Here is a 72,089-nt window from a genome sequence, read left to right as displayed (position 1 = left end):
CATCCTATTGGAAGTGTTTCGGCCTATTCAGGCTATGAATAAATGGATTACAAAAAATGGGATTTCCGAAAGAAAGGTAAGGCTATAGCCCAGTAAAATATCGAAACGGCCATGTCCACCTGCTTTTCTAAAAAACGCTGGTGGGTGGCAAATACATCAATCTCCATCCTATTGGAAGTGTTTCGGCCTATTCAGGCTATGAATAAATGGATTACAAAAAATGAGATTTCCGAAAGAAAGGTAAGGCCCAGTAAAATATCGAAACAGCCATGTCCACTGACATCTATAGAAAACGCTGCTGGGTGGCATATACATCGATCTCCATCCTATTGGAAGTGTTTCGCCCTATTCAGGCTATGAATAAATGGATTACAAAAAATTGGGATTTCAGAAAAAAAGCTAAGCATATAGCCCAGTAAAATATCGAAACAGCCATGTCGACTGACTTTTCTAAAAAACGCTGGTGGGTGGCAAATACATCAATCTCCATCCTATTGGAAGTGTTTCGGCCTATTCTGGCGATGAATAACTGGATTACAAAAAATTTGGATTTCCGAAAAAAGGTAAGCCTATAGCCCAGTAAAATATCGAAACAGCCATGTCCACTGTCTTTTCTAAAAAACGCTGGTTGGTGTCATAGACATCAATCTCCATCCTATTGGAAGTGTTTCGGCCTATTGAGGCTGTGATTAAGTGATTACAAGAAATTGGGATTTCAGAAAAAAAAAGGGAAGCCTATAGCCCACTAAGATATCGAAACAGCCATGTCCACTAACTTTTCTAAAAAACGCTGGTTCGTGTCGTATACGTCAATCTCCATACTATTGAATGTGTTTCCGCCTGTTCAGGCGATGAATAAATGGGTTATAAAAAATTGGATTTGCGAAAAAAGGTAAGGGTATATAGCCCAGTGAAATATCGAAACAGCCATGTCCACTAACTTTTCTAAAAACTGCTGGTGGGTGGCAAATACATCGATCTCCATCCTATTGGAAGTGTTTCGGCCTATTCAGGCTATGAATAAATGGATTACAAAAAATTGGGGTTTGTAAAAGAAAGTAAGCCTATAGCCCAGTAACATATCGAAACAGTTATGTCCACTGACAACTATAGATAACGCTGGTCGGTGGCATATACATCAATCTCCATCCTATTGGAAGCGTTTCCTCCTATTCAGGCGATAAATAAATGGAATGCGAAAATTTGCATTTCCGAAAAGAAGGTAAGCCTCTGGACCAATGAGATGTCGTAACAGCCTTGTACACTGACTTCTCTGGAAAACGCTGGTGGGTTGCATATATCAGTCTCCATTCTGTTAAAAGTGTTTCCGCCTATTCAGGCGATGAATAAATAGATTGCTCAAATTTGTATTCCCGAAAAAAGGTAAGCCTATAAAAATGGTGAAATAGCCATGTCCACTGATCTTTCTGGAAAACGCTGGTGGGTAGCATACACATCAATCTCCATCCTATTGGAAGTGTTTCTTCCTACTCAGGCGATGGATAAATGGATCGTGACAGCTGGCATTCCAGAAAAAAAGGGTAAGCTTATAGCCTAGTAAAATGTCGAAACAGCCATTTCCATTTAACCTTCAGGAAAACGCTGGCGGGTGGCATATACATCAATCTCTATCCTATTGGAAATGTTTCCAACTTTTGAGCCGTTGGATAAATGGATCGTGAGAATTGGCCTTTCTGAAAAAAAAGGTAAGCCGATAGCCCAGTAAAATGTCGAAACAACCATGTCCACTGATGTTTCTGGAAAACGCTGATGGGTAACATATACATCATTTTCCGTCCCACTGGAAGTGTTTCCATCTATTCAGGCGATGAATTAATGTATCGTGACCATTGGCTTTTCCGAAAAAAGAAGAGGTAAGCCTATAGCCCAGTAAAATGTCGAAACAGCCGTGTCTACTGATTTTCTGGAAAAGGCTGGTGTATGGCATATACATCAATCCCATCCTATCGGAAGTATTTCCGACTATTCAGGCGATTAACAAATAGATCGCGAAAATTGGCATTTTCGAAAAAGAAGGTAAACCACCACCACCACCACCAAAGGCCGCGGGTTCCAGTGCCTTAATTAACTGTGTTGAAATACTTAATTTGCTTCGCCTTAAGTAACCCCTATAATAGTGGGCTCGAATCCCACCAATGGTCGTGGGTTCAAATATTTTTCGCACCACTGGTTGTCAAAACAACGCCGGATTTTCCGCTTCCTTAGCCATATAATGCTATCGCATTAATGAACTACTTATTGGTATTGCTACTAAATTGCTCTTTCCTCCATAATACATTAAGTTGTGCCTTCCATTCGGGGCTTAAATTCAGGGTTTGCTAATTGAAGCGTCTCCTGCTTCTGAAAAAAAGTAAACTATCCGTTTTATTGGGCTTACCCCCTTTTTTACTGTGTAAGCCAATTTGCGCATATCCGTCTACTCATCGCGTAAATTGGTGAGAGCACGTGTGCTAGCATGGGATCGATGTAAGCGTCCAAAGGACTCTCTTTCGGAGACGCGAGTTGACATGGTTGAACTCACATTTTAATAGGTTATATGCATGCGTTTTTAACGCTGTCGCGTTGAGGAGCTCGGGTCGCAGAAAAGCCGGTGTCGTCGGCGGCGTTGGCCGTGAGCGACAAATCCCAGAAGGCACTTTATAAACAAAAAACGTGTTGCAAGATGGGCTGGTGGGAATCGAACCACGGTCTCCGGAGTGTGAGACGAAGACGCTACCACTCAGCAACGAGTTCGTTCCTTCAAAACGGGAAAAAAATCGCCTCTAGTGAATGCGGTGTTGCCTTAGAAACGTGCCGTAGAAAGTTATACTGTGGTGTATATCGGTAATTATGACTATGTAACTTACAGAAGTCGCAGTTTCACGAGTAGCGAAGTACGTTTCCACTAAATTTCTTCTGCGCTCTGCGCACACGCAGAGCCATCTTGCGGCAAACACAGAAGACCCCCTCCTCGCAATGTACGGCGCTGCCCGACACGTGGCGCGCCACTCGCCCCATGACCGCGTCCGCCTTCATGGCGCGTCGGGGCCCACCTATGTCTAACGATCGCGACGTTTGGCTGGCGTAACGCGTTTGAGTAGGCGCTGCGAACGGGATGCGATTACACTCTTGAAGGCGAAGCTTAAGCGTCCTCCAATTTTTTTTTTCTGTGTAAGCCAATTTGCGCATATCCCTTGATTCATCGCATTAATTGGCGGGAACACGTGCATTATCATGGGGATTGAGTGCAAAGAAGTCTCTAGGACTTGCGAGCTGCGAAACTAGGACTTGCCGCGAAACGCGCTTTCGCGGCAAGCCATTTTTCGCAGAACCCATTTTTTCCCGGCGCCGCGTTTCCGCAAACTCGAGCGAGCCAATCACAGGCGCCGAAGTCGTCACGTGGGCGGTGAGGTCCACGCCTTCGAGCCGGACCGGCGCGCGAACCGTGTCCCAGCAGACGAGGAACGACTGAAACGCGCGGGAATTCTCGCGGGCTCCCGAGGCATCTCGAGAGATTGCGAGAACTATCGCCTGCCCGCCGCTCTCCGCGAACGCGCAGTGGTGTGGCCTTCGGAACGCGGCGCGCGAATTGAAGCGCTCCGCTTATTTCCGCAAGTGAGGACATACCTCGCCGCAGAGAATCCGGTGTCGGCGTCCGGCGCCGGCGTCGCCGTGAGCGATAATTCCTCTATATATTCTTCGCAAAATTATTCCTTGTTATGTTGGGGATGACAGCCCACAAAGAAATGTCATGAAACAAAGCACTGCCTTTTATGTTAAATCTTCTCAGTCTGAAATATTGAAAGTGCGAAACAATATCAGAAACCTTGAAATGATGATTTATTCATTGATTTTTTTGGCACGGCTTCGCACTACTTCCTGGATCGGCCGGCGCAAGAGGCCGCGTTTCTACCAGAAATCTCGCCTTCTTGCATAGCATTCTCCGCCAGCGTTTCCGGGTAAACATTACGGTTACATAAGGTGCAGCTGCCAGGAAGCGTGAGAAGCACTCAGGGATAGGGATCTTTTATTCAGTATATATTCAGTGTATTCAGTTTATTGATGCGATTGAAATTTTGTGCAGGAAAAGTAACTCAAGGAGGCCCCATAGTCAAAGACTGGGGAGGGACCTCCAAATGTACGCTATCACGTACCACTATTAAAGTCGAAGCTTAAGCGTCCTCCAAATATTTCCAACCTTCAACGTCCATTATCCTTTCGCAGGGCAGACCCAATAGCCACACCAACAGTGCGATGATATTCATATTTTGGGTTACGCATGAACACATGAACGAATAAAAAAGGTACAAGACACAAGCCCAATATATGCGATTTGTTGTGCTCGTATGGTATGGTATGAAGAACTTTATTTAGGTCCTGAGGGATCAGTCTGGGACTGATGCGGGCCACTCCCACGTCGGTACAGAGAGGCCGAGCCCCTCTGCTATCACACGGGCCCTCTGGACAGCCCTGAGTTGGTCCGCCAGCACTTCACTGTGTAGCATTCACTGCCACCACTGTTCACCTCGAGAGCCATCACCGGCCAACGCCAAGCAGCGCCACAGCATGTGTTGTAAATCGAGCAAACCCCCACACTTACTACAATAGACTGAAACCCCACAGTCTGGATTAATTTTATTCATGATGACAGGGTTAGGGTACGTCCGTGTCTGCAGAAGCCTTAATGTAACCGTCTGCGGCCTATTTAATTTAGGATGTGGCAACGGGAATGCCCTGCGCCCTAAGTAATAGTGCTTGGTGATTTCGTTGTAGGTTAACAGTTGGTCCCTGTACTCAGGAGCGGGAGATCCAGCCCCTTCAGGGAGTACACGGCACACTATCCTCGTGCCTCCCTGTGCGCCACCTCGTTGAGGTTATGCGGGGCTCCCTCCACTGTCCCCATGTGCGCCGGGAACCAAGTAACGGTATGCGAAGTGATATGTCTAGTCATTTCCTTCGTCGTTGTTTCACGCACAACCCAAATTATGAATAGTAGTGGGTACCAGCTCGCTCAGCCTTCAGTTCAAGTGCGAGATTGCTGACATCAGCTATACATGTCCAGTTCATGACATGGGTGCGATAAGAGTATATGCTCCACCAGAACGTTCAGGCCACATTTTACTGCAGTATATTTTTATTGTTTTTAATTTTTTTTTGCCACATCGCGGCAGGGAGCGACTCAAGTCATTGCCATTGCAGTCTTTTTTTGTTCCATTATGTGGCCCAGGCAACCTGCCTGGGTTTGTGGTATGCGCAATTTTCTGTGTGGAACCAAAGGCAGTTCCACATCAGTCTTCGTGTGGTACCCAAGTGTTTAGTATCCCATATCTGCCGGAGGACACCCAGCAATGCAACCCCTAGTTTCGTTTTACTGAGTGTTGCAGATGCGCCACAAATTCAAAAAGAACTTCCTCCGCACTACTTTATGGCTTTCCCAGTCCCTGCTTAGCACATTGTGTCACAGCAAGCTCTTCCACACCATGTCACAAGGGTAAAACCTGTCAGTTGGTCTGTTCGTGAGCAATGGTGCCCCCCATTGCCAAAGTAACCAAATAGGGTGCCTCAATGTCCTCTTCGCCCCCCGCTCCGTGGAGCAGCGGGCGAGGAAGACATTGTGGTCAAAACCAGATGCGCGTCCTAAGAGAGGAGCGGTGATCACCCATCGTGCACCACGATATCCTTTGCGAAACTTTTATTTATTCATCATTGCACAGAGCGCAATTATGGGTGGATATAGGAGAAATTTTTCTTACCTGTTGATGCGGCACATAGTTTTTGCAGCATTGCATTGAGTTGGTGATAATACGCAGCGAAGGCGGAGAAAGTGCTTGCGAGGAGGTTAGTAAAGGACTGACGAACTGCAGCAGCATGCATAGTGAATCAAACGCCTGTAACGTTGCTATTAAAGCATCATTTCAAAAATACTTGCAGCTGTATGTTGTCACGTCTCTACACAGCCAAGGGCATTACCGCGAGGCAAACCGCGAGATGTTTACTGCGATTTCACCCCCCTCCCATCCATTCATCAGCGCCCATTCAGACGACAACGCATCGTTGACGCCGACAGTTGACGGGTTAACAAAAGACCCCTCTATCTGGACGTTACAACATGAACTAATTGATGAATAGGGCCAAAGTCGAATGCTGCCGTGGGGACGGCTTCAACATCGGTTCTCAGATTTCTAAATACGTGGGGGCTAAGGTGCAACATCGGAGCATCGGAGTTCGGCGGAACGGAGCGATATTATGGGCGGTGTAGTGGATCCGATTCCGCCGCCGCCGCCGCCGCCGCCGTGAGCGTCTGCACAACGAGCGGATGTTTATGTTCGCGGCGCCGGCTTCCCCGGCGTGGAAGTCACGTACAATAAAGTTTCAGTTTCACCGCCCCTCGGCTGCTCGCCGGTCGCTCTCAAAGTTCGTTCTCTTCTCTCTGCGCACGTCTGTCTATAGCGGACGCATTTCGCGCCCCTATAGCTTGGTGACCCAGACGTAGCAAGCTCACGCAATGGAAGACGAAATGAACACTACAGTAGTCAGCAACGACGCCCCGGCTCTTCAGCCCCAGTCAACAGTGCCAGGCGACATCCCTGCCCCCAGCGCTGCCATGGACGCCATTTCCAATGCCCAGCTGCGGCTGCCGCCGTTTTGGCCGAAGAATCCCGCCGTGTGGTTCACGCAAGTAGAAGCCCTCTTCGATCTGCGGCGCGTTACATCGCAACGTGTGATGTACCTGCATGTCGTCTCAGCACTTTCCTCCGAGGTAGCTGATGAGTTCGACGACGTCATGAGAGCCCCACATCCGGCCACGCCCTACGACCATTTCAAGGCCATTGTGCTCACACGCAAAAACCGTGTCCGAGAGAAGCCGCTTGCAGCAACTCCTCAACGCGGAAGAACTCGGCGATCGCCGACCATCGCAGCTATTACATCGGATGCGACAGCTACTCGGCGACCGTACCCAAGACTCCGAGAGTCCACTATTGCGCGAGCTGTTTCTGCAACGCTTGCCTCAGACACTTGTCGTGGTTTTGGCGGCTGCGGATGATATGCCTCTTGACAAACTGGCAGAGCTCGCGGACCGTGTGAACGACTACTCCGGCGCAAGCTCTGCGGTGTCCTCGACCACTGTCACATCAGACCTCGAGGCCCGGCAATCTCGCCTCGAGGAGAAAATTGACAGGCTGATGGACACCATGGCAGCAATGCAGATGGACACGCCTCGTCGCTCTCCACTGGCTAGGGGTGGCTCACGTTCGCGTTCCCGTTCCCGCCCAAGACACACTTCTGACGGCTTCTGCTGGTACCACACCAGGTTCGGCGCCAGCGCTACAAAATGTCGGCAGCCTTGTCGCTGGCAGGGAAACATGGAAGCGAGTCACTAATGGCGGCGCGTGACTCAACCGCTACGGGAAGCCGCCTATTCTACATCACAGACAGGATCGCAGGCCATCGCTTTCTTGTGGACACTGGTGCAGAGGTAAGCGTCATTCCTGCCTCTCGCCAGGACCGACACCGTTGTCCGAGGACTGCGCCTTTGCAAGCTGTAAATACATCCTCAATCGCAACATATGGCCAACGCTCCCTCACCATTGACCTGGGCCTGCGTCGCATATTTCGGTGGATTTTCATCCTCGCCGATGTGCGCTTCGCCATACTAGGTGCGGACTTTCTTACCCATTTCGGTTTGAACGTGAATCTCCGCTCCCGTCAACTTGTGGACTGTACGACCAGCCTCACCGTGCAAGGTATCCTCGCACCGCTGTCCGCCTCTACGCAACCAGCTCCGCATTCGCCATCATCAGAATTTGCCTCTATCCTCAGTGAATTTCCTGAACTTACCAAACCTACCAATGTGGAACTTCCAGTGCGGCACACTGTGACGCACCACATCGTCACCACGGGTCCTCCAGCGTTCTGCAAGCCACGACGTCTTGCTGGAAACCGCCTCGCCTCAGCTCGCAGAGAATTTGATCACATGCTGCAGTTAGGCATAATCCGCCCATCGTCAAGCAGCTGGTCATCTGCCCTACACATGGTGCCCATGCGTGACCCCGGAGATTGGCGCCCTTGTGGAGACTATCGTGCATTAAATGCCCGCACCGCTCCCGACCGGTACCCGCGCTCCCGCGCATTCATGACTTTGCTACCACTCTTGCTGGAACAACCATATTCAGCAAGATTGACCTAGTCAAAGCATATCATCAAATTCCTGTGGAACCAGCGGACATACCGAAGACTGTCATCACAACACCTTTTGGCCTATTCGAGTATGTCCGCATGCCTTTCGGGTTACGGAACGCAGGCCAAACTTTCCGACGCTTCATCAACGAAGTCATACGTGGTCTGCACTTCGTCATCGCCTATCTTGATGATCTGCTGGTGGCAAGCTCTTCACGAGAGCAGCACGCTGACCATCTGCGGTTGCTGTTTTCGCGACTGCAGGAACATGGTTTAACTATCAACACAGCCAAATGTGTCTTTGGTGTTGACAACGTCGAATTTCTTGGACACCTTGTCACACCTGAAGGAATCAAGCCATTGGACAGAAAGGTTCAAGCTCTGCGGGATTTTCCGCGTCCAACGTCGCTTCGCAAGCTCCGCGAATTTCTCGGGCTTCTGAACTTCCATCGTCGGTTCCTGCCGAATATAGCGCGCATCATTCTACCTCTGACCGACATGCTGAAGGCTCCAAAGGCACCATCTGCGATCTTGGAATGGACATCCGAAGCAGACGCCGCCTTCCAAAAAGCCAAGAATGCCCTGGCACAAGCCACCCTCCTAGTGCATCCCCTAACTGACGCGCCCATGCGGCTCATCACCGACGCCTCCTCCAGTGCCGTTGGTGCAGTTCTACAACAATTCCAGCACAATCTGTGGTGTCCACTCGGTTTCTTTTCGCAGAAGATGAAGCCGGCAGAGACTCGATACAGCACTTTCGACCGCGAACTCGTCGCTGTCTACCTTGGCATTCGCCACTTTCGCCACCTTCTCGAAGGTACCGTGTTCCACGTACTGACGGATCATAAGCCACTGACATTCGCTTTCCGTGGAAACCACAGCACACACACGTCCCGGCAAATCCGGCACCTGCATTTTATTTCCGAATTCACGACCGACCTACGGTACATCGAGGGACCCGTGAATGCGGCTGCCGATGCCCTGTCACGTGTCGACGCGCTTTCCACTGCTGCTGTGGATTTCGACATCATCGCAGAGGCACAACATTCTGACAACGAGCTGCGTGACCTGCGTGCAGGGTCCACATCTCTCTCGTTTGCTGAGGTGCCACTGCCGTTCTCCTCCGGTACGATCGTCTGCGACATGTCAACAGGCTGTGCCCGTCCATTTGTGCCTTCCTCGCACCGTCGTCAAGTTTTTGGCAAGCTACACGACTCGAGCCATCCTGGTGTTCGCGCCACTCAGCGCCTCATCACCTCTCGTTATGTGTGGCCCGGCATCAACGCAGATGTCCGCCGCTGGGCTCGAGAATGTCAACGCTGCCAACGTGCAAAAACGACCCGCCACACCAAGTCACCACTTCAATCCTTCCGCCCGCCTGACTCTCGCTTTGACCACGTTCACATCGACATTGTCGGGCCGCTGCCTTCATCGCGTGGTAAACGATATATCCTCACCTGCGTTGACCGCTACACGCGCTGGCCTGAAGCGTTTCCCGTACACGATATTACGGCGCCAACCGTGGCGTCCGTTTTCGTGGCCGGTTGGATATCTCGTTTCGGCTGCCCCAGCGTGGTAACAACCGACCGCGGACGACAGTTTGAAAGTGAGCTCTTCGGAGCGTTAACAAGCATCCTCGGTATCCGCCACATCCACACAACTGCATACCATCCGTCAGCAAATGGAATGGTGGAAAGGCTTCACCGCCAGTTGAAAGCCGCCCTCATCACCCGCGACGCTCGAACTTCATGGGTCGACGACCTGCCGCTAGTTCTACTAGGCATTCGGTCGGCCATAAAAGAGGACCTCCCGTGTACTGCTGCCGAAATGGTCTACGGGACGACACTACGTCTACCCGGCGAATTCTTCGCACCACCGGCAGTCCCCAACCTCTCGCCTCCTGCCTACGTTGAGCAACTTCGGTCGCTCTTTGAGCGCTTGCGACCAACAACACCTCGACAGCCCTGAGAACACCACGCACGCTCGTCGAGGTCAGACGTGCCTAACCGCTGCTCCACGGCACGTACTTCGACTCGAACCGCCGCCCCCAGCCGGGGGCCCCCGAGGCACCGCGAGCGGCACGGCTGGCCTCGAGGCCCCGGCGGCTCCGGCTCCCCAGCTCCGTGCATTTTCATCGGATGTTAAGCGTCACCTGAGTGAGTACTACTGCTATCTGTACTCTAACCAACGAGACCACATCGCTAATCACTGCGTTCGAAATAGCAGCTAAGACAAAAGACACCACGGCTCGGTAGGCCCGGTCAGTCAGTGCACAGCATGGACACAGACGAGCCTACGGGCGACACCGAAGAATCAGGAGCTGCATTCACGCTGGTCACTTCGATCAGACGCACGCAAGAAACACAGAACGTTGTCCTCCGTCTCGGAAACCGCATCAACCTAGCTACCGCATCGGCATTCCACCTCACAAACGACATAGTCACGGCCGCCGCACTGACTGCATCAGAAACCAAGGACCTCGACATCCACATCAGGCGCACCCAGAACTTCATCATCGCTTCCACGAAGCGAGAATCAACGATGCAGAAAATTCTCGCCTTGCGCACAGTCGTTCACAACGGCACCGAACACCAAGCCACAGCTTACAAAGCCAGCGAGCCAGGAAACGCTCGCGGAGTAGTTCGAGGACTACCAATAGAAATTCCGGATGACAAAATTAGCGCGTACATCACCGTCAGGGACGCCGAAATTCTCAGAACACGGCGCCTCGGCAAGAGTGAATGCGTCCTGATCACAGTAAGAGGCCCAAAGCTCCCGCGCGTCGCACTAGTGGGACGGGTAGTCACATCGGTGGCTCCCTACAGGCCCAACGCGGTACAGTGCGCATTATGCCACATCATAGGACACCGAACGGACGTCTGCCCCACAGCACAAGATTACATTGCATGTGAAGGATGCGGCACCCAATTCACCCCAGGAACTGACCCAAAATACACACCCCACGACTGTGACATCAAATGCCTAAATTGTGAAGGCGCACACAGCTCCCGAGACCCCACCTGCCCCAAAAAACAAGCCGCCGACAAGGCCACTCGAACAGCTGCCTACAGGAGAGATCATCCAGAATCTTCTATACCAAAGCCCAAGCGAAATCAATTGCAGGCAAAGGGACAACAGCCGCCGCACAATACAAAAGATAATTTCCCCCACATAACTACGCACAACCGCTTCGCAGCGCTGGAAGAAATAGAACAAATCAAACAATCCATCGAAGTGGACGCGCGGACACAGGACAACATTCCAAAACAAGCAGAAAGAACAAAACAACACGACAAAACTTATGCCATGGCAGCCCGGACCATAAAGCTCAAGCCCGTGCAAGGGGACATCGTACGGCCTCAAACACCAAAAACCGCAGGACCATTACAGCCACTGGAGAAAGGGCCAACGTCCGCTCGACAGCCGCACCAAACAGCCATGCAAGAAGGAACATCCAAAGACAGAAGTGAGGACCGCCCGACCGACCAACCGCCCAGGCCACAACCCACGCAGGTAAGTCAGTCAGCCACTCCGACACCACACGACAGCCATGTTCCCAACTACATTACTGACATCTTGCGCAGACTCGACAACGTAGAGAAACGGGAACGCGACCGTGAACACGCACATGAACTCATCACAAACCAACTCACAGTGAGCATAGAACAACTGACCTCACGCTCTGAGCAACCTTATACCGAACTAACTTCACAAATGAATATGCTAGTAGAGAGCATTTGTACTCTCAGACGTACGGTAGAAAGCATGCAGCAATCTATACACGCACTCGAAACACAACAACGGCACCTTCGCAAGCGAACAGACACAACACCAACCGAGGGCCCCAGCAAGAAGGCCACACATGACACCGACAGTGAATCCACACACGAATATGGCCAGCCCTAAAACAGAGACGCCCCCCAAAACATTCAATTCAACCTCAAGCCACGTGTCACCCCAAATAACAATCTGGCAATGGAATTGTAGAGGCATTCGTCGAAAAAAGAACAACTTCGCTCAATTCATTCTCACAGCACCACACAAACCAGATGTTATCACCTTGCAGGAAACAGTTGGCCCAATAACCCTTCCAGGATACACCGCCTACTCGAGCCCAAGCATTACACAAAAACTAAGAAAACGCTCTCTCGGCATGGAAACAACACCGTCGACTCACACGCCCACTATGACAACCACACTTATAGCGAACAAACACCCTACGACCCAAATCTCCACAGACTCCATCAACACGGCCACAGAAGAAACAGTACACACGCGCAGCTGCTTCTACGGATCGTACAACCTAGATGTAATAAACACCTATCGCTCCCCAAAAGCACTGAGGTATAACCCACAATGGCGCAAACACCTCAACAATTACAGCAAATGTGATACCATCTGGTTGGGAGACTTCAATAGCCAACACATAGAATGGGGCTACACCTGTAACAAACCCAATGGAAAACAACTCCTACTACTTTCCGAAGAATTCCACTTCAGCCTAGCTAATGACATCACCCAACACACGCGCACGGGAAACTCAGTAGAACGCGACACCAACCCAGATCTCACCTGGACACGAATAACACACGAACCGGAATGGGAAAACAAACAGGAAACACTCGGTAGTGACCACTGCATCATCACTACAAGCATCACAATACCAAAAAAGAAACGCAAACGCACAAGCTATAAAGGATGCCCAATTGGCCCTGCTGCACCGACGGACTGGACAAAATTCCGAGCTACTCTTGAAAACCTTACATCATCCACGTGGGATGAGTGGACGCAGAATGTAACCTCAACCTGCACCAAACATACCGCCGCCATACAACGGACAGAAGAGCTCCCCGAAGTAGATGGTCATCTTCTGACCCTCTGGGACAAACGACACAAATTAGTGAAACAGTGGAAAAGAAACAAACACAACAAGCAACTACAGAAACGCATACAGGAACTCACAGAAGAAGCTGAAACATATGCCGATAGCCTTGCCGCCTCCAATTGGATACACACATGCGAACAGGCAGGGGAATCACTACACACAAAAAATCCTTGGACACTTTTTCGCAGGCTTCTGGGGCAACCCCCGCGAAAGAACCATCTTGCCGAAATCCAACTCACTCACAATATAACGGATGAAGAGCTTGCCAAACAGTTTGCAGACGTATTTTTTCCGACGGCCAGCTCACAGCCAAAAACACCACACTTACAAACCCAACAAAACAACCTACCGCACGAAGCAGATGCGCCGTTCACAATGCAAGAGCTTCTCACGGCAATTAACAACACCAAACGCAACACAGCCCCTGGAACAGACGGCATCACTAACAAGATGCTGGCCAATCTACCGGCGAAACAACAGAAAAAACTTCTCGAATACATAAACACAGTTTGGGAAACAGGCGAGATTCCACCAAGCTGGAAACACGCCTCTGTTATACCAATCCCTAAACCTGGCAAATCACCCAACAACCCAAAACATTTCCGACCTATATCACTGACCTCATGCGCAGGCAAAGCCATGGAAAAATGGTTGTAGCACGTCTTCACTGGCTCCAAGAACGAGACCAAACATCAGACCCGAGAGTCATAGGATTCCGCCCTCATATGAACACACAAGACGCCATGTATATGATATACCAAGATGTATATGCCACAGAAAGTATCAACCAAATCAGAGCAGTTGTGGGACTTGACGTCAAGGGCGCCTTCGACAATGTCACCCACACTGCCGTACAAGAAGGCCTCCGAAGACTTAAACCAGGCCCGCGTATGACACAATACATACACAATTTTCTTCACGATCGCACAGTCAGCGTCAAGGTAAATGGAGAGGAATATCAGAAGCGTTATCTCACGCGGGGAGTACCTCAGGGATCAATCTTATCCCCGATTCTCTTCTCCATGGCCTTGGACAGTGTAAGCGCGCAGCTGCAAAACGTACCTGACCTAGGATACAGCATCTATGCAGACGACATTACACTATGGGCACATATAGGGTCTCCAGGTGACATCGAAAGCACACTACAACAAGCGATCAACGTCATCCACTCCCATCTCAAAGAAATTGGTCTTTCCATCTCACCGGAAAAATCAGAATATATCGTAGTTACGAACCAAAGAGGTCACTCAGCAAACCACTACCGTAACCTCATCCATCTCCGAATTGAAAATGAACCAATTCCAAGACGCAAAACAATTCGCATTCTCGGATTCCACATCCAAGATGATGGCAAGGCCGACACTTGGATGCAAAAAACTACACAAAAACTTCACCAATTTAAACAACTGCTATACCGCATCACACGGAGAAACAAAGGAATTCGCGAGCACCATCTATGCAGAATAGTCACAGCATTTGCAGTACCCACTATTCTATACCAGCTGCCATACCTTCACCTCACAAAAACGCAGCGCACGAAACTGGGTAACCTGTACAGGCAACTCGCCAAAATCACTTTAGGGCTTCCAAGATACGCGCCAAATCACAGAGTTAGCCAAACCGACATACTTCCTATTCTTAGCAGACTATTAGACGTCCACACAGAATCACAAATAAATAGATTAAAACGATCACACCAAGGTCAAGCTCTGCTTAAAGATCTCGGACATTCTCAAGACAACATGCCTGAAATAACGCTGCCACCTCCACCGTGGCAAACGCTTAACAACATTCACACGTTGCCGATTGTTAGATATGGAGCTGTTTCCTGCGATTACTTCGAGTTCCCCAAACCACTTCGAGTCGCAGCATAGCTAATTGAGGAATGCCGAAGCAGGAAAGCACATTCCAGAGGAGCGGCCGAGCAAACAAGTTTAAGGCAACAAGTTCACGTGCCAACAAGTTCGTGCGCCGCCGGGATTAGCAGGTGGGCATCCGACAATGGAGCATGAGCAGCCCTCCCCTTCTCCTCGTTAGAAGTGCATTGCCAGTCTGCGAGGCAAGACCACAGAGAGCCGCCAGGTGTGACACCGCGACACGGGCGCCTACCATTGGCTGAAAGTGGCGTCATCGCAGCGGACTCTCCCATTGGTCAAACATGACGTGATTTCCAGTGCTCGAAGGGTTTATAAGAAGCCTTCCAGAGAGACCTGGGCATTCTGGGACATTCCCTGATTCCCTGATTCACCTCTCTCGAACTTCTTGCCGCGGGCCGCAGCGTCCGAGTTGCTGCCGGCCCGTAATGACTGTACGACTGTTAATTGACGCTCACCTCTCTGTACATAATGTAGAATAAATCCTCCCAAGTTTGGGTTTTCATCCCGACGTCCGGTCCCCCAACCCCTACATCTGGTTGGCAGCGGTAGGATCGCCTCCGAATGCATCAGCTGGTGGCAGCGCTACAGATCAACCTTCGTCCAGAGAGATCGTAAGGAACCGGGAAGAGCGAAGAAGAGAAAGCCTTCGTCGAAAGAAGTCCGAAGAAACTGGGAGTAGCGAAGAAGGAGCGAGCCTTCGACCCAGGGAGTCCGGAGGAACCGGCAACAGCGGACGAACGAACCGGATGGCAGGGTGCTGCAACCGTAAGTGAGCGCGTGGTTTTTTTCCTTATGATTCGCCAGACTCAAATGTTGTGTGTTTATTTTGATAGTTCTGGGAATCGGGAGTTTGATGCATTGTGTGTTTGCACAAATTAATTAAGGAAAACAGTTTTAACCACCTGTCGGGGCAGCTGCCATGGATCTTAGAAGGTTGGCGAGGTTGGATTTGTTGTTGGTGTGCGACGATTTGGGAGTTGAGGCGGACGAACGGATGAAAACGCCAGCTATCATAAAGGCGATTAACGATAGTGGCAATGACGAGAAAAGCATTGAGCTTGCTTGGGAGGTGATACAGGAGCCACGGGAGCGTGCGCGTCGTGTACGTTTGCGGGAGCGTCGTGAACTTAGGAGTGAGCTTAAGCGTGAAGAACGCGAGAATGAACGGAAGCAGGAGCTTCAAGAACTTACTCTTAGGTGTCAGCGTCACGAACGTGAGAATGAGCGCGAACGTGAGTATCAGGAACATAAGCTTGAGCGTGAGCAAAAGTATGAGAGAGAGAAGGCAGCACTGATCAGAGAGATACAGGATTGTGACCAGTTATTGGCACAGAGACAACGGCTGTCTGAGAATTCTGTACGTAGTACAGAGCGAAAGAATGAGGCAGCATCGAGCGGATTTTCGCCAGAAGCCGACGAGAAGAGTAGTGCCTGTGAGATTAGCTGCAGATACATAAGTAAAGGGAAAAGGCTAGCTGCTAACGATGCCTTAGTGGCAACAGAGGCCGTTAAAGGCCGTAGTGAGAGCGACGAGGTGCTGTGCCAACAGATGACTGTAGAGACAGCTAGGCCAGCTGCGAACAAATTGGCACAGTTACCGAGCGTGTGCGTCGCTGGTAATGTTAGCGAGGTTGCTAGCGAAGAAAAGGGTACTTCTGACCCGACAGAAGCGAGCACCCATGTAGAGCCAGATGTGCGTGCAGAAGTGAAGTGCGAGCTGAGCGATGCAGTTGAGGGTAATTCTCAGGATTGTGAGCTGCGTAGCTCAAGAGAATACAACTGCATTGTTCAGGGATCGGTGCGGCTCTCCGCCAGTCTAGATAGCCTAGATAGGAATGGTTCAGTTATTAATCATTCGGACTGTGCGCGTGAGACAGCGATCGATACCGACGGGCTGTGTGCCGATGCACAGCGTGAGCTGGGCAATGTAGCAGAGGGCAGTTCGCAAGAGTGCGAGTTGTCTTACTCGAGTAAAGCCTGCTGCATTGTGCCAGAGTCGGTTGAGCTGTCCGCCAGTCGAGGCAGAGATAATGTTGATTTAAATGAAAATCAATTAGACTGTGCGGGTAAGAGACCGATCCGGGCCGACGAAATGTGTACCGGCCAGCACGAGGCACGAGAAGGCGACATGAAAGTGAGTGCGAAGAGAAAGTGCCGTAAAAAGAAGCGCAGTAAAGATCGAAAGACGGTAATTAATGAGGCGCCGCCAAAGATGGCGAGAACCCCAAATGGGCAGGGCGCGAGGAGAAGAAAGGTGCGGTCGTCACTGACGATGTTGACGCATCCTAAACGTTCGAGCCACCGGTCAAAGGGGGACCGCGAAGAATGTTCTGCACGGACGCGGACAAAGGGCACGAGGCTGTTAAACTCCTCGTCGTTCCGTAGTTCTTTTCATAGCTCAGCGTGCAGTTCGAAGAAACGCAAGGTGGCAGGACGAGACCAGGTGGGGAGTAGCGACGCGGTCAATCGAGTTCGTGTTGAAAGCGGGGCGCCGAGACGCAAATTGGCAGGAGACCGTAACGTCTTGGGGGAGCTGATAGTGAATCAGCCCTTTTGTTGTCGCTCGGCAGCCAGAGTAGCTTTGAAACTTCGACCACCGCGAGGACGGCTCAGAGTATGAGTCAGACATAAGCGTTTGGAAAGGGAGCCCAAGAGAGCTTCCGTAGTAAGAAAACGTGTTGTTTTGTTTTTATTTTTGAGCATCGGAAAATTTCGCGATTTGAGACTAGGTTTTCTTTCAATATGTAAAGGTATGAGCTTTGTTTGTGTTTTCGTTTGAGAAGCTCGAGATTTGAAAGATGCGTTTTAAGTAAACATGTAGTCTCGCGAGATGCTCATTAATAAGTAGATAGGCTTTTTTTTTTGTGTGTGTGAGTAACCTGAGGGCCAAGGTTATTGTTGAGAGGCCTATCGTAACGCGCGTGTGTTTTATTTAACCTTCTTTCTTTTTAAGTGTTGAATTTTCTAAGGTTAAGCGCGTAGATTTTCAGTGAGTGCATGATTTGCACGGAGAAGCGTTCTTAGTTCCATTAGCGCGTGTCCTGTGTGGACGGAGGGAAGCAGACTTTATGACTGGGTTGCTAGTGTGTGTGGAGGGCAGCCGTATTCTGACTTCTCTGATAAGTACGCGTGGAACGAGTTATTAAAAGACGCATTATTTTAAGAGTTCTGCGGAGTGTGTAAGTCCCGCAAGTTTAATTGTTCGTTTACGTCACGTGTCCTGTAGGACTTTCAGAGAAGAAACGTGAGTAAGCGTAAAATGAAAAGTTTGCCTACAACGCAAGTACGCGTTTTGTTTAGTGACCACAACGCTAGTGCGCTTGTGATTACGTACTTGTGAGGTTGACCAGATTGTTCAGTGGCACCATTACGTGCGATAAGTACGCCACTGCGATAGATTGGAAACATGCTGTTCGTGTGGTTAGACCACTTAAGTTATGTTCGGCTGTTTTCATTTGTTGTTTGCATCGTCAACGACCCTTTTGTTTTGCAACAACAATAGTACTCTGGTCTTGTCGGCAATCGAGGAGAAATGGATAGCTGTTTGGAAGGGTGGTTGGAACTGCTTTGTCAAAATTGGGGAACTAAAAGATCAGGGTTGATTTTGACTCAGTAATAGTCTGGCGAGTCAGGGGTGAAGAGCCTGCGCTTACGCGTGGTGCAGCGCTGTGCTGTTTTGTTTGTTTGACGTTTGTTCTCCAGGGCCCAGGATCCCGAGGGTTGTCAAACGAGGCTCGACCCCAGTACCCTGCAGCTTCTTTCAGCGTTCCTCATGGCCAGCGAATTGAGTTCACCGGCCATTCAGAACAACCGCGGCGAGGACGAGCTGTTAGATATGGAGCTGTTTCCTGCGATTACTTCGAGTTCCCCAAACCACTTCGAGTCGCAGCATAGCTAATTGAGGAATGCCGAAGCAGGAAAGCACATTCCAGAGGAGCGGCCGAGCAAACAAGTTTAAGGCAACAAGTTCACGTGCCAACAAGTTCGTGCGCCGCCGGGATTAGCAGGTGGGCATCCGACAATGGAGCATGAGCAGCCCTCCCCTTCTCCTCGTTAGAAGTGCATTGCCAGTCTGCGAGGCAAGACCACAGAGAGCCGCCAGGTGTGACACCGCGACACGGGCGCCTACCATTGGCTGAAAGTGGCGTCATCGCAGCGGACTCTCCCATTGGTCAAACATGACGTGATTTCCAGTGCTCGAAGGGTTTATAAGAAGCCTTCCAGAGAGACCTGGGCATTCTGGGACATTCCCTGATTCCCTGATTCACCTCTCTCGAACTTCTTGCCGCGGGCCGCAGCGTCCGAGTTGCTGCCGGCCCGTAATGACTGTACGACTGTTAATTGACGCTCACCTCTCTGTACATAATGTAGAATAAATCCTCCCAAGTTTGGGTTTTCATCCCGACGTCCGGTCCTCCAACCCCTACACGATTCCCCGAAACATGGACCCGCAAACAGACCAAGGAAGAAGACAAGCACGCGCAAAACGCACCCAACATAATCCCCCGGACACCACTGTGTACTACACAGACGCATCCCCGGGTACAGACCCCACAACACACCGCACGGCGACATACAACGCCGCGACCAATGCGTATACCCAAGGCCTGTACGCAGGCCTTCCTAGCCAAGTAACGGCTGAAATAGTGGCAATAACTGAAGCAGTCACAGCACCGCAGCACACACACACCAGCATCCTCATTCGCACAGACAGTCAAGCAGCATGCCGAGCGTTCCTCACCGGAAACCTGCCCAACCACATCCGTGAAATCCTCCATCGATATACGACGAATAATCCTGCACACCACATCACTATTCAATGGGTACCTAGCCACTGTAACATCGAGGGAAACGAAAAGGCCCACGCTCTATCCCGCGCAAATATTCCGGGACCTCCTCTTCAGTGGACAGACGCACCCAGTTCTACAGAGTTAAAACAAATATCTTCAAACATGCGCCGCCTAAAATTAGAGGAATGGCATGAACAAGATACTACTCTCCCAGCTCCACCACACTCCTCAACACGCGAGGCCGCTGCCACTTGGCGCCAAGCCCAAACACACTGCCTACCCACACAAAACATTCTACACTACATAGCTGGAAAAGACGGCTCCCCCAAGTGCACACATTGTGGAGGATATCCCAATACACCCCATACACTCTGGTACTGCCCGGGAAGTCAACACGCACTACAGTCTATACTTAGGACGCTACCAAAAAGACCACACACATTAGAGGAGTGGCTGGCTGACCCAACACCACGTAATGTGGCCGCGTTAACGGAGCTCACCATGGCGCTTGGGATTGGAGTACCCCAAGAAGCGGACCCAGCCCAATCAAGAGTCGACGCCACCAACGTCGCACCTTCGCCCCCGTTTCCGGCAGCCTCTCACCACCACCCTAACTCCCAGTAGCCCCGGACAGGGGGCCGAAATGAAATAAATGTTTCTCTCTCTCTCTCTCTCGGTATCCGCCACATCCACAAAACTGCATACCATCCGTCAGCAAATGGAATGGTGGAAAGGCTTCACCGCCAGTTGAAAGCCGCCCTCATCGCCCGCGACGCTCGAACTTCATGGGTCGACGACCTGCCGCTAGTTCTACTAGGCATTCGGTCGGCCATAAAAGAGGACCTCGGGTGTACTGCTGCCGAAATGGTCTACGGGACGACACTACGTCTACCCGGCGAATTCTTCGCACCACCGGCAGTCCCCAACCTCTCGCCTCCTGCCTACGTTGAGCAACTTCGGTCGCTCTTTGAGCGCTTGCGACCAACAACACCTCGACAGCCCTCCACTTACGACGTTTTCGTAAGCAAAGACCTAGCTGCCTCAACTCACGTTTTGGTACGCCGCGAAGGCATCCGACCCGGCCTCACTGCACCGTACGACGGCCCGTTCGAAGTACTACAGCGCGGAGAAAAAGACTTTTACTGTTTCTGTGAACGGCCGTGAAAACGTGATTTCAATCGACCGTGTGAAGCCTGCGTACATGGCAAACTTGTGCGTTTCTCTTGCACTCCCCACTTGTTCCCCGCCCGATTCTCCCCCATCCGTACCCTGCCCCGTGAGCAAGCACGTGTCCTGGGCATCAGCGCGACAGCAGCGACCTATGTATCTACGGGGGGGAGCCCACGTCCGGGTCACCAAGCTATAGGGGCGCGAAATGCGTCCGCTATAGACAGACGCGCGCAGAGAGAAGAGAACGAACTTTGAGAGCGACCGGCGAGCACCCGAGCGCCGCTGAAACTGAAACTTTATTGTACGCGACTTCCCCGCCGGGGAGGCCGGCGCCGCGAACATAAACATCCGCTCGTTGTGCAGACGCTCACGGCGGCGGCGGAATCGGATCCACTACAGGCGGGATATTGTGACCGATTCGCCGATTGCGATTGGCCGCGATAGTCACCAGATTCTCTAGTACAGCCGTCTAGGGAAGACGAGGGTTTTAAAAGCGGAGACCTTTAGTGCAGTGTGGCTGACGTGTCTCAACGTTAACACAGACGTTTAATATGCTCCTACACGCAATTGGCTTTCGTATCTGTAGCCAGCGTAAATAATGTAAAATAAACCATTTTTCCTTTATTCCTACAACCAGACGTACTCGTCAATGGGCTTGGTGGATTCCTGGCCTAAACGCCACCTCGAGCCGCAACAAACTGGTTGGCAGCGGTGAGATCAAGGCACTCCTCACGATCTGGGGTCGACGGACCTGGGAACCTTCGCAAGTTCGAGGTAAACTGCGGACGGAAGAGCGACTTCCGAGGATCCGGGATCAGCAGACCTCCTCTTCGTGGCTCAGGGAGGCAGAACCATCGCAGTAACGGCATGGAGTCTTGGACGACTCGAGGAAACTCGAAGAGCAGCACAAGGCAGTTCCGCAATCTGGGATCGGCGGACCTGGGAACGTGACTCCGGGAGACACGACCTGCGCAAGCTCGAGGTAGGGCGAGTGCTAGAGCGACTACGCTTTAACAGACAATGACAGAGTCATTCATCAAATCAAAGGTGGAGTTCGGCAAAACGGTGCAATATCATGGGCAGGATATTGAAACAGATTCGACGAATGCGACCGTCTTCGATACAGTATTCAGGTTCTCTAGTCTAGTCGTATGGGAAAGACAACGGTATTAAAAGCAGACCTTTGCTTCCGCAGGGCTGACATGTGCTGATGGGAACTCTGACGTTTAATATGCTCCTGCTTGTAGTGGGCCTCCATATCTGGAGCCAGTGCAAGTAATGTAAAAACCCTTTTTCCTTCATTCGTAGTACCGAATGTAGTCGTCGATGGGCTTGGCGGATTCCTGGCTCAAACACCACCTCATGCAACAGTTCTACACTGGCACGCACACAGCTACCACTAAATAAAATCCGAGCTCAGTGGTTAAGGGGTTCTTGAATCAAAGTTGTACTGTACATGCCATTTCATGTTCAGCTGCTGCTCCATAGAATGCATGTTTAGCTTTCAGCTGTGGCATTTTAGCAGCATCACGGCATTCAGAGATTCTGGCACACTGTACAAGCTTTAGGCCTTCTTGCTATAGCTCAGGCACGATTATATTGCATGCAACAAAGACAATGCCCGAAATAAGACTTGAAAAATTTTAATGCACAGTGTTTACATTTGAGACTTGCTTGGAATGAGCGCAAACAGATAAAAATATATTTTTGAAGGACGTAACAAGCACAGGGTTATTTTAATACAAGCAGGACCTAATTAAATCTGCCAGCATAACGATGATGGTTCATGGAATTTGCACACTAATCAGACTTTGAGGACTTCATGGACAGCCTTGATGATGTGCTCAGCATCAATTCCAAACATGTTGAGCAGAGCAGCAGAGGGGCCACTCCGTGGCACTCCACGCACTGCGAGATGCTTCACCACGATGTCCCTCTGCAGGGCCACAGCTGCACTGACTGCATCCCCGATGCCACCTAGAGTGGGGAGTAAGAGAACACCAATCAAACCTCTCAGAAGCAGAACAGAAGGCAGACAATTCAGTTTTATACAATGGTGGGCTAGCTGGTCAGATTTACACTGGTAATTGAGTTAGGTCACAACTGCATATTGCGACCAAGGAGTGACTCATGGCAACCATTCACGCCGGCAAGTGCTACTTGCCAGATGCCCCACCGTAATTCTATCGCCAACCAATGGCGTCCATGTCTGCTCACAGCACCATCAGCGTGTAAAATAAGCGCTAGCGTATACAGATGCCCTGCTCCGCTAACTGGTTCGGTAGGTCTGCAACCATAGTTGTGCAACTTAAAAGTCGAGCGACTGAGAAAACAGTCACTTTTTGACCGAATCGTTCATGCAAAAGCAGTGCACTTGTATACCCAGACACACAAAATAAGTTCAAAATACATTGTTCTTATCAGGTGCGCATTTAAGCTCGCATGTTGGCGAATTAACTCCAGAGTCGACTCACTCAGCTTCAGAGCAGTGTGTGCCAGTTGAGGTTGTTCTGCATAAGTGAGTCCAGTGGTTGCAAGTCTAGGTTAGATCAAGTTGCAGAACTGGAACTTGTGCAAGCCAGAGTCGGTTCAAGTAAATATGAATCTCGTGCCATTCCAATAACTTGTGTCCACGAGAGCTGGTGCAAAACTGAGCTGCTATGATCAAATGTGAATCCGACCAACCACAGAGCTGAGTTACTGAGCTCATGATTTCCCAAATGACTGAGTAAGCTTTAATAAATGTGCTTCCAAGCGGCCATGTCAGAGCCAGACTTCAGCGAGCAAACGAGTGTGATGGGACCTGATTTCTCACAAATACAAGTTAGAGCCAAACTGAGTGGTCAGTGGGTCAGATTCATTCGTTTTACTGACCTACACCCATGTGTTCTTTAGGTTGGTGGCTATAGGATTTCGGCAGATTTCCATTAAATTCTGGAAAGAGTCTTATTTTTTTCTTTGTTTAACAGATTTTAATGGAAATGCAGCAGTGACCATCTGCCGAAATCCAGTTCAGCATATCGGGACGCACAATATTCTACAGCAATGCTTGCCTGAATGGGATCATTGCGAGTGTCCACTGGCCCGAGCAAACATTGTAGTAAACAGATTGTGCATCATGCTGCTAAAGTTAAGTATTGCATGCACGTGCTAGTACAGCAGACTTCCATTAATTAGACTACGGTTAACTCGATCCAGACCGAAGGTCTGAGCTGTCCTTATGAATTTCTATGGGCCAAAACTATTTTTAATTCCTAAAATTGGCTTTTGCTGGATAATTCGAACTTAGTCGGCATGCAATAGTCAGCCCTATAGTGTCCGAAATATAGCGGCGGTGCGCATTCGCGCGCACCGTATCTCGAAATCTATCTGCAGATGGCTCATACCTATGTATGCTGTTTTCTTGCTGCCGTTTGTGTTGAAGTGACAGACAGCTCGAAGGCCACTTCGCTCGCTGCTGCCACACTTGCTCATGCCAGCGTTTTGACAGCGAGTGTCTGCAGTCATCCAGCATGAAGTGTTCATGTTTGCTTGTGCGTGCGTGACAGCATGCTCGTTAATTCGATTAGCGAGCATATGCTTCTAAATTTACACAGCCGATAAAACTACTGTCCTTACTTCATAAAGCTATCTCCCAATTTGCTGTCGTAATCGATGCTTTGCCTTTCAGGCAAAACAGACTTTTTTGCTCTGAATGGCAAATGACACTCCACTGTATGACAAATACTGCATATCATATTGACCGCAAATAAAGACAGGGACAGTGGAAGAGACAAAAACGACACGGGCGGCATTTGATACACAGTAAACACCAACTAGGCCAAACTGAAGTTCTGAAGCAGTATGATAAACAGTTTAACAATGGCGGATTTTGTAGGACAAATTCCATGAAGGCACACGTCATGAGAGATGTACTATAACCTTCATGAACCTTTGTATCAGGAGGCTCCTACACAGTGTGAAGAGCTTTTGTTGTGCTGGCTCTATATCCGAGTGTTCTAGTGGACTGTACCAGCAGCTTATAAGTCAGAATTACTGCCATTTGATTTGTCACCTCCCGCAATGTTATCAGTGTGATTGCATTTCCACTAACTCTTAATATTAAACAAAGTTGGCGCCACTTAAGAGTTGTGTCAGAGGTGATATTATAGAGGCGAAATTGCAAACAAAGCGTCTGAAGTAAGAAGAGAGGCCGATGAAGGCACGGAGTTCTTTGAGTGTCTTAGGTTTCGGAAATTCTGCCACGGCGCGAAGTTTTGATGGGTCGGGGCAAATGCCGTCTTGTGATACGATGTGACCTAGAATTATGAGCTTGCGCGCGGCAAACTGGCACTTTTTCAGGTTCAGTTGCAGGCCTGCATTGGTCAAGGACATCAACGCTTGCCTAAGGCGAAGAAGATGCGTGCTGATATCAGGGGCGAACACAACAATGTCGTCGAAATAGCAGAAACACGTGCTCCGTTTTAGGCCGCGCAAGATATTGCCCATCATTCGTTCAAAGGTAGCAGGCGCATTGCATAGGCCAAATGGCATCACATTAAATTCGTATAAACCATCTGGCGTAATGAATGCAGTTTTAGGGCGATCAACTGCTGACATCGGGACCTGCCAGTAGCCTGAGCATAAATCCAACGAAGAGAAGAATTTAGCGCCTTGCAAGCTGTCCAGAGCGTCGTCAATGCGCGGTAGAGGGTAGATGTTTTTGCACATTATCTTATTAAGACTGCGATAATCGAAGCAGAACCAAATGGAACCATCTTTTTTTGCGACGAGAACCACCGGTGATGCCCACGGGCTTATTGGAAGGTCGAATGATGCCGCGCTGAAGCATGGTGTCCATGTGCTCACTGATCACCCAACGCTCCTTGGCGGTACGGGCGCTGCTGCATTGGCACGTTGGAGCCAGTGTCGATGTGGTGGCTGACGGCTGACGAGTGACCCAGAGTAGGCTGAGCGACATCAAAAGAAGAGCGGAACTGGGCAAGCAGGTGAAGAAGCTGGAAGTGTTGCTCGGAAGTAAGGTCATCGGCAATGAAAGGCGTGAATAAGTCAGGTGATGGCGCAGCAGAAGTGGAAAGTGCACACAAGTCAGTGAGCTCTGCATACGAAACATCCGGCACGTCGGTTATAAACATTTCATCAAGAGGCTGAACATGGCCAAGTGCTTCGCCGCGAAGAGCCATCAGGGCTGTAGGAAGCATATTGCAGACAATGATGGCGCTGAAACCGGCTGAAATGTCAAGCGCGACGAAAGGGAGGGGAACGTCTTTGCGGGTCATGAGTTCTGAAGGAGTGAAGAGGACAGCGCCTTCAGAGACAGCGCCACAGAAGACGGGAACAATGGCAGATGAGTACGGCGGTATGGCAATGTCTTCTCGAAGAACTAGCTTAGCGGGAAGAGAAGTGGCGCCGACGAGGGGCACGTCACACAGAGGCGATAATTCGACTTCAGCACGTGCACAATTGATGACGGCGTTACTTCGCGAAAGAAAGTCACACCCAAGTATCACGTCGTGAGAACAGGACTGCAGAACCACAAACTCCACAATATAGAGAACGCCCTGAATAACAACTCTAGCTGTGCATGCTGCTGAAGGCTGAACTGGCTGGGCACTTGCTGTGCGAAGAGAAAACCCAGAAAGTGGCGTTGTAACTTTTCGTAAAGCGTGAGAGAGGCGTTCGTTTAGGACAGACACGGCTGCTCCAGTATCAATTAGCGCAACGGTAGGGACGCCGTCAACAGTAAGATCGACAGCGTTCGAAGGCAACAATGGAGGACTTGTACAGATTGCTGTTCATGATCCGAGAATGGTGCATTTGGCAGGCATTCTCAGATCATGAACAGCAAGTTGCCATTATCCCTCAAGAGAAAAGTTTATAACAGCTGTGTCTTACCAGTACTCACGTACGGGGCAGAAAACTGGAGGCTTACGAAAAGGGTTCTACTTAAATTGAGGACGACGCAACGAGCTATGGAAAGAAGAACGATAGGTGTAACGTTAAGGGATAAGAAAAGAACAAACGCGAGTTAATGATATCTTAGTTGAAATCAAGAAAAAGAAATGGGCATGGGCAGGACACGTAATGAGGAGGGAAGATAACCGATAGTCATTAAGAGTTACGGAATGGATTCCAAGGGAAGGGAAGCGTAGCAGAGAGTGGCAGAAAGTTAGGTGGGCGGATAAGATTAAGAAGTTTGCAGGGACAACATGGCCACAATTAGTACATGACCAGGGTAGTCGGAGAAGTATGGGAGAGGCCTTTGCCCTGGAGTGGGCGTAACCAGGCTGATGATGATGATGTACAGATCGATGGCAACGCAGGTCTTGCCTCCTGAACTGCGGCGCTTAGTTTTCCTCTGGCGTGAGTGAAGGGCGGCCACGCATGGGGGACAACGAGCGGCGACGCGGGGAAGGTGAACAACATACAAGGACCGGACGCTCGGCTGGTGACCTGTTCGACTGCCGACTAAAATAAGTGTCGTGGAAAGGCTGCACGTTGGCGTAGGGAGGCGAGTGCACAAACTCATCGGAGTGCAGCATGCGGCAGTGGCAGAGTCGTGCAACATGGCCGGGAATACCACAGGCATAACATATGGGCCTGTTGTCTTACGTGCGCCAAGGATTAGTAAAGGCAGGAGCAGGTCGATGAACGGGACTATGAACGGGTGGTGGCGGCCGAGGATGTAGCGCAACGAGTGGTTGACGAGGGGGCTGCGCGGCGACGGATGCGCAAGTAAGTGGCGCGGCAGCAGGGTACTGCTGACGCCGCATTGGTAGAGCTTCAGCAACTTGGTCTTCAATAACCCGCTGGAGCGTAGGAGCGAGCTGTGTAGGAGGCTGTTGCCGCAGCAGCTGCTGTAGCTCAGCGAAGGGTAGCAGAGAAAGCTGACGTGCAACTTCCTCCCGCACGAAAGCTTGGATTTGTGTGAGCAAGGAGGAGTGACCAGAGAAGGCTGTCATGGAAGAGAGGGCCTCGTCAGCCACTGAGGGCCGCCTGGTCAACTCGCGCTGCCTCAACTCGTCGTAGCTTTGGCACAAGTTTATGAGCTCTGCTACGTTGTGCGGGCTCTTGGCGATCAACATTTGGAAAATGTCATCGGCGATGCCCTTCAAAATGTGCTTCAATTTGTCATTTTCGGGCATAGACGCATCCACACGTTTGCATAGTTCGAGAACCTCTTCAATAGAACAGGTGAATGTTTCACCGAGTTGTTGCGCCCCCTCTCATAACCGCTGCTCGGCGCGCAACTTGTGGACGGCAGGGCAACCGAAAACTGCAGCGAAACTGGTCTTGAATGCGGACCAGGACTGAAAGTTGGCTTCGTGATTTTTAAACCACAGGTGAGCCACTCCCGCAAGGTAGAATATGACGGCATTTAACTTGGCGTATCATCCCATCAATTGTGCAAGCTCACCCGTTCGTGCGTAGCCAACCAATCATTGACGTCCTGCTCATCCATACCGCTGAAAACCGCTGGATGGCGTTGCGAGACAGCGCCAGAGCAGGCAACGGGGGGTGGCGGCGACGTCGGCTGGGCAGAGTGGGGCATGATGGGAGGCAGAGTCCGAGACCGGAGTTCCAGGTTGTAAATGTTCTTGAGTACCCCCGCACCTCCACCAATTGTAATGTGTGCACTGAACAGTTCCGAGGATAACGTCTCTTCGTAACCGAGGAGGCAGGTGACACACAGCAGGAACGGCTGGTTGCCCGAACGGCTCACACTTGTGCCAAGAACTGGCGATCCGGCTGGCCCACTGGTTGCACAGCAGGCATGGAAGAGACAATCTAGCTGGCCTTGTTCTTGTGCTCTTCTTCATTACAAAAGCAATAATTATAAAACCTAGCGAGGACAGAACTTAAGTGTCTTTCCAGAGAAGACTTGGGTTCAGCGTGCATCTCATCATGGCGGCAATCGTGGTCAGAAAAAATGTTGCGACATGTGATACTCGAGTTCAAAGGCAATGCCTGACCACTCGAGTTAGCGGAAACTTAAAAGAGCACACCATATGAAAGTAAACACACGAGACTTGAATGCTGCAAGAGGAAAAAAATGACAAGAAGGTGGTCACCGCAGGTAACCACCATGCTGGAGAGTTAATTGGACCTGCCAGATACCTTGATCGATTTCATTGGTCTTGTCAGGATCGAATTAATGGAAGTCGACTGTGTTAGCATAAACACAAAGAGCAGAGCTTGTGCTACCATCTTGCAACAATGCATCCAACCACAGCATGCAAACCTTTGCGACTCGACCTCCGCTGTCAGCATCTTATGGCTGCCATCCGAGTACAGCAAAGTAATCATCACGGTATTTTGTTTTGCAAAGAGGACAGTGCCCACATTTTTTAATGCATTGTGGTTGAAGACGTCACGAGATCCAATACAGTGCTATCAGTGAAGTACTGCAATTCATTGCTTCCGCTAAGTAGCTACAGCTGCCATTAGGTTCTGCACAGCTTATCTTGGCGGCTGTATTTCAGCTGCTGTACCTTGTTTTGCGACAATCACAAAACATAACACTTTCATCATACAGGCTCCAGCACATTCTGCAGCATGTGATGTGCACGGGAACTTCACTAAAATAGTAGCTAGAGTTCAGCAGTCTAAAATTCACAACGAACTACAGGAACATGCATCAGTTATAGCAGAGACTACAGGAGCACACCAAGCTTGGATGTAGTGAGGCATCTAAAAGGCTCAGGTATGATGAATTGCATCAGATGTTTGCAAAAGCCTTCGGTAAATTGCTACCATACCGTACCAGACATACCAGACCAGTAGGATACTGGTCTGGCATACCAGACCAGTAGGACTTCCGAAGGGTGCGAGAATGCCTTTACACAGATTTGCTCACTGATGCACGAGCTGATCGGACTTGCATACATCTGTGAATCTGTTTAACATAAAGTGTTGTAGAAACTTGGATGTCTCACCTCATGCTGCTCTAACATGAAATATGTGGAGTATTACATTTGAAAAAAGTAAAGTGGAGAAATTTCCCGAGAATATACTGCAATGCAACTACAAAGGAATGAGGAAAGTGACATACAAAGCTCCGACTGGCAATACAAAAGTTTAAAATAAAGGCAGCTGACTAGTTTGGCACAAATAAGTCTCAAAAACCATAGCGAAAATGAAATCTGAATTTTTGGAGAGAGCACGGGGAACCAAACCTTGAAATTTAATATTCACTCTTCAGGTCCCAACTATACATAGTTGTGGCAAAGGCACATGTATTTTTCTAAAGTCTTTTCACCAATGCATGCACAACCTATGATTACGCCACTGTATGTCACGCGTTTGGACTTGCATATCCAGGACTTGGTTGCAAGCACTTACCTTCGGGATAGTGGTCCTCAACGACAACAATGCGTCCACCACACTCCTTGGCATTGGAAATGATGATTTGCTGGTCGAGGGGCTTCAAGCAGAATATGTCCAGCACCCTCACGTGGATGTTTTCCTTCTTGAGAGCCTCGGCTGCATGCAGCGCCTCATAGAGGGTAACGCCAGCACCAATCAGCAGGGCCTTGTCCGAGGGGCTTCGGAGTACCACCTGCAGAATGTTCCCGCACAGACGCGAAGTTGTGCTCAAAGGATTGTCACAGAATAAAATAAAATCAAGGAATTTAACGACCCTAATCTGGGTAGTAGGCTATGACGAGCACTGCAGTGGAAGGCTCCGCATTAATTTTGACCACCTAGGGTTTTTTAACCTCTTCAGACACCAAATAATTCTTGCCGCTGAAGATCTAGTTTCACCACATTTCTTGAATCTTTAGAATCATCAAAAGCATTCAGATGCAGAATGCAGATTAGGAATTTTCAATTATTAAGCTAGTTTTGTGAAGTTCACAGAATGCAGACTCCACGCAAGAACTCTACAGCAATGTCAGGTATGAGAGCATCAACTATTTCATATCTGGCACACACACACACACACACAAAAAAAAAACCAAACGTATTCAGCAACTTGAAAATACCTGCGCGAAATACAGTGAAATAAGTGAACCCATTACACGACGGCATACTGACACTGAGCACCAATACCCATCCAACTACGTCTCAACCTGTTTCAGCAATAGTCGAAACCCGCGGTAACGAAATCCCGAGGGAACGAAATTCTCGCCGCAACGAAATATTTTCGGTTCCCCGGCGAACAGCCATAGGAGTCGATGCATTTGCTATCTCGCAACAACGAAACTTTTTTCTATAGCAATCCCTCATCAACGAAATTTTCTGAAACGACAGTCCGCAAATAATCTACTCATGTAACACTAGTTGTGTCCGGAAACTGCTCAAATGCATTCATTGTGCGCTTAAATTGCATTAACTACCGCCACAGCACACTTGCGTGGCCACCGCCATCATTGTTTACAATAAAAAAAGCCTCGCACCACCTCTCGTGACAGACGACAGCGATGATGATGATGGTGGTCGTTCGCCCGTCGCAACGGGTGACTGTGCAGTGTCCGGGCCAAAAATGCAATTAGCATTTAAATGATACAAATAAAAAAAGACAAGAACCGTAGGCGATCTCGCAGTGAGCACATTTTATTTAATCCTGTGTGCCATTACAGCTTGTGCTAAATGCGGAGCGAAACGCCTGCCTGCGTGGCAGCCAAATCGACATCTACTACACGTGAAGGCTCCGATAACCCGGATGGCGCTTTAGTATCAGTGGGCTTTGTGTACCGCCACACATGGTCGTGTGCTCAGTGTCGTTGGTGCTAGAGTGCGTCAATTGTGTGTCTCTGTGCCAATCAGACCATTTGCTTTGACAGCCTGCTAAGATGCCGCCTCTAGCCAAAAAGAAATTTATGACACTGCAGGATAAGGCTGCAATTATTTCCCGAGCTGAAAAGGGCAGGAAGAAAATGGATATTGCCGAAGAATTCGGAATTGCGTGCAGTTCGATATAGATGATTCTGAAAAACAAGGCCTCCACTCTCGGCGCGCTCGGAAATGGTGTGAGTGCGAAAAACAAAACGGTGAGCGCTGCGGCTTTTCCAGACGTTGACAAGGCGGTGTTTGCATGGTTTTGTGAACAGCGTGCCAACAAAGTGCTGCTGTCTGGCAGAGTTCTTCAGCAGGAAGCGCTGGACTTCGCATGCATTCTCGGGCACGCTGATTTTAAGGCTAGCCCTGGCTGGTTGAGCCGTTTCAAAGCCCGCCACGACATAGTGATTAAAGTCGACCCTTTGACAACGTCGTCGTGGCTGCTGACCAAGAAAGAAGTATTGGACCAGTACGAGCCCTCGGACATTTACAACGCAGATGAGACGGCCTTATTCTACGAGATGCTACCCTCAAAGACCCTGGACTTAAAAGGCCAGAAATGCCGCGGGGAGAAACACAGCAAGCGGCGTGTAACAATCTTATTGTGCACCAACATGGACGGCACAGATAAACGGCCACTGCTTGTAATCGGCAGAAGTAAGAAGCCCCGCTGCTTCAAGGGAAATCGTCGGCTGCCCGTACAGTACACCGTGAACCTGAAGGCATGGATGACCCGGGCCATATTTGGCAGCTGGCTCGAGGCCTTCGATACGGACATGCGGAAGGCAGGCAGATTGGTCTGCCTTTTTTTTTTTTTTGGACACTTGCAGTGCCCTTCATGTCGATGACTTAGAACTGGGAAATGTGCGCTTGGTTTTTTTTCCACCGAACTTCACTTCCGTGCTGCAGCCGCTTGATCAAGGCATCATTCGTAGCGTCAAGTGCGCCTACAAGGAGCGTCTGCTGCTGAACCTCCAGTTGAAGCGTCCCACCGTAGTGGACATGTTCATGGCGCTTGAGATGATGGCCGCCGCAAGGGTTGCGACGTCACCAGCCGTGATAGCTAATTGCTTTAATCATGCCAGCTTCATTGCCACTCGGCAAGCATCATGCGCTGATCCAGTGGCATCGCAACAAGATTCGCCTGAAGGTGCACTAGTTGACAGTGCTGACGGCGCAGTGCCGCCATCGCTGGCCCACGCATGGGATGAACTTTCTGCCGTGACAGATGGTGTTCCGGATGGGCTCAGCATCGATGAGTTCGTTCGTGTGGATGAAGGTGTTGTCCATGAAGAGATGACTGATGAGGTCATCATAAGTAGCGTTTGCCAAGGTGCCGATGACCACCAGACACCAAATCAAGAGAGGACTGCAAACCCGCAAGATGTGTTGAATGCCTTCGATGTAATTCGATCATTTTTCGGTGAGCATGATGACGACGTGGCAATGGACCACTTCTTGCAGTGCGAGTCGAGAGCAGTAAAATTGCTGCAAGGCAAGGCTAGGCAAAGTAAGCTGACGGACGTTTGGCAATATTTTTTTTTTTTTTGCGAACCAATTTCCTTCCCTGTCTTTTCTGCCTTATTCTCGCGCTAACGAAATTCCCGCAAAAGCGAAAATCTTTTGATTTCCCCGGCGATTTCGTTATTGCGGGTTTCGACTGTACTATGCGAAAAGTGTTCAAGTAAAACTTGCAGCACAGGTCCAATAAGAAGTGCGTGCACACTTACGAGATGCATTTTAAATATTTTCATCAGTGCTACTGCTTTTGAAGCACTATCGTCGCAAAATTGTGCACGCAGTGCCTGAACGGGTTAACATGCTCCAAACACACAGTATTTAAGCATTTCTGCGTGTCACCCCCATTGGAATGTGGCCATTATAGCTGTGAAGAAAACTTGACTCCGTGCATGCAAGCAGAATGCCATAGCCAACTACACGCCAAAGTGTACGCTACACACCAACTTATACCAAATGACACTGGGGTAACACAATTGCAAACTTTACTGTCCGTATAGTTCCCATGCTCATCTTGTGCAAAATAATAACAAGATTTATAAATTTATTCTCTCAATACGCTGATGTCAGGATAACCTAGGTAAGGTTTCACTAGATTTGCATTGAGCCCCAAGACAAGCTAATGTCTACATGGCTACTAAGTATGTGGTGGTGCTAAACTGCATCCTTGCATTTCGACACTTAGTGTACTAGCTCAAGTAGTTTTTAGAGCGAGAGCTCTACTACTCCAACAAACCCAGAAAACACCTGGTTCTGTAAATCTGACCTTCAAGCTCAGCCAAAGTAAAACTAGGACACGGCCTGCCACTACTGGCGGCTGCTGCATATGCCGCGCGGGCACCCATATCGTGAAAGCAATCTGCGACGTTTATAAAGTGCACCAAGTGCTAGTAGCTTCGTTTTCAACGCTTAGTTCGTTTTGAAGCAAGACGCAGCATGAAGGTCAATGTTTCGCATGTGCTGTGCTTTCAATGCTTAGTTCGTGTTGAAGCGAGACAAAGCATGAAGATCAATTCACTCGCTGCTGCTGCTGCCGCGTCGAGCAGTGTCTGTGGAGCGACTGCAGATGCGGTAATTGCCGACTCCGCCGAGCAGCGTAAATTGCGTTCAACCACGGCAAATTTCTCGTCAGTACATGACAGAGCAATACACAGAATATATCTGCTTGTGAGATAAGTGAATGTTTATCAACATGAGTTTACACCATATGAGCATATGCACCGTCAATGCGAGCTACGAGATGCTCCCAATTCATGCACTTGCTAGCAATGCCACTGCATCATCGGGTCTCGGAGACAAGCATGCATTGTTTGTCTAATCCATCCGAGGATATTTACAGACTGGAAATATTGACAATAAGAGGCTGACACTACTCGGACAGCTTCGCAGCACCACCACTAGCCCATAAACATAATACGCAAGCTGACATTCAGGATGCCTTACAGCACGTTATATGCCCGAACATGTGCTAATTTACATATGCAGGTTCACGCTATAGAAAAGGCAGTTGCAGGAACGCTTGTTTACAAACAGAATGTTCCCATTAACTCGCAAGTTGACCTCTGCTACATTTACACGACCAGCTACAATCACTGGGTATGCTACAGCAGACACCGAAAAAACACTGCTTTAATTCACACATAACATAGGCCTTATGGCACACGTAGTGCACAAAGCCTTATGGCACACGTAATGCACAACAAACATTACGCCTAGAGGCAAGTCTTCAACCCAATAAAAAACAAGAGGCAAGAAAAACCCTTGCCTTGCTTTTGCCGATCTCAAACTTCTCGTCATTGGGGTAGATCACAGCAGTATTGGGGCGCGACGTCCTGAGGAACACTATGCCCTTGTAGTTGGCTGCCAATTCAACGGCACGCTCGCAGGACACCGCATCACTTGGATAGAAGACAACGCAGCCAGGAATGCTTCGAAACATGGCAAGGTCTTCCAGTGCCATCTGGGATGGCCCATCCTCGCCTGGAAGAAAAAAGAAGTAGCACTTACAGTTGAACTGCTTGCATATGTTTCTGTGTGGAGTGCAGGAAAAAAAAGTAAAGTCAGCCATAAAAGCTTATGGGACACGAGATATGAAAAAAAGCTCAATTTCCACAAAGCTGGGAGAGAGCTTTGAAGTTTCCATCTTGATTTTTCAATGCAAAGTTTCGATGTAGTAGACTAAGACTTATACGGTGATCCATGAAAGGGGCACCGCTACACTTTTCTGAACATTAACATTTGCGATCTGTAGAGAATGCCATCATAAACATGCAAGCTAAATACAGTGAAACCTCATTACTATGACTGCATTAACAAATTTTTCAGAAATATAGCTTATAGTTTCAAGGTAAGAATATTTCAGTACTACAAACTTTCAGAATACTGAACTTTTTAGAATAACGATCATTATTCAATTTCTGCGTCATGTTAACAATGCTTGCAATGCTAAGCCGACCCTAGAGTTTGGTATATGATGATTTGGAAAAAACCACCGGCCTAGATTTGAATAAGTACGGTATTATATGGGGGAAATCAAAAATCCAAATTTTCAAGAGCAAAGTTGCGGGTGTGCCAATTATGTGGGTCCATTAATTAGGCAAGTGTATACGGTATATTTTTTTACAAGTGTGGCGATATTCACACTTTGTGCGCAAACAATGCACAATATGGTACATGGCTTGAACTAACATGGCTGCTTTAGTTTCTATAAACAAAGCACACATGAACCAATTCCATTCGAAGAAGAGGCAGAGAATGGCAGCAGCATAGTTGGGTTATTACCCATTAGAAGAACGAAGCAAGACTTCAACGGCACTACAGATTCGCTGTCAAGCTGATCGATTAATGAGGCTTTACCGCAGAGTAACTCTGGTTAACCTCCCTGCCTTTCTCTTATTTGTATCTCTCTCTACCGAAGAGTGCCGAGAGTGTTTAAAACAATGGCCTTGTCCCTGCAAGTGCCCTGTAGCGACTCCACTCATTGTAAAACTCCTGCTATGTTAAACATTTTGCCTGAAAGGGTGGGTAACACTAGATGCCACTGCTAGATCACCGACTTCACAAGGTATGCAGTCTTTCTGAATCTTGCTTCCAGCAGGCTAGTTGTACAAGTGCAATTTTCAGTCACTAAGGCTGTAGAGTAGAACCTCGTTCATTCGTTTTGGAATAAAAAGCTAGGAAAAACGTATTAACCTAGAATGTGTGCGATCAGAGGCGACTAAAAAAAAATTGACTCAACTGTAGTTAACATCTAAGTATAATGCAAAGCATTGCGTGAATCATTGCAGCACGAGACAACGATCTGGTGGGGGCTCAAGCGGCCCCAGATGCGCACTCTGTCGCTTTTACAGCTACGGTGCGCTTACGCTTGCGCTCCTGGAATTCAGCCTGGGTGCGGACACGCGTCGTGCTAGCGGGACACAAATGACCCGAGACTTACATTGTCATTTTCCTATTGCACACTGTTTTACGAGTGCAATGGAAAATATAAATAAAATCGAGCTGGTAGACACCAGAATGCAATGCCTACAATTGCCTCTAGAGCGATACATGATGCTCCCTTTGTGCCGTCTGCAGCTGGCAATGGTGGCGCGTTTGAGTTATCACCCATTGAAAACATGCAGTATGCTTCCAACGGCACCACAGCTCCCCCCCGCACTGCGAAACATAAGTGAAGATGCTTATCACAGTAGGGTTGGTGGCAATAGCTGTGAATTCAGTGTGCATTGACCTGGAAGGCTTGCCGATACTGGAATGAGAAGCTTAACGAGCACCAGGGTTTAGAAGTGAGACAGGCAGGCGAGTATTGCAGGGAAGATTCTGCTGGGGGTGGCTACTGTCCTCGATTGAGCATGCTTTGTGCCTTTCGTTTACATATGATCTAGCGGCCAGAAAACATCAAACAATCGTAGTTTACCGATCTAAATGTTCGTGTCAAAAGACTATGTTCTCCCGCAAGCGTATGAACCAGTAACCATAAACGCAAGTCCTGCGATCCTTATATTCCCTGGAAAAGTGCCTACCGATAGAGATTCCAGCATGAGAGCCAGCACACTTGATGTTGGCCTGAGAGATGGCGCCCATGCGCAGTTGGTCAAATGCTCGCGTGAAGAAAGCAGCAAAGGTGCTGGCAAAGGGGACCGTCCTCCCCCGACACCCGCAGCCAATGGCCACACCAACCTGGAAACGGGACACAATTATGTGCAATTTCTACACTGCCCCCTCAACAGACATTTTCCTGCTGACTGACGCTAGAGTTCCTGCAAGGCAGTTTGCCAAGAGAAAGGTGCCAGTAACCAATATTTTAATCGGTGGATATGGAAACTCTGTGCATTTTATAAGACGAAAAATGGAACTCTATTGTCGAGAAAATAGCATGCAACAGAGGTGCTGGTACGCATTTTTTTTTTACCAATGACCAGTACCCTTTTAATTTTGTAGGCAAGTGTGCTTTGCTACAATGCACATGTGCCAAAGAAAGAATATACACTCAAACCTCATTATGATGAAGTCAAGCCCATTTGACTCAAAAATACCCTAGTTGTATGTAAGCATGCTTGTGCTTTGTTAGTCTAAAGTGATGAAGCTCTCTGTCGAAACTTTGGCGCCAGGCTGAGGCTCCCCATGTCTCTCCCATTGTTAACCACTTTAACAAGATGTAGAAACTATTGTCGACCCAAGACTTACCAAGTTCTGTTCAGCAATGAAACACTCGATGAACCGATCTGGGTGGGCCTTCTTGAACTTGTCAGCAAACGTCGAGTTCTTGGTGTCGCCATCCATAGCAACAACCCGTTTGTTGCTGGTGCCAAGCTTTGCCAGCGCAGTGCCATAGGCAAGACGGGTTGCAACCTGCATCGAAAAGAAGAGTGGCATGATGCATACAAGAGATTTGAAAACTTTGGGTGGCGGGCATTTCTGCCTGCTTTGGGCTGGAAGGTACCGGGGGCATATCAGCACTATATCACTGAACCATCTACAAAATATTTTAGAGCGCAGCTCTTTGGCGTCCGTTCCTGGGTTTCGCGTCGTCGTCGGCGTTGTCGTCGGCCTCGTAACCAGCTCCACCCCCCTTTCATCCCCCCAGCGCTAGCAGCGACCGACTGATACCGCTGGATGCCGCTGACGCCGCTAGAGAGTCAAGATAACGTGACTGCATAGAACACCGTCGCCGCCATGCAGAAAGAGGAGGAAAGGGTCCCCCCCCCCCTTGTTCTTTAGTGGCGGATAGGGTGCTCTTCAGTTGCCGACGCGCTGGTTATTTCACGTAGGCCCCGGCACGTCGACGAATACGTGACCACCTTCCCACGGCTAGACCTGGTTCTTAGCGCTGCGGAAGCGAGGGTATCATATTGTTTGTGTCTGCATCGGCGGCGTTGTCCCTGAAACCAACTCCGCAGCTGGGGTTGACTCACTATCGGCGTCAGCGGCATCAGTCAGTCACTGCTATCTCTTCCCTCCTCCCTTTATCGTGTTGTCCGCTTGCTGCGCGCGCTTCTGCCCCCATCGTTTGCCGCTGGGTGTACACGCCGCCCCCCTCCCCCCTCTTCCTGCGAGTCTCCGGTTGTCAAAGCGCCGGCTCGAACTTAATTCCTTTCTTCGCTCCTCCTCCAATGCAACCCCTGTGCGGTGGCAATCAGAGAGCCAGATCGGTGGCGGCGGATCTGTATATGTGCACCGCCCGAGCCGAAATTGCCGCTGCCGTTCGCCCTGTGCGGTGGCAATCAGAGAGCCAGATCGGTGGCGGCGGATCTGTATATGTGCACCGCCCGAGCCGAAATTGCCGCTGCCGTTCGCCACTGCGAAATTATCTGCCAGTTCTTTCTGAGCCATGAGCGAGACGACCGATGGAAGTCCTCCGTCTGCTGCTGCTAAACGAGCTGTCCGAGCAGAGGCCCAGCGCCGTCGCCGTCAGAATCCAGAGGTGCGTGCCGCCGAAGCAGAAGCTTACCGTCGCCGCCGTCGAGATGATCCAGGAGTACGCGTCGCCGAAGCAGAGGCTAAGCGCCGCCGCCGAGAAGACCCTGCCGTTCGCGCCGCCGAAGCGGAGGCTCATCGCCGCCGTCGAGAGCAACCAGCAGTAAGCGAGGCTGAAGCAGAAGCTCATCGCCGCCGCCGAGAAGACCCTGCAGTTCGCGCCGCCGAAGCGGAGGCTCATCGCCGCCGTCGAGAGCAACCAGCAGTAATACGTGTGAAAAATAAAAAAAAATTCTGTGATAGCGCATACATGTGTTGCTCGATTTCTTTGCCTCAATCTATCAAAAAGGTGAAACAGCTTATTTGCTGCGCTCAAATTTCGCATTAGGAAGTAACGTAATCGTCGGTAATTTTTTTAAGCTAAGAATTCAAACAGTAATTCACATGCGCTAATTAATGACTAACCAGGATAGTAAGTTTTGTACAGGCAGCACAGTCTAAAAGAAGATTATGGGATTTTACGTGCCAAAACCACGATCTCATTACGAGGCACATCGTAGTGGGTGTCTCCGAAAATTTTGACCGCCTGGGGTTCTTGGATGTGCACCTAAATTTAAGTACACATGGGTGTTTTTGCATCTCACACCCGATCAAGATGCAGCCGGCATGGCCAGGATTACACAGACATCTTCAAAATCTGTCACTTGAAGACGCCTCGTAATCGGCATCAAAGTCCCCTGAATTGGAGTTAATAACAAGCTCTTGAATTTCTGCATCATTCAAAAAATGATGCAAGTTTGTCTATAACTAGTCCTTGTCAAAACACGAGACAGAAGCAACGCCAACAGATAAGATTTGTTGCAATGCAACAAAGGTCGTATATAAAAAAAAAAAAGACAGTGTACATTTTTAGTTTAACCGAACTCTGTAGGTGTTGCAACCAGTGTAAAGGCTTCACATTCATAAATTATCTTGGGAAAGGCAGGGAGTGTGCTCAAAGTGTGGCACAGCTTTAGTAGGGAATGGCCAGGGTTCTGTAGTGGCACTCAAGACAAGTATACTTGGACATAGCATTTAATAAATGAGGTCAACAGTAGGGATGTACAACACTAGATTGAATATTGAACCGAATCAAGAAAAAGAAAATATTGAATGTCAAGAAATGTACCGTGAAGTTCAACACTTACAAATGTTGTGCTAGAAAGCAGTGCTGTATGAACTTGGGAGTCTACTAGCATTGCATAAGTAGCTATAAGTAGCTGAGGTACCTAGGAATTAAAACTAACAGTATGGGCTACTCTTATTAATGGGAACACCAAATTAGTATGCCAGCACTGATTACTCCTCAGTTCTATATGAATGTTTAGCAAATATTTTTTTGATCAGCAGAATATCCGATCGGAATCAAGTGCTTTTTTTCCCTTGAAGCTGAAGCAGTAAAGCTATATAGTACTGAATATTACTAGATTTTCAGTTTAATAGCTTACTAGTTCTTTATGGCAATATTATTGAATAGAAAGTTTCTTCACGGTTTTCCTCCAAAATACAGAACTGTTTTTCCACCTTTATGGACAGGTGGGTTTGGTGGATTATCACCAGCTCATTAAGGTAAATCTGCGTGACAGATGAAAGTGTACACCGCGGATCACGACTCCATGTGTAGCAATAGCTGCTGCAAGGTCTATCACAGCTGCGCCGACTGAAGATTAGGAACTTGTCAAAGGTTCTGGAACCAGGAGCGCAACAACAAATTCACGAAAAGCACATTCATGTACACCAAGGCGTTTACAGTCGCAGCATCTAGGAGGACAGCAGTATCCAAATAACACGACAAGTCCTACTCACCGAGAGTATCTCAGTAGTGAGCCATGCCAGCAACAAACTATCTGCTCACCAATTGCCTCACATGTGCAACTGGCCAACATTAGTTTTACAGCAACATGGAAACCCAACCTCTATGTAATACCCCTAAATAAAACTGAAATGAACAAACTGAAATATAAAAAATAAAGGCAAAAAGCACAATTTCACTTGTCACACCAAATGGCAATGCGGACATCTGACAGTGCTAGAATGGAACCTCCCCCTTTGCTCTGAGCACAAGAGGAAAAGAGGGGTGTCACCTTCTCCCCCATCTTGTAGTTGGGGGGCTCAGAGAGGCGAATGTTGGAGATGTCCACGGCGGGTGCATCTTCCTTCTCGGGCCTCTGGGGTGCCAGCTTCCACGGCCCCTTGCTCACCATCTGCTTCTCCAGTGCCTCGATTGCAGATGCTGCCTTATCACCCAACGGCTTGCCGTGCCAGTTCTCGGCATCCTCAATGCCTGGACAGAGCATTTAGCCATTCATTGCATACTTCCTTAAAATGGCCTGGACGTGCAAATATCCGAGCTTTCGAACATGAGCGGAATACTTATTTCAAACGAATGTACTGAACTCCAGTTTAACTGAAGTAACGCTGCATGTTACCTTGCATATCACAGTTGCCTGTCAGCCATGAAAACGGGCTCGTGGATCTAGTAAACTGGCAGCCGTAAGTGATCCTGGAAATGCGGCAATTTCTTTCCAAAATTCAAAGAATACAAACCCGATGTTAGTAGCTTCACACTCTACAAATTTGCTTGCCTACCATTTTTACGACATCTTGACCATGAGAATGATGAAATCAAGAGTTCCACTTACTGATGTCAGTCTAGGCTTTCTTCAGCAGACGTCCCCAAATTGCTCCAATGTTTAGAGAATAGCAGACCAAATGCAACATAATTTCACATCGGCTAAATTTGATCTAAATTAGTAGTATATAGAGGCAATGTTTGTTTATTAGACCCTGACAGGACCAACAAACTTGGCCAAATTATCCAGTGGGTCAAATTAAATAAGAGGCACAAGATAAAGCCAGAACACACCGCCGACTCATTTGGCAGTACTTGCCCGATTCCAAGACCCCCTGAATCCAACGCGTACCCAATTTTTACGTGTTCGAAGTAGAAACATGAAAATTGCGCTACAGGTCCTAAACTAAGTAAGAATCAAACCCAATAACGCAAGAGAAATGTGGCACACTTCCAATGCTGGCAATTAAGTGTTTCATCTTTAACTTTCACAGAATAGGCATTTACGCTCGTCCACTGTAATAGTGAGCACATTAAACCACTACATGTCCATTGCAAGTTTGATGATGTGCATTGCTGAAAACTCCAGACAATCGCAAATGGTGGCCCTCGCCTAGACTAACCACTTTGGCAGTTCGTCCTGCTATGCAAGCACTTCTCCAGAACACCAGAAACACATGTACGACTTGTCTCTAGCTCAGCATGAAAAATAAGCTTTAGAATGAGCCTTCGTAATCCAAGATTGAAAGTAACGCTTAGTCTGCATTACACTAAGCGAGTAGAGTGTACTAGAACTACTGCAACCTTGGTACATGAGTCGCCATCTTGCAATGGCAATGAAGCTGGCGCCGATGGTAGGCTGTTGAGAATGTTGCAAACACAGCTTTGGTTTTGTATCCGATAGAACCGTGCTGGAAACTGTTAGACCAACATTATTAGAAGAAAAAACAGTGCACTATGATCGGATAAAAGCTGTAATTATTCATTGTAAGCTACCATTCTCGCTTGAAAATCTATGGCAGGCCAAAAATAGACGTTTTCTGCAGGAGATGGCATTTGTTCACTGTATTCACTGTCGTCTAAGCTCCACCTAGACTGGCGCAGTCACTAAAGGGGTTGGCATTGGCTCACCATAGGGTTCAGGTGTGTGCGTGCTGACCAGTGAAGTTCAAATTATCAGGCAAATGCCAATATTAGTATTGTAATTTATTGTTATTAGTTTCAGTGTAATAATGACTATTCAGGTATGTGAACTTCTCACGACCCGTCAGTTCATCTTTCATATGAACGATTTTGCAAGGAGGCCCCTCTACCTACACTATTATTAAACAAGGCTCCTTAAGCGGTCCAGCATTTCATTGCAGTTGGCCTTTAACAGCATCTTCAAAATCATCTAGTAAAGGATAAGCTCAGTGCAAATCCAAACAGACGCTCGAACTTGCTTGGTAAACTCATTGTAGCACAGAGAAAGTTGCATGTTGCGTCAGCCAATCAGGAAGAGGAGGCTGGGTGTACAAAGAAAGAAACAGGGCTCTCCCATTGGCTGCTTTTCACCCTGCTATGAACTCCATATTTGGTCAGCCTCATGCACAACAGGGCCGACCAGAGAAAAACTGGTCAAGACCTGGTACTTCCCAGTGGCTGACCTGACCCAAAATTAGCTGTATGGAGTCGCCGATACAAACAGCTCGCTTTACTGCAAGTTCAGCAACAAACCGAGCTGTCGGCAGGGAGAATAAAAAACCACCTATGCAGCATAACTTGCGTACCTGCAACGCCCTTGCCCTTGTACGTCTTGCAAATGACTGCAGTGGGCTTGTTTTTGACGTTGGCAGCATCCGAGAAGGCCTTGCACAAGGCCTCGACATCGTGGCCGTCAATGAGGTACGTGTTGAAACTGCACAGCAAAGAGGGAATTATTAAACAGTGCTGAACACAAGAGGCAAACTGCCCATTTCTAATTTTGAACCAGTTTTAATGTGTCGTCTTTTCTTATAGCAAAGGTACGAAACATCTGATCAGTGCTGCCTGAACAATACGCCCGACTGATGAAAACACCTTCACGTAAGCATCAACAGATCCCTGAATAGAAAAAGAAACTAGACTGATTATAATACCACTGACATTACACAACTTGCACAAATGTGATGTCATTAGTATGCCCTAATAGCGCAGATCTATCTTGGAGATAAGAGCCAACAAAATGCACATTAAGGCCAAACCACAGCAGCTAAATGTAAAAAATTGGATGAGCAAAACCAAATACCATAGAAACATGGTATACAGTGGACTCTCTAAACAGAACCTCAAGAAACCAGGAAAATTAGTTCCGTTTATCAGGAGTTCTATTTACTGAGAGAAAGCTGAATGCCATTACATGGATACAAAACCAACCAACCATGAGGATGGTGTTCCGTTTCAGCGATTTCCATTTATCAAGGTTCCACTGAACATGCCATTCAGAGTTATTTCCTGTCGCCAACATTCGAGAAATAAAAAATGACCCAACACAGTTACACTTACCATATGATGCGATTCTGGCGAACAACCTTTCAGTACCAATGTTCTGTACATTGCCGAACTGATCGTACAATCCATTTTCCAGCAGCTAGACCCCAATATAAACAAGGTGCGAGGCATGTTCAACCAAGAACAGCAGCCGTCCGCTGCAAGAGTGCAGTGCTTGCACAACCGTGTCACATGAAAACACCCGTGCACATTGTTTCCCAATTTGGTACCAGAACATCTGGTTGCAGGTCGTGGCACACAGCAGTCACAGTTATCGCAGCCAACTCTATCACAAAAAGCATAATTTAACCGACGGCATGAGCAGCGTAGTGCCATAGAAGCATACAGCATGCTTTTATTGGGAAAAACCGAATGGACTGCCATTCCCTGCCATCTTCGAGTGGCACTGCGAGTGTGCATTGCTTGCAGAAATGAAAACAGCCCACAGTCTAAGCATTGACACCCATGCACCATTTACACAGCCAGGAATGGTGCAGGCACAGACAGATCACTCGTGCAACATATATGTTGGTCTGTTCAACAGCTGCGACAATGACATTGAAGAAGCACAAGTCTGTCCACTGAAAAAAAATTATACTCGCGGTCGTTGACCGCAACCCGAAAAGGTGCCTGGACATCGCCGGTGTGCTTGGACGGGCTGTGTCAACAGTAACATGCGCGCTACCAGTTCGGACAGCGACCTTGGGTCAGCCCACCAACATATTCATGGCCATGTGATCTCCTGCAAATTCGAGGCCAACAGCCAGCAGAATATACCTTGACACACAACACCTTTCTGCACAGTAAATGTCGGACATGAGCGAGCATACGTGGGCCCAAATCTGTATTGGACACACGTGCAAGTCAGGCAAGCCAAGAAGGCTGGCAGCATTAGTGCAGCACGCCGAGTGTTGGATGCCATGTGATCGGAGTTTTGGAAATGCAGTCAGAACACCTACAACAGCGGCGTGGTTGAAATGTTGAAGTGAGGAACAACATGGATTGTTCGCTTTGGGACAAGCACACATGCTTCCAGCTCCTGGCGGTACTCATCCCGGCAGCGTTGTGGCAGCGAGTGCCCGTGGATATTGGGTTAACTGTTCATGTGTCTTTAGGCACACTACACCACTGAAGTTAAAGTTACACCTCCAAGTTACGGGTAGAAAGGGGGTTAACCGAGGGGCCCCCTCGGTTAACCGGTGAGGGGCGCACTCATTACGGGTTAAAGGGGTTAACCCCCTTTCTTGTCGTTTATTACATAACGAGGGTGTCGAATCCGGCCACATTGATGCCTTCAGGTAGCATATGTGGGTTTATTGACCAGTTGTCTTCACCCAAAAAGATCACGTTCTCGTGACGCCTGCGGCAAAAAGGACGTTCCACATCCGCCGCCAAGGTCTGAGTGGTGGCACTGGCTAACAATCGCAGGGTTCTACTAGGACACATAAGTACCCAAGAAAGTGGATGGGGAAACAGCGCCACGGTAGCTCAATTGGTAGAGCATCGCACGCGAAATGCGAAGGTTGTGGGTTCGGTTCCCACCTGTGGCAAGTTGTTTTTTCATCCACTTTAATTTCCATTTATCGTTTCATTATTTCATTTATTAAGCACAAGTGATTTCCCCTATGTTGTCCTTGGTGTCAGTGTTTGTTGGCCTTCTTACGATACCACCAAGTTACGCAATACACTAAATTGTCCAACCCTGTTGTTAGCAAGCAGATGACTGAAATTTAGACTGCCCACGGAGCTACTAGCCTTCATTTAATAGTCAAATCCTTCCTGTCTATCAATGCTTCACCTTTCAGACAAAACTGACATTTTCCTGGATAGCACATTTTTCTTTTAATTTTTCTCCAAACGTACGAACACAGTTCTACTGTACTGATATTGTGGTGAGCAGCATACCCAAAGGAATCAAGCCTGGTCTTGTATATTTCCATGTGGTGCTGGAATGCTGTTGGCTCGCTCTGGCCCAGACGGTTGATGTCGAAAATGGCCACCAAGTTATCCAACTTGTAGTGGCCCGCAAAGGACAGGGCTTCCCAGATGGAACCCTCCGCAGACTCGCCATCGCCGATTATGCAGTAAACTCGATAGCTGTGCAAAGGAATAGAAAGTTCACTTAAGAAGAGGCAAAAACAGAAAAAAAAATGAAACTAACTTCTTATGCCAAGGTATTATGAAGCCTGGTAGGTTAATACAGCATAAACAAGTTGGATAGAAAGAACATAAAAGACAAAACCAGCGCAAAACCCGAAAGAAAAAAAGGTGAGTAAGAGCAAAGGACTGCATTTCAGCCACAAGTAAACACTGCACACAAGATTTCAGGTGGCAATCTTTGTATATGCACTGGTTGTACACCAAGTACAGTATACTTGGGGTTGCTACAAGGTTGCCATGATAACATTCCTGCTCCAAGCATCTGGCTGGGAGCATGCTTGTACCGAGAGTGCTACTGGTAGATACTCGGTAACAGGTCTTGTCTGCCTCTCACAGCCGCGGTGGATGCTCCATTAAAAAAGCTGTCTGTGGTTGGACAAAGGGCGCCCAGACACCTCGCAGTTCTCATAGGGCCCCCATTCGAGATGATAAAAATCTAACAAATGGCCAAACACCAGGCCAAAGGGCATCTCTACTCATTAGCAGCACCGGGACTCGAACCCAGTGCCTACCGCATACGAGGTGCGTTAGAAGGACTGCTGCCGGTTCCATTCCGCCAATTTCCCATGAAGTGGGTGCTCTTCCCAAGCATTGAGCTCCCTTGTACCGGCTGAGCATCAGGCCAGGAGTGCAAGTGTACCTATGTTACAGATATGTACCCGGCAGCAGCAGCAGATGCTTGACTAATTTATCGGTGTGGGGACAAGGAATGACTAGAGAGCTTTCAAACCGCTATAGGTGACCCTTTCAAGATGGGAACCTTTTATAAAAAGGTCAACCACTGGGCTGGGAGACACCTCTACCCACTAGAATTAACTGGTGCGTTCCCAGCGGCACTGGGATTCGATCCGGATACCTCTTGCATACCAGGGTGACGCTCGAACATTTCGACATGTTGCACCCACGTTGCAACAGTTGTGAAATGGAGTGTCTGCATTGTATGCAGGAGGTACTTGGATCGAAACCCAGTGCTTCCGGGAACCAACAAGCTTATTCTAATGGTGAAACGTTGGCATGTTCAACCATTTCGTCACTGCTGCAAGCTCGCAGCATGATAAATAAATTGAAGAGTAGTTCCTGGACCGGGAATCATGTAAATCATGGCATCGCAGCATAGTCCACAGCTCACTTTTGTGATCTATGGTCCACCAGGGACACAAACTGGCGTAACTATGGTTCGACCCAAAAAGGGCACAGTCCCACAGTACAGGCCAATTTTTCCCGCTCAAGTATTTCATTGGCCAATTCTGCATGCGCACAATTGCCCAATGAAAACTGTAGTTATACCTTGATATAGTAACGCTGGTGAAATCAACACTTGTATCCAAATTTCATTATATTGAAATTCAACGTTGAATGCAAATAAGCAGTCACTGACAGATCTTTTTTACACTGAAGGAGCCGTAATGTTTTCTGTCAAAAATTCACATTTTGCTGAATTTGAGTCGACAGCGAAAGATTCTGCTTTATGTTTTGTCAACGATATCTTCAAATCGGCCATACGAAAGTGAAGCCTGCAACGCTAATGCATCCATTCCACTGCCGTGGCTGGTAGCGCCATCCGCAATGGAACGACGCCATCATGCAGAGCGCAGCCAGATTCCATATTTAGTTTCTGAAGGCACAACAGATGCTACCGCCCATAAATTGTGGGATGCTATGCAATATACTGCAAGACAAGTAGCAGCGCCGAGTTGCTCATATGCAGGTCGAAAACAGTAATGTATCATACCTGTAGCAATGGAGCAACACCACTGACAACTGATTGCACTTCTCGGAGACCCACTAAGCACAAACGCCTGCCTTTTTTTGAGCTCTGGCTGGCTTGAAAGGCGTTTTGTGTTTAACAAAGACTGATGTGGCTCGCTAAGCAGGCCGGATGTCTGCACCCACAGCACAACTATTTCTACGGTTTCGTCACCTTAATCCTTGAGACCGATCGAAATAATGTAGTCGGCAGCAAGGACCTTTTTGGGTTCAACGAAACACCTCGATTCTATGCCACATATGAGAAACTTGAGCACAGCACGAAGTGGAACAGTTGCTGTGAAGCTAGATAAACCTTTATTTGGATAGCGTTGCCAGCACAAGCAATGGATTCTGGAGTTGCCAATACTCTGGCGGTCACGTCAGGGGATACTTTCGCTTTTGTAAGATATTGCATGACTGGTGGTGGGCATGTTGGCGTCTGGGAAACTGCATCCATGGCATAATGCAAGCATGTTATAGTAGTTCTAGGAACGCTGTCACCCATAGCCAACACATCTGGCTCTAGTTACATGAAATCTCGCTAGTATTCATGGAAGTGATCGCCCGAGATTGCCGCACCAGAAATCTAACCTGCGACATGGTCTTGACCAGCGACGTGCTGCACAGATGAAGTGGGAGACACTAATTAGATGCAATGGTTAGACAGCTAAATTATTCTTTGAACACTCTTTGTGCATCCCTTAGTGGGAGAGTCTTCCATTCTTAAAAATTTCAACCTCAAACTGCTGTGCCCATGATGCCAGTAAGACAGCAATTGAAGATTACTCAAACACTGCAGCCACATTTACACAGGGAATGTTGCTAAATGTCTCCAGGTCTAGTGTCTGCTTAGTTTAAAATTTATTGTATGCATTCTTTATAATGAACAATTAACTAGTCCGGTCAAATATTAAAGATCAATGACACCGAAGAAAGTGGTATAAAGGAAATGTCAAGGTGGTACAGTAAGTCAACCTATCCCATGTTCCAGAAATATAGAATTATCCATTTAGCTTTACTCATTTCCTGTTAAGGTCTCTAACAGGAAGCCTTCTACAGTAGCCGTCTTAGCACTAGTACAGCCTTGGTACCAACACAGATATGTAAACCTAATAATAATATTTGGGGTTTTACGTGCCAAAACCACTTTCTGATTATGAGGCACGCCGTAGTGGAGGACTCCGGCAATTTTTGACCACCTGGGGTTCTTTAACGTGCACCTAAATCTAAGCACACGGGTGTACCGATATGTAAACCTGTCCTGCCAAATGGCGACATACGCACCTGGCTTTGTCAAAGTATTTGCCTGTGTAAGCCATACCAGCGGCACAGCTCAGGCCCTGGCCGAGGGAGCCTGTGGCAACATCCACAAAGTTAAGCCGAGGGGTTGGGTGGCCTTCGAGGTCGTTGTCGATCTTGCGCAGCTTGAGCAGCTCCTTTTCAGGGAACAGACCCGCTTCCGACCAGGCAGCATACAGGATGGGTGCTGCATGACCCTGCAAAGATTGACCAAGGATAGTTCACTATGGATACAGCAAAAAGTGCAAACGTTACATGGAGAACTTGCAATGCAGAGGAACCATACAATAGAAGCAGTCAACATCTGAACCTTCTGAATGCAGCTAGTATCGTTGCCTGTTAAATTAGATTATGGGGTTTTACGTGTCAAAAACCCCAATCTGATTATGAGGCACGCTGTAGTGGAGGAATCCAGAATTTGTACCACCTGGGGTTTTTTAATGTGCACATAAATGTAAGTACCACAAGTGTTTTTGCATTCTGCCCCTATCAAAATGCAGCATCATTGCCTGTACCTTGTCCTAAACGATAGGGCATAGCAGAACAGCAGTTGAGCATATGAACATGGGCAGATGACAGTACACAAATTGTTCCTGTGTTTACACAGCCTTAAGAATGATGGCTAACTCGGAGCCCGATGATTCAGCAAAGAAAGGCTGAACCTGATGTAGTCTGGAATGTTCTGCGTACCAAATATATTGAACAGAATACAAAGGCATAAATCTAAGGACTAATGCATATGCGTGGCTCTGGTATATACAGTACTTAGTGTATAAAACAATGCAAGTACATGTAGTTTGGCATCTTTTATGTTGTGTGCCATAGTGTTAGCAGAATTGCTATCTGCCTTCAAAAAGCAAAGCTGGGAGGGAAAGTGCATAACATGCACATTCTTTACATTATTCTAAGGCACAAACCCTTAACAATGACATGTATTGAAAATAAAGTACCTTGCTTTAGTTTAGACTACTTGGACAGCATGGCAGCATTATACAAGGTGCAACTGCCTTGCCTAGATCCTGCACAATGTATCAAATCTCACCAATACCCAACTGAATGCTACAGCATCAAAAGAAAAAGTTTACATTTAAGGAAGAGTGAGCATGCCATCTACTTTCCTCCTCTGAAATTCCAAGAATACTTAAAGGCGTGTTGCATTAAACAGCACAAGTGCTTGTGCAAGTGCAAGGGAAAGTATACCTTGGAAAGAATGAGGCGGTCACTAGAGGGATGACGAGGGGCATCCAATCGGTAGCGCATAGTCTTGAAGAACAAGACAGACATGATCTCTGCCATGGAGCAGCATGATGTAGGGTGCCTGCACATCACAAAACAGTAGCAATGCATCAGCCACTAGGCAGTTAGTCATGTTGAACTACTGGAATGGGCAGTCCAAATTTTGCATCAATAACCCTTTCAGGTGTCAATTCTGTCCATCTAATATTAGTTTTGCACCACACTTCTTGAGTCTTAAGAATAATAAAAATACAGCAGCAGAATGGATTAAGAATACTGAATTCTTCAAGTTCTGAAGTTCACAGAATGTGGACTCCATGCAAGAACAGGAAATAAATGCATGTAACGACCACAATTCATCCTAAAAGCAGGTCAAATCACCCCTTTTCAATCTTCTGCTATGAAGAGCGCAAGCCTTATGACTATGACGTATGACAAACAAAACAAGTATGAAACCTGACAAAATTGGGCCCCTCTCTTTTCCTTCATAGAGAGAGTTTCATACTCGGCAGGCTTGATACCTTCAGGTAGCATAAGAGGGTCTATCGATCAGCTGCCTGCTCATAAAGTTCACTTACTACACAGTGCCATTGGTCAAAAAGGATGTTCCACATCTTGCACTCCCTGCCAACACTCCCAGGGTTACACATACATAAAGAGCCAAGAACGAATGTTCGAATGGCCTCCACTGTATCACAATTGGTCATTTCAAATTAAATTATGGGGTTTTACGTGCCAAAGCTGCAATCCAATTATGAGGCATGGTGTAGTGGAAGACTCCAGATTAATTTTGACGAACTAGGGGTTCATTAACAGGCACAGAAATCTAGGCACATGCGCGTTTTTGCATTTCGCCCCCATCGAAATGAGGCTGCCGTGGCCAGGATTCGATCCTGCGTCTCCATGCTTAGAGCCACTAAGCAACCATGGCAGGTGTGTATCACAGCTGGTAGTGCAATGCATGCGTAATCGGCTCCCGTCGATGGCAAGCTGCTTTCCCGCCTACTTTTATTTTTTTTAATCATTTCTACTGTTCACCTAAATCTAAACTTCCCCTATGCTTTCCTTAGCTCCCCTATCCATTGGCTTCATATGGGTCTAAATATATGAAGACCTACTTAGAGAAGTTGTTCATACATTAACAAGGAAAGTGTTTTGTGTAACAGTATTTAACAGGCCATCTACAAACAAAACTTTTATAAAAAAAGTCCGACAAAAAAAAAATCATGGGCCATTACACTCTGAAGGTGGATGACCTGCGAAACTGTTTAGCACATGACCCAGAGGTGACAGAATTTTGAAGGACACAAACACACATTCATAAATATACATTTGTGTTGACTATATATGAAATACACATATACAAGTATGGACATAGCCTCTGTATTACGAGAAAGATGAGCCATTGCATTTTTTGCTTAGGAGGGTACGAGCCATTGCTGATAGTTTTTACCGACTGTACAAAAATGCACGGAAGCCTACCCATAAACAGCTTCACTGTAAAAAAAAAGAAATAATGTAGGGGGGGGGGGGGGGGGTTGCTGTCAGCTGCCCCTAGAAGGGGCACAACACCAGTCTTGCATAACTATGGCACAGGAAATGACCGACAGAAGAATTTAAAAGAATATGATGCAAAGGAAAGCGCTGCACAAACATTATGCAGGAACGGGCATAATGATGAGTTGCAATACTCTCTAGCGCTACTGCCGAATACAGAGGCATGTGCGGAGAGGCATCCTAGAAGGGGGAGGGGCAAGTAGAATTCGTTGGGCACGGGCCACTTCAACATTACTTGCGCATTACAAATTAAGGTTCCAAAATTAAACTGAGCACACACGGCATTCTGGCAACAGAAATCTCCGTTCGAGCCCGAGTGGGCGGGGCCGACGGGCTTCGCAAAGCTCGCGTTCGCAGACGAACAAACTACAGAAACGCAAACAGGCATCTCGAAAATTTGCGCGTTTATCGCACGCGCTCTCGACATCCGTCTCCTCGCGGAGCCATCAACGGGACACGCGCTCCAGACGTCGCGCCGGATGGCGTGATAACGCGCGCGCTCAAGCCGCAATCACACGAGTGAAATTAACGAGGAAGCTGGCATTCGACCTTCTTTACAGTATCTAACTCTACAGCCCCGTGCTTCGGCATAACTTGCTCCCACGAAAGAGCGCCACAGAACTGCTAGTATATTCACGAGCCGCTCGCTTTGAAACAGAAAATCACGCAGTGAAGAGCGGGCGCTCCTGAGCGACACGCCGTCGGGAAAACAAACAAGACGGAAGCTTTACAAACCCGCTGTTCGAAGCATTGGTGGCCTGAATGCACAGGATGCGGAGCTTGTGGGCGATGTCCCGCAGCTCCTGGTAAGTGCTCGCGTCCATGTTTTTCCCCCTTGATGGTTTACGGGCTTGCCGAAAGCGCAAAGACACCTGTGAATCGCTCCGGTGGCCGGCTCAAGGGCACAATGTCGAAGGCGTGCGCGGCGGCCTGTGGGCAAGCTGCTGCGACCGGGAAAAACCGTCTGGACGGGCGCGCGTACACTGAAGGTGATCACACTAGGCGGACCGGCAACGGGGAAAACGGGCTTTTCGCCGGGAGCGCCGCTTTATCGGAGACGGTGTGCCGGCGTCACGTGGTGCTCGCTTCGTGCGACGGCTAGCCGGTGGCCCAATGGCGGCTGGCTACGGCTACGGCGGCGCGCCTAGCCGGAACCGGCCGGCATCCGCTGACAATGACGGCGCGGGAAAAAAAAAAAAGTTTCACGCAATCGCAAAGAAGGAAATGGCACGGCAGGTGTAGCGCCGGCACGCCGGGAAAAGAAAAGAAAAAAAGGTCATGCAGAAGGCGGGTTTATTGTGTTCGCCAGCGCACTTGGCCGGGAACGGGGAAGGTGAGGGGGGATGACGGGGGTCTAGACAGGCCCCATACTAAAACAACAATTTGGAAGGGGGTAGGGGGAGTGCACGTAGCTATATACGGGTCTCACGTTATTTATAACAAAAGACGACCACATAACTGGAGAGACAAGTATTAAAAGTTTACATTATCAATCGGGCGCAGAGGACGTGTGTAAGAGCAGCTTCCGTAGCGCTTCAGGATAGAGAGATTATTAAATTTATGCGAGGTAATGCTTAGTGGGGATACAACCGACGTGTGAAGTCGCGTACCACACTGTGTGTTCTTGTTTTCTTTCTTCTTTCCTTTGTCTGTGTTTGTTCTTTGTCTTCCCGATCGACGTCGTTCACACGCAAACCGCTTCTCAGGAAGCACCAACTGGTCCAAATCAACACTCTACTATACTATACTATACTATACTACTATACTATACTATACTATACTATACTACTATACTACTATACTACTATACTGGTCCAAATCAACACTCTACTATCTACTATAACGCAACGGGGCCGTCTACACGACCTCTTTATTTAAGGATTAACGTAATCGTCAGCTGAGCAACTGGGAGTCAGTGAAATTTTAATCACAGGCACGTTTACTCACGACCGCTCACAGCTAAAACGTTTCGCGCAATAGACGTGAAGATGCCACGCAAATTCTTAGCTAATTGTCACTCCACAAATAATAGTCACTTGCATACTAATTAGCTTCGTGCAAGTGGGTCCTGGATGAACTTGTACATAAGTGTACAGCTTTCGGACAAAGCTTCGAAATCTGTCGTCAAACGCTTGTCGCCCCAAAACTCTAAATGATTCTTTGTTTTGTTTTTTTCTGCGGCACGAAATTTGGGCTTGCAGCCGCTTCACAAAACTCGGCCACATTCTTGTTACGACCAACATCCATGCACGAAAGACCTGGGATTTACACGTATCTATACGCATTTTGCGCGACAGAATTTACGTTCGAGAATTCTAATCTTGAGAATCGCGTCATTAATCGCATTACACAGACAAGCACACCTACAGGAAAGTGGCGATCGAGAACGCAATGTCCATCCGTGACCATGACGTTAAAGGCTCCTTGCTTAGGCTCAACCTTGCATACTCAAAGGGCGCAATGACAGCCAAGGGGGTCAACCTATGATTTCACCACGTCAGTTCGTCCATACCATTGCGTCACAGCTCGTGCGCTGACCCAAGGTCAGCGCGTGCACATATGACACTGCATGTCCACGCGGTCCGACGGTCATTCGGGTTGACAACGCGCAAGCGACTTGGGCCGGTGACTGTGCCAACAGCACAAGTGGTGCGGAAACCGCTAACGACGCGAAATAAGTGGGACCGCCTCCAAGTGTGTTGCCCGAGTCGAGCGCTGTCGTTTGTTGACCTTTCTTTTTTATGATTCCTTTTTTTTTTTTGTTCCCCGGAGCCTGTCCTTCACGCAGTGCTACGTGAGCGGGGGAAACGTTCAAAGTAAGAGCACGTATACGGTAAGTACTACGCTGTCAGTAAAATAAAAAAAGAAGGGGGGGGGGGAGAAAACTGCGCAACAGGAAAAAAAGAAAGAAAATCCCGGGTTTGCTATACATACGAAATCAATCTAGCGTTGTTCTGCGAACGGGCCAGACTTCGAGGAAAACTTGGTGGCAAAACAGAGCAACGAAGGAAAGAAAAGGTGATAAAACAAGAACAAAGATGCGTTCATAAAAAGCGATAAAATCCATTGGAACGTTCTGTGACGTCGTGTTAAAGGAATTCGACACCATCGAGTTCCCCGAACAGCGTCTTTCTTTCTACTGCCAATGCAGAAAATGGCCCAGAGTAAAAGCTCGTCTTTTGCGGGAAATCCAACGCGATTAAAGCAACACCGGCACCTAAATGTTGTGCCCCCGCACTTCACAGTTTAGAAGGGGCGCACAATTACAAAAAGGACTTGTCGTTGCGTCAGGGGCGTATAAGGCAAACGTATATAACAGCGCGAATAGTCTATTCGCATGGCCTAACACACACAACATGTTTACTCATTCGCGCAGAATGGCGGCGAACTCTGACCTTGTGCGCGGGTGAGCAAGTTTCCCCGACTACGAATAACCCGACTCAGTAATAATAATATTTGGGGTTTTACGTGCCAAAACCACTTTCTGATTATGAGGCACGCCGTAGTGGAGGACTCCGGAAATTTTGACCACCTGGGGTTCTTTAACGTGCACCTAAATCTAAGCACACGGGTGTTTTCGCATTTCGCCCCCATCGAAATGCGGCCGCCGTAGCCGGGATTCGATCCCGCGACCTCGTGCTCAGCAGCCCAACACCATAGCCACTGAGCAACCACGGCGGGTCCCGACTCAGTGACTGGTGTGAATACTTCTTCTTTGCTATATCTGAACTATAATAGGTCAGCAGAAAGCGAAGTTGCAACCGACGAAGCGGCGATTTCCGATTTCTCGCACATTTCTGAAGGTTTCTTGGCGTTCTGCGCATGCATGAACTACGTGGGAGGGAGTTCATGGGGTGAAAGCAGCGAGCTATGTATGCCCTGCACGCGCGCCCCTGAAGACCGCGCTAGCAAGACAGAGCAGACGACCTCCTTGACGATCTCCTGAGTGTTGCACCCGCGTGATCAGTGCTTGTGATTCGCCGACTCCAGCTCTATCTGAACAGCTCGCACTCTAGTGCACCCGCATCTCGATTCCCTGTGCACACTGTCACAGCCATGCTCACATCGCGCTTTCCTTCCTCAAAGACGCAGGCTTTTATACCGGTCGCACAGTCGTGTTTATCCAGAAACGTCAGAGCTCCTTCGCGTAAACAACATTTGAAGCTCGAATTTCGGCTACAACATAGCGAGAGAGAAAGGGTTTGCCGTCGCGCTGGATGAACGAGTATAGAGAGCACAAATGAATAAAAGAGGACACGGCTATCGCTAGCGCCTGTTTCAACGTATCTCTTCCCTGTCTCACGAACCGGACGGAGTTTCAGGAGCGAGCGATAGCGCGAAACACGAAGCCTGCGCACGCAGCGTCAGACACTTGGGAGAAAGAGTTGCGCGTATATATATATATCCAAGTCGAACACCCACCAACGTGGGGGCTACACGCACTTGAACGAGGCACGGCGCCGAGATAAGCGGGCGACCACAATATTTGCTCGGTGGGCGATAAGCGCGCAGCGAAACTTTCGAGGCTGGAGGGCACGCGAGACGCCGAAAGATACAAGACGCCATTTCTCGATATCAACGCGCGCGATAACCGCCTCGAAGTGGCTATAGGGTTTAGTTGCTAAGCCTAAATAAAGATGTCTAGGAGAGAGAGAAAGGGCAGGGACGGTGGGAGGAGGGTGAGGGGTGAGAGAGTCTTCTTGTAGATATATACGCACGTGCCAGAAAATCTTGCACCGAGCACAGCTATAGATGTTCCGGGAAGCCAGTCCAAGAGCAAAATTTGCGAAAGCAACGAGATCCCCGCGCACACGACTACTAATAACACAAACGGATTTTGCTTGCTCGAAATCCTTCATCATCATCATCATCATCATCATCATCATCAGCCTGGTTACGCCCACTGCAGGGCGAAGGCCTCTCCCATATTTCTCCCAATTACCCCGGTCATGTACTAATTGTGGCCATGTCGTCCCTGCAAACTTCTTAATCTCATCCGCCCACTTAACTTTCTGCCGCCCCCTGCTACGCTTCCCTTCCCTTGGAATCCAGTCCGTAACCCTTAATGACCATCGGTTATCTTCCCTCCTCATTACATGTCCTGCCCGTGCCCCCATTTCTTTTTCTTGATTTCAACTAAGATGTCATTCACTCGCGTTTGTTCCCTCACCCAATCTGCTCTTTTCTTATCCCTTAACGTTACACCCATCATTCTTCTTTCCACAGCTCATTGCGTCGTCCTCAATTTCAGTAAAACCCTTTTTGTAAGCCTCCAGGTTTCTGTCCCGTACGTGAGTACTGGTAAGACATAGCTGCTATTCACTTTTCTCTTGAGGGATAATGGCAACCTGCTGTTCATGATCTGAGAATGTCTGCCAAACGCACCCCAGCCCATTCTTATTCTTCTGATTATTTCAGTCTCCTGATCCGGATCCCCGGTCACTACCTGCCTTACCACTTCCAGTGCTTCCGTAGCTAAATCCTTAGCTCCGCTTAATTAATTGGGTTTTGCAGGAACCAAGCGGCTTGCAAACGCCATCAAAACGCTCGTTACTATCGAATTCGTGACTGTAAGATGAATAGAATAATAGAGCTTGTTGCACGCGGGCATGCAGGCCCACTGTGTCTCAATATAGACGCTTATGTAATTTGCACGCGCGTAGTACGTAGCACGGTATAAATGAACAGTGCACAGCATACAGCCTTAAGCGCACTTTATTGATTGATCAACGGTCACGGACGCGCAAAAGTCACATCCGATGCGAAGGTGTACGCATATCATTCATTGACGCCCCTGCACTTATGTATACCATACAGGCAGTGCAATGTATACAGTCCCGAAGCCAGTGAAAAATGGTCTCACCGTATTCGAAGATAAGTGATGCGTACGAGCCATACACAGTTGTTGGGTGCAAAAATTCGAAAGACGCGCGCCCAACTTGTGTTAAATGCGTGTGCAGCATTTGCATGCATGCAGGGGATTCTGTAAGAGTGCGCTTCGACTGTCGAGTGCCGTGCTGCCAACGCGTGTCGAAGTACAGGACGCGGCGGAGAGTTAGTCGTTCTAGAACATAAATTTCATTGTAGTATATTAGAGGGACATTACAAAGAAATAAATTAGCTGAGTTTGTAAGTTACACGAAGTATCAGTCCTGCCGTGAACGTGTATATTGCTAATCCGAAAAGGACTTTAAAAAAAACAAGAAAAGAGAGAGAGAGAGAGAGACTTGTGGAAACGTGCACGTAAATGTGACGTGAAGCAGTTCCACAGCATCCGCTCCAAACTAGCAAATACAAGTTAACGATAAGCAAGCCTCATGCACATTGCATTATAAAGGAACTAAAAGTGGAACATGTTTCGAACGCCTTTTACGCATGGAAACGGCCCAAATATGCAAAAATATCTTGAAATCCGTAACGTCACAATGACACACCGGTGCTAAGCTTTGAACGAGAAACTCGAGAGATCTTAAACTTCTTATCTCAGCAGGCTCATCGCAATTTCGTGAAACTGAAGCGAGTTCTCCGTGCAATCCGTGTCAACTTCTGGGTCTGGGAAAACGCGGAACTGTGTGGCACGACGACATTCGGCTCTCAGGGCGCGCGAAACCGAAACTAGCAAGCTGAAACGCGCGCGTGGCCGCGCCACAGAACACCTGCATATTATGGCCGCGCCTCGAGAGGATCGGTGGATGGATGGATAAAAAGTGAACCTTTTGAATTCGGGCGTTGGCTCACGCCACCTAGCCATGACCAGAAGCGACGCTCATGGTGACGTCATACCCTTATATATATATATATATATATATATATATATATATATATATATATATATATATATATATATATATATATATAATTCTTCAAAGAGGGGGTGGGGGAGACTGGGAGGGGGGCAGCGAGCTGGCGGCTCACCGAGCCCGTGGTCGGGTGACGTAAGCAGAACGTCGCTTCGAGGGCCACGGCTACGCTCACGCTGGAGCCTCCCAGTTCCGGTTTCGCGCGCTCCGAGAGCCACAGTTTCGTGCCACAGTTCCGCGAGTAGATTGCGTTCTTCAAGATCAGCAAGGTTATACGGTGTCTAGGGTGACGGGGCTTCAACCTGCGGATTACGATGAACCCTCAGACATTTAGAGCCTGAAAGTAAATTATTGGATTTTTTTATTGTCGATTGATTTCCTAAGATCACACGTCACCCCTTTGTCGCCAGCGCTCCGGGGACGTCTTCGAAGTAACGTCCCCTTAATTTCGAAAGGGCTATATCTCAAATATTTCTAAAAGTGCTTGCAGGAACAGCCGGTATACATATAGTGTGTGATTTAAGGTGCGCGCGCGCGTGTGTGTGTGTGTGTGTGTGTGTGTGTGTGTGTGTGTGTGTGTGTGTGTGTGTGTGTGTGTGTGTGCGTGCGTGTTCGTGTGTGTGTGTGTTTGTGTGCGTGCGTGCGCGTGTGTGTGTGTGTGTGTGTGTGTGTGTGCGTGTGTGCGTGTGCGTGTGTGTGTGTGTGTGTGTGTGTGTGTGTGTGTGTGTGTGTGTGTGTGTGTGTGTTGGTGTCATCATAAAGCTCTAGACGTTCCATCCGCCGAGCAAACTTTTGTCTACAGAATGAGGACCAACCGCGTACGCACAAGTCGGCCGCTTCCGCATGCGTGTTTGCAATGACCTTGGGAAGTTGCTTGCCGCCCACGTCCGCGGCGACCAGCGTTTAGGACAGGACCCTCGAGCAGCTTAAATGATGGGTGGGCTCTGGCACGGCAGCGATGATCACAATAATATTTCGACAACGAGGAAACGCGTGGTCGCCCAGGCGTACCCCTACTTTTGCCACTGCCAAGTGACCCACGGATTGAATCATTCAAGAGAACCAGAAGACTGCAGTCTGTCTGTACATGTCCACCAGCGCCCCAGTGTGCATTGCAGCTTCCTTGCGTATAGCTTCCATATAAATGGAATTATGACCTGATGACTTGCGAGCTGCTCCCGACCAAAGATGTGTAAAGCACAGAAGCGGAAGATGGAGACCAACGCAACGTCTAGAGATCAACAAGGTTCGTTACCAAGGAGGATGAGGAGGAGGAGGACGAAGCACGAATAGACGGGAAAAGAGAGAGGTTAGCCAGTTCTCAGAACGGCTGGCTGCCCTGTGCTGGGGAAAGGGTGTAAGAACAGTAAAATATAATAGAAAAGACACGTTACGAAAGAAAGAAGAGAAGAAGAACAAGAGGGAGAATACGGTGCTGCTTAAAGTTCCGCAAGGAGCCAATGTGCGCACCAAACAATGCGTCGAAAAACGTTGAACGACGGACACAAGCGGCGTTCGTATACGAGTGCGACAAGTGGCACGTCGCATCGCATTTCCAAAGCTTCGAATCGCACGTAAACGGCAGTAATGCGCTAGAAAGGCGAATCGTATCAATGCGACAGGGGAACGTATAGTTCGAGCCGGGGAAGGACGATCGTGTCATGCGGTGCATGTAACAGAGCTGGCGTATCGTATCGACGGAGAGCGGAAAAGGTGAGACGGCTGAAGCCGGGCGCACTCCTCCACAAACATGGCGAATCGCCGGAAGCAGTTCCCGGCTGTGGAGAGAGAGAAAATTATAAGTGAAAGGCAGGGACGTTAACCAGGACTGAGCCCGGTCGGCTACGTTACACGGGGGGAAGGGAAAAGGGGAGGGAAGGATTAAGAAGAGAAAGTTCACTGTGGATATCGCTGAGATGGTAACATATTTCTGCTCTAGTTTCGAAAGAAAGGGATCCTACGCATAGTGTGAATACCATGATGATGCACTAAGAAAGGCAGTACGTTACTGTCGCATTCGTGCATACACGCGCGGCAGGAAATGTATACAGCCTTTTTTTTTACTTTTTTTCCTTAGATCTGGCATTCCGTAGGACTTTTGACTCTACCTGCATGTTACAGCGCTGGCGTGTACTGAACTTGCGGACAACTTTCTGCGGCAATGAAGGGAAAACTGCGCGGAGGCAAAACGCGAAGCGAGAGCGCTCCCGCAAAGAGTTCCACATCTTCATTAGCGTGAGTTTGAGCTGGGGAAAAGGAAACGATAACACCTTGTTTACAACGGTTAAAGAGAAAACGCACCACTGAGTGTGTTTAAGTTTGCTTATTTGGAGGCTTTCATCCCCGTCGTCTTGGCAAACGCGAAGCTGTCGCACGTGGAAGCTTGAGTCGATTCGGCGCCTGTTCCGAGAAGCCAAAAGCACTGTCACAGCGCTGCCGGACTACTTGGCGCAGTAACACGCGTGCAGTAGCTCCGCCCCCGTAGCTTGTCTTTGCACTTCAGTTGCTTCAGTTTTATGTCCTCGATCGTCCGAAGTCGCGATGTTGGGTTTTGGGTCATGCAGAGCTAACCAATCCAATCTTTGACGTCGTTAGGTACGCATATGCATACATTTCAGGAAACACACCGAGCAAGCAACCGGTTATGGAAGTGGCGGAATCGCGTGCTATACAGCGTCGCTGAGTGATCGGCTTGTTACGGTCTTCCTGGTAGATGACGAACGCTTTGATCGCGATGAACTATTTTTAACCGGTCACTCGGTGGCAAGTCGGGCAAGGCAAGCCGAATGAACCAACCGCGAGTGCTCTCTTGCGCATGCAGCTTGTCTGGGGTTGGCTTCCGCATTCGAGGAACGCTCTTTCAACCGCACCAGCGCGTGCGATTATTATCTTCGCCGGCGGCATGGTCCGTGAATGTAATTATAGAAACCACAAGTGCGTCTGTGGGGGGGGGGGGGGGGGGGATGACGCGCTACAGCAACGAAATACAAAAATGGACCTTTTGTAAACGTCACCTTGTACACAGTGTCGGTTTCAGTACCACAAAGAAAAACAAATTTATGCAATGCAAATGCGTAGTTTTGCTCTCCCTCCCGCTTTCTCTGATGATTGCATGCACGTATTACACAACAGCATAGCGAATTAGTCGATTAGAAGGTGGCGAACAAATGTACCGAGAAAGCGTGCGAAGGTTTTGCCTCAAAATGTATGTACGTATGTATGTATGTATGTATGTATGTATGTATGTATGTATGTATGTATGTATGTATGTATGTATGTATGAGTGTATGTATGTATGTATGTATGTATGTATGTATGTATGTATGTATGTATGTATGTATGTATGTATGTATGAGTGTATGTATGTATGTATGTATGTATGTATGTATGTATGTATGTACGTACGTACGTATGTATGTATGTATGTATGTATGTATGTATGTATGTACGTATGTGTGTGTGTATGTATGTATGTATGTTCCGTTGCACAGACGAGCTCTCTAACTACCTATATGCAATCTGCTATGTAGTACAACGAAGAAAGTTCCCAACGTTCTTGTCATTTAGCTCCACCGACCTCTCCTCTCCAGTAACATGCTCGTGAAGGACCGCCGCATCCACTGGAAGGATGTATAACACTGTGCAACCCGCCTAACTAAAACTGAATTTGCGCGTTTCCCGCGCACGAAATACGGCGACCGCTTCGGCGCTGCATTCTGGCAAGGCGCCATCAACGTTTCTTCCGGAACATGCGACCGTCAGCGCGCGCAACAACTGCAGCACCGCAGCTACACGCACGGCCACGGCCCAGACACCGCCCACAAATCACTCATCTCTGGCCAAGCGTATCCCTGGACTGGCTGCGTCCCCGAACAGCGCAAGCTTGCAAGACGTATACGCAAGAGCAATTTTTTTTTTTTTAATTCGAAAGCATGCCCTTAGGCATAATACGCAAGAGCAATTCGTGCTTCGAAACACGGCCCTGACAAAGAAAGAAAAGAAAAGAAGAAAGAAAGAAAGAACGAGGGGTGTAAGGTTGAGCAAGCGTCCTTGTAATAAAGCGGTGCGAAAAGCAAGAAGGCTGCTGAAAAGCGAATAAAACAAAAAGAAATATAAATAAATATACATTTCCTTCGCGCCGTAGCCAGCGCTAGGAGCCGAGCAAAACAAACACAAGTTAACACTGCAGCCAGTGGCCTCGCTTCCGGCTTCCCGATACTGGCAGGCTATAACTGCACGATAAAGACCGGTTTCACGCTAAACGAAATGACGGCGCCTGCACAGGTTCCGCGTTTCGGTAAAACTGTGCAGCGTTGCGGAAGCTGCGACGGGCGTCGGCCAATCGGAGCATCGGGTTCACAGAGCTGTTCGACGCTCCAGCCACTTGCATGTTAGTAAACAGATCGTGGTCACTGGGTCGCATAGAGCAAGTGTATTACGTGTTCGGCGAGTACAGACAATGTGTGTTTACCCGCCGTGGTTGCTCAGTGGCTATGGTGTTGGGCTGCTGAGCACGAGGTCGCGGGATCGAATCCCGGCCACGGCGGCCGCATTTCGATGGGGGCGAAATGCGAAAACACCCGTGTGCTTAGATTTAGGTGCACGTTAAAGAACCCCAGGTGGTCAAAATTTCCGGAGTCCTCCACTACGGCGTGCCTCATAATCAGAAAGTGGTTTTGGCACGTAAAACCCCAAATATTATTATTACAGACAATGTGAGATGCAGGCGAATATGTACACTAGCTCTTTGCTTTCTTTATTTTCTTGACATCCACCTTGAACTATACTGTTCAGAAGGAAAAAAACCTTTCCTTAAGTTCGCAGAGCCCTTAAAGTAATCACAACGCTAAAAGACTTGGTAGTTATTTGCACTAATTATACATGCGCAAGCCCATTTGCATGTATCGCTGACATGGGACCAACCATCTTTTTTGCCGACACCTAAACAGACGGTAGCACCACCGCACCTCGGCGACCTCAATAAGTGGGCCGCATTAAAGCTTTGGACTTGTCAACGAACGAGCGGCTATTATGATAGAACCAGGGCACACATAGAACAGGCCACAAACGCTGGTCAGTCAGTGACGGCTGTTGCGCGCTATTTAGCCTTACGAATCCGCCTTCTGAATGGGTTCACGTAGCTCTGTCACTTCCGTAGCGGTGCACGGTATTACTGGAGCACAAGTATACGGTTTGGTTGCGCCGTTGAGATCGTGAACGCGAACGAGACATGTAGACTGCAGGGAAACTTATACATGGACTACGCAATTACGAATATATAATATAGGCGTGCTTTTAAATGAGAACACTACAGAAAATTGATATTTGTTTGTTTTTTATGCACACCACCACCACCACGCTTACCAACTTAACTATGTGTCGCACAGACGATTGTCGAGTGGTGTGGCTGACAGGAGAAAATTCGGCACCAGATTTGATTCCGTTCTAATCCGCGGCTGATGTTTCTCACGAGAAAGCAGTAATTAACTGAAGCCGGCTTAACGACACAAGACGTCTTTCCTATGTGTCGGCAGGCAACCGGCAATTTTAAACCTTAATAAATTAGAAATAGAAGAAAGAAACGGGAGACCGACGCATCGCCAATGAGCTAACACCGTCAATGTAGCAGAATCTTTCATCAGTCCCCATTGAGCATAAGATTGTAATTGTTCGGCCTTGAAAACTCGAAAAACCCGCGTCATTCTCTGGTAACTCAATTGTACCCGCAAGCGTTCCCAGATGGCGACACCAGTCCATAACGTCGCGGCACTGCGAAAGCGGTTTGAGGAAAACAAGCAAGCGAAACCTCCGCGCGGGAGTTGACTGGCAAGCCTGGCTCAGCCCATCGTCATTCTATAAATAGGCCACTATTAGCGGTGACTCTTGGAAACGATTGGGAAATGTAAAACGGAGCACGTGGGCCCATGGAGACCGGAAGCCGTCTATCGATCTTTTGCAGACAGACGCAACATGGGCACGTGCGGCGAGTAATCGACTCCGGAAACCTCGCGATATCAGTTTTCTAACCACTCTACTAGCCAGAACTCAAAGTAAAGAAGAGAATAGGACACGTGGCTACAGTATTCACCTTCGCCAAACACTTGTCACATCGTTCATCGCGGCGTATCACCATAGAAACGCCGGCCGACCGGCGGGTTTGCAGCGACCGACTCACCCCGAATTGCTGGCGTTCGTCGCCTTGATGCTGAGAATTCTAAGCTTGTTGGCTATGTCCTTGAGCTCCTGCGATGTTTTAACATCCGGTCGATGATAATTGGCCATGATGTCCAAACTTCAGGGACTTCTCGGACACACTCCAATTGCTCCAGCCGGCGCCTTCCGCGTTTTTTACGTTAGTTTCTTCATTTGCCATAATTACTAGACGAATACATGCAGTTCCCCTCTCAGTTAGATATGGCATACAGCGACACGTGACGGTTCTAACTTTAAATTTAGTTACTACTGTTGTAAATGTAATAAAACAAGTTATATTTGTTAAACTAGCAGTTTTTAAATTATGAATTCAGTGTTTTAACATGTTTTGCTTTCCCCATTAGAACTTCGTTTAAAAATTGTTCGACAGATGGCGGCAGCAGGCTTGCAAACGTAAGTGACTTCTTGCAAAAAAAAGTAGTTTTGCATTTTTTGTTGCTCCGCCGCTTCAGCAGAATGCACTTCAAAATCAAGCAATCTCTTGCAAAATGACCACTGGAGTTATTATTGAACGCATTCTTGCAGGCAACAAATTTTCAGGAGCTAGCTAGCATTCGGGGGCCTCAAATTTGCACCATTTTCAAAAAATAAGCTAACGTACAGATCTTAACACGAATTTGCGCCTAATTATATCATTCGCAATGTAGAACGTAGTGCTTTACTGATGTAAATCCGGTAAGTTATCTGCTAGCGTGAAGAAAATGCGTATAAATGGACTTTCTGATATCGTAAAGGATGGTGTGCTGCGCTATAGTTGTTAGAGTTATCGTATGGGTACCTCTACAAAAACAAATAAATAAAATGAAATAAGACGTAGGCAAATTCACCTTCTGCTCTAGTCGGTCTTTTTGGTACATAACATCGCGGTTCACAGATGTACGTTATCATCTCCCAGGCAACACGCTGACGTCCTTTGGATGTCTCTGGGATGTCCTGCTCAGGAGGCGTGGGACGTCCCTGGGATGACCCATACCAGTCCCCAAATCCTCCCAAATGACAGATATACGTTCCGGACATGTCCCTGGTGTAGCAACCACACAGCGACACTCGCGGACATAACACACGAATGCACCGACCGTCCGGGCGACGCAATTTCGCCACGAGTCACGCTTACCCACACACACACACACACACTCACTACGTGGTCTTGGGAGGCGAGACTCCCCGAACTGGACCTGGGAAGCCAACTGGCGACCCTCGACCAGGCCCGGCGAGCCGCGATCGCCAGTGGAGCCCTGTCAGAGAGAACCACCCAGGAATAAACCGCGCAACGGTATCTGCAATAATTAAGTTCCATCCTCCTCCTCCTCCTCCTCTCTATTTGTATGTTTACCAAATTTTGAAAACCATGGAACCAATGCTGCGAGCACAGAAGCACATACATCCAGCTACACAACACTGACTGTGTGGAAGTTCCCATTGTATAATGGGACAACAATGGATCTTATTGCCCTCCATGTTTCAATTCCAAGCCTGAAACAAGAGCTTGGAGATGCTTTTAGGTCGAGGAACAGGTAAAGGAGCAAATGACAAAAGCACTGAAGGCCATCACCCTGTAACAGTTCTAGAACAGAATTGAATAATAAAAAAGAAGAATGGAACAAGTGCAGCGCATCTCGAAATTATCTGAACACGGCTAATATTTAGAAATGTTTGGACATAAAAATGTATTTCTAAACCATTCTTAGTAATTTTGGATTTTTTTATTAAGTGTATGACACTAATCTTGTGTTGAACAATCCAATATAAATCATTGAATAGTTAACGACAGTTAAACTTTGGAAGGAAATGTAATGTTTATTGCCCACTTCCCATATATAAGATGAACACATATATATAGTTAAGACACATTCTCCTCACAGGAACCCATAATATAAAGTTTACATTTTTTTCTGTGTTGTTTCCTGTGCATAACAGAAATTTTAATTTCCTGGAACATAATTTCCTTACTAGTGCGCCCAGCCTGCTTAATTCATTTAGTAGTGCACAATTCAAAGTTGTATTTACTTGCTAAGGTGTTCTTGTGTGTATTTCTGTGCACCTTTTAAACACTGTACAATAGTGTTCGCAAATGCACCAATGGTGCATTTAATACTCTGAATTCTGCTCTCTTAACTCTTAATTGCCCACTGGTAGAAGAGAGTTAAGCAGGCAGTGCAGGCTGTGTGCATTAGTAAAGAAATTAAATTTCAGGAAATAAAACATTCAATTAGGCGCAGGAAACAATACATCAAAAAATGACGGTGCTGAATGTGGCAAACGGTAAAATTAAAACAAAAAAGAAAACGAAATACTGGTGAAAAAAAGAATGTTCATACAGACAACGCAGAAAATATGCAACGAGAAAACTGACTTTCAGCATGATCATAGTTGACACTGAAAATAAACAAAATTATGTTTGTTGCGCAGCAAGCCGCTCGGCAGCATGGCGGAACCACGTCACGGCGGCCCTCTGGATATCCTATAGTGGCATTTGGGTGTCTGACCGCATTAGTACATGTCCCTGCATGCATAAGCAAAATTATCCTTCTTATAAGTTTTACACACCACACAAAACTTGGACCAGTTTCATGTTACGCTAAAAAGACAAAACTAAATACCAGCACTAGACTCGGCAAAGTGAATAATAGGTGTATAAGCCATAACCTGTTACAATGTCCTGCATTATATATATTTTGCCACGGAAAATCCATCTAGCTAGGCAATAAGGGGTCCATTCTGTGAAAGCAGCCGAGGTACAGTAAGTATGCTGCTTGACACTACATTTAAAAAGAAGAAAGTGATATCGAGCTTGCTACACCTAACTCACCACACATTAGCTAGCACAGATGCAACTCACATAATTTATTTTTCCCTTCATACCAAACCAGCTGAAGCTGACTGCCACATTCGAGCTCAGGAGGGACTGTATATAGTACGCGTGTCGTTTTTTGTTTGGATGAGTCCCCTCTTTGAACAGCCACGTGCTTCTTCGGTTGAAGAGAAACAAGAAAAAAATACAGCTATAAAGATGAATTGGGATCCAGTTAGCATTGAAAAGTTGTGCAACCTAAATGATGTCTTGGTAATAAAAAAGTGCTAACTGGCTTCTAGTTTCACTCATATTAAAGATTGCCCTAAACAGTTCACGTAAAATGCTACAGCATGTCATGAATCAGACTTACAGTCGTAAGTAGCATCAGTATAAATTGCTGTCTTGCAACTACAGCAAACTGTTAGGTAGCTCGCGCAAGGAAGAATGCGAGCGACGAACCCTTAAAAGATTTGTTACGACATCGTGGGGTACATTCGATTCAAAGCTCCATTGTCGCAGGTCTTCTTTCAATGATGCAATGTCCAGTTCTTTCAACAATGAGCTTGTGTTAGAATCCGTTACGGTGTCCTACTGTGTAGGGCTTCTGTGGCGCCTGTCGAGCACGTTGTCGGGTTCCACGGGAAAGCTGTGACCGCTATGAAGGCTGTCAGTAGTCTGGTCCACATCGCAAAATTCCTCCGCACCGCCACATACGCCGCCACTCGCAATGTGGCTGAGCGAAAGGTTCGGAGGTGGTGCGGAAACTTCCACTGGCCGAAAGGAGCTGGAAGCGACACCAGCAAGATTCCCTGCTTCAATGTGTTCGCCAGCAGTTTCCAATATTGCGCGCACATCGGCCTGCACGGCGTAGCTGATGAGACGATAGGCAGTCACTCTCGACATGGAAGCCATGTTGGCGCGACTATAGCGTAGTGCTCGCTTGTTTTCCTCGTTGTTCAGATTCTCGATAGCCAGTAAACTGACGCGTGCGTGTTGTTTACGCGAGTGACATCGATAGTACAGCACCGGACCGCACTTTAAAAGCGGCAGACTGACGCTATACGAACGTGGAGGAATGAAAAATACAACGATGACATACTTTCGTATTCGTTTTCCATGGCGCGCTTACCGCTAAGCGCAAGGTCTAACGAAGGTGAAAAACAAGGCCATCACACGTATGTACGCAGGCCAGACTGATCAAAAACAGTTAGAAAACGACAACACTTACCTCCGATTGAACGCGGACCGGCTCCACGAGCCCCAACTTTGAAAACACTATTTGAGAGAGCGCGCGTAACCGCGAAATCACGGAGCCATAGCACAGAACACCTATACAAACAAGCACGGAGCTAACGCAGGAGTCATAGCCGCTTTGCCGCACATGATGATTATATAATAAAATGAAAAGTAAAAAGATGCTAATAGGTATTTTAAATGCCAATAATAAAGCTTTTTTTATTGTTTTCCAGCCTGTTCACAACTGGTTATGCAATAAAAGATACGTTCAAAGAACTGAAACCGAAACCGCTCGCCGCTTCTCTGAGAACTTGGCAAGCTAAAAGAGTATATGCGGGTCTTGTCACACGGACGGTTTCGATACCCAATAAGGGTTCCCTACGCTGAACTTTTTCACGCAGTTCAGCGTGCAAGATTCAGGTATAAATAAATGTGGGAATAAACGACCAACGTAGCCTATCGCGCGATATTGTTGAACGTATTGCGCTTGCTAATTAATTAACGCCGAAACGGCAGAAAAATTCATATGCATAATTACAGCGAATCAGTGACATTTTGTGCTCTCGCCTCGGTAATGCATGCGATTTGTGCAGGGTTGCGCAAGTTTAATGTGAGCGTGAATGAAGACACGTACGTGTACTGGGATGGCACATAATAAAATGTTCGTTTTAAACAATGATCGCTTGAAATGTGCTTCATTTCACAAATACAACCTAAATAAGCATATTGATGTTGCTATATATATATTGCATGCAGGTGCCCATTCATGTACTATTCTGGGACGTTCACTGGACATCCGTTCACTAAATCCATGGGAGATCCATATGAATTCCTTTCTTGGACTTGGGACTTTAATACTTGCTTGGGATGTCCTTAGGACATTTGGTGCTGTCTGGGCTTGATGCGAAACAGACTCATATAAGTTCCGGATCTTTTGAAACACGCCCGGTGAGACCCACAGTCCATTTGATAAGTCTTTCACGTCCTACTCGTAGAATAACTGCAGCGTGGGCGTCTGACACAACTTGTACCAAAATGTAAAAGTATGCAAGTGCCGCATAACAATACAGAAGCAAGGTAATGTTGTTTGCCGTCGCTTCGTATTTCGCCTAGATACATAAGTTAATATTAATTAATCAACTTCTTAAATACGATATTCAGAGCAATAGTGTCGTTGTGAAAGTTGCAGTCCATCCTGCAAAGCACCCTATCCAGCTTTCTGTTGCTCAGTATGTGCTACATAAAAGTAATTTCCAAGCCTGAAAGAAAGCGCGGCTACGCTCTACAACTTTCTCATTGGCGTTTCTGTTCTTAATATATTAAAATTCCATTATTTATTAATAACTAACTAACTATGTAATTAGGCGAAATACAAAAAGGAAAGCCTGACTTGCTCCAAGCTTGACTTGCTACACAAGTCAGTCCAAGCCTGACTTGTGTGCGATGGCAAGATGGCAACGGTTTTACGTGGGAACACACACACACACACACACAAACACACAAACACACAAACACACAAACACACAAACACACACACACACACACACACACACACACACACACACACACACACACACACACACACACACACACACACACACACACACACACGGTTACGTAAGTGGGTCTCACAGTAGATATATACGTGAAGCAGGATGCAGACGCAGGCAAAACCACATATACACTTGTGCGAGTGTGATGATGATGACAATTTTTGTAGAAGGAAGGTAACCAAGGCCCATCCAAGGCCCATCCTCGTGAGCCAATCACTGCTGACAAAATGGCTAATTCGACAACATGGCAGAAGTTGACAATATCTAGATTAGCACTCGACGTGGTTTCACTTACCTTGAACCAATTTGGGGTCGCATGCTTTCGCCGAGTAGGGTTCCTAAGATTTTGAGTCACTCGTCGCGTTTAGGTTTATAAAGCCTCGTTGGCGTTCGAGATTTTACTTTTACACTAAAAGAATATTCTGTTCAGAACTGCACTCAGTCCAGTTTGGCGCTGCCAAGATCTCATGTGGACCGGAGCGAAGTACTTCTTTGGATTGGCGGAAAATCTTTAATATTGAAGTTAGTGGCACGCCGGCTTGCGTTATGGGAAAATGTGAATAGTTAAGACCTGTCACGCTCGCCGGATGCGAGAAAAGCAGGACAAAAGCAGCCAGCCTCAAATACTTAGCGCAAGGTGGCGTTGCAATCAATAGTATCTCTAACATTTTTTTTTTAATTTCTTTTTCATTGCTTTTGTTGCCCTGTCGTCATAGTATAACAGCCGCCCATTCTAAAGGAAAGGCGCCACTTTATTATCATCGATCATGTATATGTACGCATGTAACTTATTTATTTAGTTTTAGTGGATTGTGATTCGTATTTTCAGCTTCTGGCAAATAATTGCAGGAAGGGGAGAGGAGCTCTGGTTCTAACTTTCACAGTAAAGAAATTAAACTTCAAGGTTTTGTCGCAGAGCGAAGGAGGCGAGGCAGTGGACATTTTATTTATTTATTTATTTCATAATACCCCTAAAGGCCCCCGAAGGGGTATTACATAGGGGGTACAGATACATGAAAAAGATGTGAGCTTTGCGCGTTACGGAAAAAAAAAAACAACAACTGAAGTACACAAAAGTTATACAAAATTTTTACAAAAGAAAACAAAAGTTATACAAAAGTACGATATTTAGCAAAATACACAAGTAAAACAATATACGAAATACATTAGGCAAGTGAAACTCAGAAAGTACAAAACTGTCTGAGAAAATAAATTAAGGGAATAAAATAGGTACAATGTAAAAGAAGTAAAACGGGG

The 72,089-nt window shown here is 47.9% G+C and overlaps 1 protein-coding gene across 2 annotated transcripts; it reads right to left on the bottom strand.

The window, feature by feature from the left end:
• Positions 1-22,527: 22,527 nt before the first annotated feature.
• Positions 22,528-65,397, bottom strand: LOC135897034 (transketolase). 2 transcript variants are annotated; one of them, XM_065425599.1, is made up of 11 exons: positions 65,212-65,397; positions 50,644-50,761; positions 49,429-49,640; positions 46,141-46,332; positions 43,497-43,624; positions 41,240-41,439; positions 37,887-38,051; positions 37,223-37,379; positions 34,966-35,180; positions 30,243-30,459; positions 22,528-22,877 (listed from the first exon to the last, which is right to left on the bottom strand). In XM_065425599.1, the coding sequence occupies exons 1-11, from the start codon at positions 65,316-65,318 to the stop codon at positions 22,705-22,707; spliced, it is 1,884 nt and encodes a 627-aa protein (XP_065281671.1). In that variant the 5' UTR covers positions 65,319-65,397; the 3' UTR covers positions 22,528-22,704. The 2 variants fall into 2 exon arrangements, with proteins under 2 accessions (XP_065281671.1, XP_065281672.1); XM_065425600.1 differs by lacking the exon at positions 65,212-65,397 and adding an exon at positions 52,972-53,321.
• Positions 65,398-72,089: the final 6,692 nt, after the last annotated feature.

Source organism: Dermacentor albipictus, chromosome 5 (assembly GCF_038994185.2).
Source record: "Dermacentor albipictus isolate Rhodes 1998 colony chromosome 5, USDA_Dalb.pri_finalv2, whole genome shotgun sequence".
Classification (NCBI taxonomy): domain Eukaryota; kingdom Metazoa; phylum Arthropoda; class Arachnida; order Ixodida; family Ixodidae; genus Dermacentor; species Dermacentor albipictus.
The sequence above is the reverse complement of the archived record's forward strand: the minus strand, read 5'-3'. Positions and strand labels throughout refer to the sequence as shown.

Coding starts and splice junctions, on each gene's coding strand:
- LOC135897034 (XM_065425599.1), bottom strand. CDS start 65,318: ATGGCCAATTATCATCGACCGGATGTTAAAACATCGCAGGAGCTCAAG. Junction 46,333..49,428: donor AAATACTTTGACAAAGCCAG/GTGCGTATGTCG, acceptor TCCTTTGCACAG/CTATCGAGTTTACTGCATAA. Junction 41,440..43,496: donor CAAGGGCAAGGGCGTTGCAG/GTACGCAAGTTA, acceptor TGCTCTGTCCAG/GCATTGAGGATGCCGAGAAC.